Source organism: Solanum verrucosum, unplaced genomic scaffold (genome assembly GCF_900185275.1).
Source record: "Solanum verrucosum unplaced genomic scaffold, falcon-dt-bn FXZP01000118.1, whole genome shotgun sequence".
Classification (NCBI taxonomy): domain Eukaryota; kingdom Viridiplantae; phylum Streptophyta; class Magnoliopsida; order Solanales; family Solanaceae; genus Solanum; species Solanum verrucosum.
This window is the reverse complement of record NW_026020568.1, coordinates 2,068,572-2,140,660: the sequence shown is the minus strand read 5'-3', so window position 1 is coordinate 2,140,660 and position 72,089 is coordinate 2,068,572. Positions and strand designations below refer to the sequence as shown.

Here is a 72,089-nt window from a genome sequence, read left to right as displayed (position 1 = left end):
ACTGAAAATTTATTTTTATTTCCCAATAAACTAGAATTTGATAAATGAGACAACACAACAGAATTTGGATGTCCTAGACGCTTATGCCAAACCTCAGTTTTACTAGCAGTAGAAGTACAAGCAAAAGATAGAACAGGAGGAATGGAAAAGTGTATAGGAAACAATCGTCCAACTTTAGGCCCCTTCGCGATTATCGTCCCCGACACCTGATCCTGCACAAGACAACCATTACGAGAAAAATTCACATCACAATTGTTATCTACCAATTGTCCAACTGAAATAAGACTGGTTGAGAGCTTTGGTGAAACAAAAACATTCTTGAAAGTTGGAGTAATGTCCCCAACCTTGGCAATGGGTAAATTACTACCATTGACAATCTGTATTTGCGATGGACCTTGATACTTACGAACTTTTTTTAGGATGCTCGTTAAGTTGGTCATATGATTGGAAGCACCTGAATCAACAATCCAAAAATTAGATGTAACATCATTACCTTGTAATCTCAATGCTGAAAAGGCTGACACGATCATTTGTTGTACCATTTCAGGAGTTAGAACTTGTCCTGAAGATGAGTTATCATCAGTGGAACCGTTTATCCTAGCTTGAAAAGCATTGATCCTACGATTTTGAGGGCGCGTGGGACACTCTTTGATAATGTGTCCTTGTTGTTTACAATAATTACAGAACTTCTTGCTACAATTGCTAGCAATATGACCATATTCCTTGCAACTGTAGCATTGAGTTCTACTCATATCCCTGCCCTTTCCTTTACATTGAGCAGCAAATGCAGTAGTGACATCATTTTCTTTCTTAAAAGCATTTTGTGTGACAAGACGTTGCTCTTCACGAAGTAATCCCTAAAGCAAACATCCAAAGAGGGAGACGGGTCACGATTCATCAAGTTAGAGCGAACATTCTCAAAGTCGGAGCGTAATTTCATCAAAAATTGGTCTCGCTTGCTTTGCTCATGAACTGCCTGAATCACTAATAGGGATTCAGTAGGTATTTTGGCATAGACAATATCTGTAAATTCAGCCCATAAGTTTTGAAATCCAGAAAAATAATCATGAACAGAAAGACCTCCTTGAGAGTAATTAGCAATTTCATACTCCAACTGAAAGCGTCTTGCGCTATTATCTTGGTTGTAAACCTTTTGTAAGTAATCCCACAAGGCCTTAGCTGTCTTGTACGGCCTGAGATTAAGAACAATAAGAGGGTCAATTGACCCTAGAATCCATGTCATCACCCGAGCATCTTTAATCTTCCATTCACCTAACTTTGTTGCATCAGTAGGAGCAGGATCGCTTCCATCTATATGGCCCCATAGTTCTTTGCCGGTGACAAACAACTGAAATTGAAACTCCCAAGAAGAATATTTTTTTCCAGTGCAACGAACACTGAAGGATTCAAAGTGATGTGAATTCATGCTTTTGAATAGCTATAAAACTACAAAGACTCAAGAAAGCAACTAGAATGATCAAGAACAAAATTCCCAGGAGGTAGCCAAAAACCAAGATTTTCAAAAAAAATATAAAAGGAACCACAGATGACTCTATGAAACAAGACAGCCAAGAGAAGGCTTTGATACCATGTCAATTTTCAGCTGAATGCCTCTCAAAGTGAGAGAGTCTTTCCATTATATAGAGAAAATAAAGATTACACATCCCTAAAGATCACCATTCCTATCCCTAAATATCAGCTATTCTATCTATACAAATCTGCCATTAAATCCCTCTAAATCTGCCTTGCTATCCTTCCAAATCAGCTATTCTATCACAATATTTATTCATATGATTCTACAACAAATGTATATGATCATGCTAATTTATATCACTATATAATTACATTAATATATACAACCATTTAGTTGTCTATCATGCTAACAACTCCCACACAATATTCACAATTGATGCATAATAAACTACACAAAAAGATAGCATTATGGTATTTAATCAGGAACCTTGATCTCTTTAATATGAATCTATATGAACCTTTTAACTGAGAAACCAAATTGAATAAAACTTTTGGATAAGAAACCAAACTCAATAATCTCTTTTTAGGGAATTTAAGGATTCTTCAATGTTATCCAGAAAAGAAAAGAAAAAAGCAAGGGCTCCCTCAAACTAGAGGTTCTTTAACTCCAACACTTATTCTATACTAACGTACAAATTTTTAACGTAACATAAAAATCCCCTGGAAACAAAATAACTAATGTACATTTAACAACAATTACTCTAACTATGCGCACGCCTCACGGAGTGTAGTTGGTCCTAAACCCTGATCAATAAAGAGGGTTATGGAATGTTGGTTCAATATGAAGTTCAAACGGTAAAGGACAAATTCTTTTACGAATGAAAAACAAGAACAGTGTTTCTACTATACTTCTCCCCTTCGTTTTGGTTTGACCAACTATCTAACTTAAGCTTGTCGAATAAAATAGTCACCTCCTTAAATACAAAACTACCATCAAGAGAAGTCAAACTAACATACAGCAATTATCGAGTACTTATTATTAATTTTAAATTTGATGCAACATCTTATCCTCAATCAATATTATAAAAATCATTTCAGTAAAGGGCATCCCGCGTTCAGGTTAGGTTCAGGGAGGGACACACCCCAAGGGGATGCAATGTAGGCAGCATACTCTGACGCAAGCATCAGTCGTTGATCCCACGGCTCAAACCCGTGACCCATATGGGTCACACAGAGACAGCTTTATTTTTGCTCCCAGGCTCCCCTTCAGTACATCAATAATAAAGTCATTCATATTCAATATGTTTCTCTTTTATTTCTGTGAACATCAACTCATGTTGAACAAAATGAGAAGTAATATTTATTAATTTTGAAACTGGTAGCAGTCAAAATGAGAAGTAATATATAATATTCTGATTGTTTCAGTGTAACCAGAAAAAGTAATTGATCTAAAATGCATTAATTACCTGTCATAGCTTGGATATATGGACCATTAATCTTGATGAATGGAACGTGTTTTATCTTGTGCCAATCTTCTCCAACATCCTTTCTGCATCTTAACCCCAAATTTGGACAGCCCCATATAGACAGAAACTGAAGCTTGGTTAGGTTTTTCACTGATTCTGGTAGAGAACTTAATTTTCCGCAGTACCACAGCTCCAATTCTCTAAGGGAACTGAGGTCTCCTAGCCATTCTGGAAGCATATACATCTCAGAACAGCTCCATATATGCAGAGTTTGGAGAGACGTAAGGTGTTGCATAGGCATCGGCAAGGTTGTCAAGTTTCCACAGTCAGAGAGTGATGCATATTGAAGAAACTGTAAATTTTGTAATCCTTTTTCCAGGCTAATGTTATGGCAATCATGAATGGACAAGGACTTCAAAGTCCCAAGTCCACAGGAATCGAACACAGAACTGAGATTCTTACAGTTACTGATGCTTAATGACTCAATACAAGGAAGAACTTTCAGGTCACTCGAAAGACTTCGAATCTCTGGACAATCTCTAATTTCTACAGACAGCAGACTTATATTGTTTTTCAGCAACCCTTCAGGTAAGTGTATAAGTTCCAAAAATCCACTGATCATAAGATGAGTAAGGGAGGTAACATTGGCTGCTGTCTCAGCTAGTAATTCACTGCTACAATCAGACAATTCTAATGAGTTGAGAGAGGGTAGATATGGCAAGTTATTCAAAGAGGGACATGCCTCACACGTAAATTTCTTCAGACGAGGAAGAATACCATGATCTTCATTAACTGACCATCCCAGTAGACAGGGCATATTCCTGAGGGTGAGTTGCTTCAGTGATGCAAAATGAGTAGCCGAATCCTTTCCACCAGAACTACCGCAGAAATACATTGCAGAATCCATTCCATCAACAGTGAGAACCTCAAGAAAAGGCAGTTTCTCTAGTTGAGGCAGTTCCACGCACCTGTGACATTTGAGAAGTGAGAGTTCCACAATGTTTACCAAGTATGTAGTCATCAACCAACTGGGGAAATTTGCACCAATGTAACCCTCTAAGTGTAACTTCCTCAAATCAGAATTTGGTTGAAGCCCTTCAACAACTCGCTCAACATTTTCTCTTGTCTCCATTTCTTCAACTTGCGCCCATATTAATTTTAGAAATCGGATGTGCCTCTTCCCTTTCAAGTTTGCATTTTTGGCACATATTTCATTGGACAAATTCTCAAGGTTCTTGATCATTAATTCACCATGAAGATCAAGTCTCTGCAATTCTGAGATGTCACTAGCAGCAGCATCGCTAACAATGTAAACTGGCAAAGTTTGAAGGGATCTCATCTGTCCAATGCCACCAGGTAACATGGTTAAGGATGTGCATCCGTATATATCCAGATGTCTAAGGTTCACCAACTTTCTAATTTCTGCCGGAAGTTCTATCAGATGGTTGCAATGCTTAAGTATTAAAGCTTCAAGATTAAGGAGGCAACAGATAGACTTAGGCAATGTTCTCAGCAGAGTATGTGAAAGATTGAGGTACCGCAGATGTAATAAAGTACCAATTGAATTAGACAACTTCTTTATGCTAGTACCGCTGCAATCTAAAGCCCGAATAGATCTAAAGCTCAAAAAGAAACTTTTGGAAAGTTTTGTGATATTTCTCTGCCCATCCAATAGAAGAAATGATCGCAGATTTTGAGCACTCTTCAACATGCCGGGATTTTTAGGTACCACCTCATTGCCAAACATCGATAAGTGGCGTGTCGCCACAGGAATGATAACCTCCTTGCCAAATTCTGTTGTTAAACAATCAACACCGCCTACAGATTTGGCAAGATCATGAACAAGATCATGCATGTCACACTCGACTATATTCCCATCAAAATCTCTTCTCACATTTTGGAAGAAGGAGCGCCACAACAACTCATTGAAATAACCATTCCCAACTTCTTCTGGTGGTATGCTTTCAGAGGACGGAACAAATCCTTCCGCCATCCATAGGCGTATCAAGGTGTTTTTATTTATCCGATATCCCTTGGGAAATATAGAACAATATGCAAAACATTGTTTCAAATGTGTTGGCAAGTATTCATAACTTAATTTTAGGGCCGAAAGAATACCAGCTCCATCTTCATGTCCCATAAGATCCCACATTGCACAATCACGGATGAAGGACCACTCAGATTTCTGATTCTTTAAGCACATCAAACTTCCAAGGGCCTTTGCCGCTAAAGGAACTCCCCTACATTTCTTTGCAATTTCTTTCCCAACCTCCTCAAGAGCTAATAGTTCTTTTTGCCTATTCTTATATGCAAGCTCCTGAAACAAGGACCAGCAGTCACCATCTGAAAGGCCTTCCAAACGGTATGGATTTGTTGTGCCCATCAGTAATGCAACCTTCTCATTGCGAGTAGTCACTAGGAGCTTACTTCCATCCAAACCATTGTGAACTAAGTTTTTTAATCTCTCGTATTTCTCATGATCATCATCCCATACATCATCTAGGACAAGCAGAAATTTCTTGCCCAATATCAACTCCTGGACACGCCGCTGGATCACATCCATCTCTACAAGGTTACAACTACTACCAGTGCCAGATTCTATTATTGCTTTAAGAAGTCTTTTCACATTAAATCCTTCTGAGACACAAACCCATATTCTTGTATCAAAACTATTCTCCACAACAGCATCATTGTAAACCAATTTCGCAACTGTTGTCTTCCCAATTCCTCCAATTCCAATAATACTCACAACTGACACATCTGATCCTATAAGTAACTTGATTATATTCTTTTTATCCTTATTTCTCCCTAAAATCTTCGATTCAATTACATAAGAATCCGATTGTGGTCTTTCGCAAGAAAACCTTTTTTCATAAACAACATCCCTAAAATGAAATTTGGCTCTCTCATTCGCAACAAGGTCTAACTTTTCCACAACTTGTTTCAGTTTCAACTTCATACTATAACCCAAAAAAATTAATGTACCACTCAAATAAAGAGAATTAACAGCATGGAAAACACAATAACGGGTTTCCCTGTCATCAAGAACTACCTTATGGCGAAGCAGTTCAGTCATGTATTCATCCAACAAATCATCTGCTTCATAGACTATGTCTTTGAGCTTCACCAGCCAGTTCTTCAAAGCTTTTTCTTTCATTTGCCTGTCCTCAGCATCTTGTAAAACAGCTTGAATTGTTGATAATGTGCTCTGTAGATTCAACATCTCTTTTTTTGTACTTCCTAGTAGTCCATTTTTTTGGAAAATTTGGGAAGCTGTCTTTTGGAAGAGGACTTCCATTAGAGCAGAAAGTACTGCTTCCGCCATGGCTGGTATATCAACAAATATGTTTGATCAAGATTTAGTAAAGCAAAACAATTTCCTATATAGAAGGCTAGTTGCCTTGTATTCACGGTGTTGTAGTGAAGACTAGGAGGTCAAATAAATACTAAGTCAACATGTATTATATTATTACATTACCCTTGGGACTTGGGTAGGGACGAACACTGCAGCCAAATAAATAGTAAGTCAACATGTATTATATTATTACCTTTTTACCTTTATTTAGAAATGGGACTTGGGTAGGGACAAACACTGCAGCCAAATACATAGTAAGTCAACATGTATTATATTATTACCTTTATTTAGAAATGAGATTTAGGTAGAGACGAACACTGCAGGAGATAGTAGTACCAAATGTTACATGAGATGTACTATCTACAATTTAACTTTTTAAAGCTTTTGCCTTTTCACATAGACACGTGTATTGCACTTAAATTGCAGTTCCCTGTTTTGTTTCTTTTTGGACATTTGCCTTCCTTTTCTACTCATTTATCTTTGGGTAGGGACGAACACTGCAACAGATAGTAGTACCAAATGTTACATGAGATGTACTATCTACAATTTAACTTTTTTAAGCTTTTGCCTTTTCACACAGACACGTGTATTGCACTTAAATTGCAGTTCCCTGTTTTGTTTCTTTTTGGACATTTGCCTACCTTTTCTACTCAAGTTTATCTCTTTAGGTAGGGACGAACACTGCAGCAGATAGTAGTATCAAATGTTACATGAGATGTACTATCTACAATTTAACTTTTTTAAGCTTTTGCCTTTTCACACAGACATGTGTATTGCACTTAAATTGCAGTTCCCTATTTTATTTCTTTTTGGACATTTGCCTACCTTTTCTACTCATGTTTATCTCTTTTATTTGATAACAATTATTACCAATATTTAGAAATGCCAGTTTGAAAAGGACGGACACTGCATCAAGAAACTTTACAAAAGGCAACATAAAGTGTACTTTAGAGTTGGACTGTACTAAATTTCCTTGCTCTTTCCTGTTAATAACACGTGTGATTGCACAATCTTCTTTAGCACACCACGTGTACCACTCAGCAGAAGAAACACCCCACCTCACCAATACATAACTCTAAAGGAGCAAAATTGGATCTCATAGCTTCTAAGGTCTCTAAATTTTCTCCTGTCAAATTAATGTTAATTAATAGATAAAATTGTCATATTCTTTAGCAAAATAAAGTGGCTGATCATAAGTTCTAACAAAGATTTCAACCATTGATATTCCTCCTACGATAAGTTCATAGTTTTTAAGTTTATGATTTAAATTGTTGAAAAACATCAACTTTTATTATTTTACTTTGTCGAGCTTATGTATTTTATGGTAGCTCATCTCATTGCATGTTATATATATGCCTTTTTGTTTCATTTAGAAGTCTAGGAGGCAACAATTTTTTTGTTCAACATGCGTTTTAGTGGTGAAATGGCATTTTCATATTGGAAATCTATGACAATACAACGGACTATTTAATTTCCTGTTTATGGGGATTGAAAAGGGTGTTATTCTTCAGGAAGCTAGGGTTTTCAATGATCCTCAATTGAATGCAACAAGATGCTCATAGGTATGGTGTTCTATTCCTTTTTTGAAAAAAGAAATTGTCGTGCAAAAGTAAATTTACACTCATTCTATTTTGTGCCATGATAAATTGGTTAGACTAATTTGTTGTCTTGCCTTCATTTTTGTGTGCCTTTTCGGTGCTTCGAGTCATTACAAAGCTTTTGTAACTCTAAATCAGGGCGACACATTTACAAAGATTAGCTCTACAGCTATTAGTTCTGACAAACATGTATTCTTTTTTTAAAAAATTGGCATGACTGTACAATGACATGTTACAAGTAAGATGCCCCAAATCATGGAATCAACTATATATGCTTTCGTTAGGTTAGATTGCCTACATCACATCGACTCATGTGTGAACACTGGGTATTTGTAGACCATACTGTCTTTTAAATGAAGAGGTAAAAGAAACAGTCAAGAAATATAGAGATGTGTGACATTAGCTATCAAAATAAAGCAACTACATCTTATGAGAAAATGTAAAAAGGTTCTGAATTTTCATTTGTGGGCATATGGGTTTGGAAGATATGGATAATATATGATTGTGACGAACTCCTCGATATGCATATATAGTCCATTGTTTTTACACGATAAAGAGCATTATTTTCATGAATTCTACTTCACTTTGCACCTCAGAAAACCTTTTTTTTTTAATCTGGACTTTTGTTGCCCTAGATAGAATTGGTATTAGTTGATTATGTCTTCATCTGTATGCCATACCATATGTTCTTCACCTTATAAAAAAAATGAAAGATGATAACACATGCTATTGCATGTCTGCTTGAAGTGAAGGATAATTTTTAGTGATGCATTATATAAAGTGTGTTAGTATGATATGCTTGGTTTTTATACCAAATCTGTCTTGATTTGGGATTTATATCCTTTAGACATTAATACATCAATCATGTTTAATTGTCGTTTATTTTGACAGTTTTGTGAATTGAATTTTTAATGTTTGTGTTCTCCTTAAAAGTTGTTACTGTCACCAAGTTCTTGACATTTTGATAATGAATTATGTTATATTAGTTTGTTGGAGAAATTGCTTAAGGGATCATATGTATTGTATAAGATATATGAAGCTTATGTGGATGTAAATGAAAGTTATTAAAAAAATATTCAGTTGACCTCTGTTGCATCGGTCACTCTTATTATGTTTCATTTATTTTCTGTGAGTTTGTCAATTTGTTTTTCACTGCTTTATTGTTGAATCCATGTGTTGCTGAGTGCTTTATTCTTCACTCTATCTTCCTCCGCTTCTTGATTGTGTAGTTTTATACACATTTGCCTGCTAAATTAGTATTTAGAAGATAATGTTAATTTACATTCCTCAATTGTTTCATGTAGGTTAATTTTGCATTTGTATAAATTTTGAAATCGAAACTTACAGAATTTTAAAGGATATTTTGACATTAGATGTTAAGAATTAAATTGATCTCGAAATGCAGATAGTGTTATTTGGAGTTCAAGGGGAATAATGGGTGAACACTACAACAAAGTTGCTTGATAGAGCAATGGGTGGTTCATTATGAGGTAAGGATTTGAATCGTCACTTCGAATTTTATGGCAGCTTCAATTTTTAGAATCGAAAACATGATATTTTATTATTAGTATATCAATTTTTGCTTTCTAAAGCTCCTCTTTTTCTCTTTGTTAACTACTGTAAGATTACAGTTTGTGTCAACAATAAGTGGTGACCAAATCTTTACTTCTTCATCTGTACAATCTTTTAAATAACTGGGACACCAAGCTCCATTCTCTTCACTATTGAAAATTTTAGTCCTATTTACTAAATTTCAATGGTTTTCTTCGATTTCTACAGGTTTAATGACTTTTGACGAGCAACAAGTATTGTTGCGTTGTTAGTATCATTTGCTCTTCCTTTTAAGGTATTCTCCTAATTCCATTCAATTGGTTCATTGTGGAATTGTCTGGATGAGTAGTTGTGAGCTTAAGACTCCTTTTTTGTTTCCCTTTCTCTATGACTATGGTTCTTTTATGCACTTTTGTTTTTCGTGCACGTTGGTATGAATTTCAATTAATTAAACAATAAATAACTTGACATGTATGTCCCTTCTACATGATCTTTTTAAGAGCTAATGATTGACTCTGTCATTGGTAAACCAACTTCTTTCTTAGCTGGGAGAGGAAAGTAAAATAAGTTTATGTTGAGAAGAGTTGTTTTATAGTTGTTCAGTGGTGAGAGTAATTTTACAAAGTAATTGATTTATCCTTTAACTTAAAGGTAAATACATAAATTTCTTTAATCTCAAATGTTTCAGACACTCTAGATACCTTGTTGATCTTTGAGTTTTTTTAAAAAAAACAATAATTTCAAAACTTGGTTGTATTGTTAATATAACTGGATTTGCATTTATGTGTTTCTTCACTTAATTTCTATTTGAATGTTAAGATTTTCTTTGGCGTACCATATATATGACTTTATTCCTAAGAGAGGTCTTGGGTCTTTGACATCACTGATAACAGGCTTTATAGCTCAAAGACACCTTAGTAAAGGAATTTGTTCATTTGACATGCTGAAGCTTGTACCATTGAGGAGAAATTCTTATAACTCTCCATGTTTCAATTTGTTTTGCTTACTTTGTTGGCATGGTGTAAAATTGTTGCAAGGTTTGGACTTTAATTGTTAGTTAGTCTGAAAGAATTGCTTTGTGTTGGAGAACTGATTCATAATTTCTTAGTGTACTGAATAATAAATAGTTAGATGAAAGCTAATAGGAGAACTAAGTACATAAAGTTATAAGCTTTTAATAACAAAATAGTTGAACCAAATCAACACATCAAAACAAGAGGATTCAAAAAAAAATTAGGTGTAGAATTATAGTACCATTGGGAACCTTTAAAATCATATAGAAGATGCATTGGAATCTATATTATAAAAGAAAGAGAGAACATTACCAGCCATGAAGACCTAATCATTTAACGGCACATTAGCAGAACTTGAATAATGGAAATGATCCAAAAGTATTTTGGTGTAGAACAACGAAACTATATATTCATGTTAGTATTCTGTCACCCAACTTACATATAGTCCTTTTTATACTTATCACATTCATTTTCAATCTTTTTTTTATAAGTATGAAAATACTAAGATTTGCTTAATTTGTAAAATTTATGGCAGGAGCTATGGTCTATCAATTAGAATGAAGGACAGGCTAAGCTCTTAAAATAATGACAACAAAGAGATGGAGGTGACTATATTTCTTCATGATTTGTAGATCCTTGGTTCCCTATCTTCAATGCTTCTCTCATTTGATTTCTTGCATTCTGTTATTTAAGTCTAGATATTTACTTTTTGCTTCTCACAGATTATTTTAGTTGATAGGTGTTTTCTTATTTTTTGTAGATACTCCAAAACTTTTTGTAATTTTTGAAGTGGCAAGAAGTATGATTTACCAACCAAGCTGATGACTATAACTCCTGCTCAGAGGAAATGATGATTTCAACTAAAGAAATTTATTTGGACAACTACTGAGGCAAATGAAAGCAAGACATCTTGACGCTCTGACTACCGGACATGTGAGGCTACAACATATGCAACAAATCAAAATATGTTCAAAACAGAGAGATCAAAAAACAAATCCATCTACAATGCTAAAAGAAAATGCAAATCAAACGGCAGGAAAGTAGAGCTCACATACATTTTAGTTTTTTTTTTTAAAAAAAAGATTTGTGAGAGGAAGTGAAAAGTTGTTAATGGGATTTCTTTAATTTTACTTATTTGTGGGATTCATATTTATATGATATAAAAAATAATGATAATTTTGCTATGCCAGTACTTTTTTTAGTATTTGATTGAGTGATTTTATTGATAGAAATGTCTAAGTTTAGTGATTTTAATGATACAAAATAAAGTTTAATGACTTTACTAGATAAATTCTGAAAATTGAGTGACTTTTTGAGATATTAATTCGAAACTATATTTACAGATTCTGTCAATCTTTTAAAAATTATTTCTCATTGCGATTATTATGAGATAAAGCGTGTTGTGAGAGTTCTTTAACAATATGAATTTTTTATGCTTTACATGATATATCTATTTGAGTAGCCTTTATGTATTAACTTTTTTTTCTTGTCAATTACTACTACCACCTTCATTTTATTCCTTTATGACAAAAGGTTATACATTAAATAAAATTTAAGATTTCAGAATACATAAATTGTTGGGCTTCTTACCCCGTGCGATGCACGGGCCTCCCTACTAGTTATATAGAAGGGAGAGTTTTCAAATTTTCAACATGACTGTTTTTTGCCATATTTAGAAAAAGCTCAAGTGTAATTTGGTCATTTCCCCTTGCAATTAATGTTTAGAGTTACGGTATTTGCTATCTTTTGCTCCTTTAAACTCTTGTATGACAGTGCTTTATAATTGTACCTTTTCTTCTTTAGACAAAAAAACCAGCCAACATTTCCATAATGACACATATATCCATCTTTATTTAATTTAAGTGGGCCCCACCAACTTTATCATCTCGGCTGACCAATACTATTGTGTATTTCTTTATTTTGATTATCATGTCTGACCTTTTTCAGTTGATTACATATTTAAAAAATAAAAATAAAGTGGATATTAAAATAATTAATAATTTAGTATACTTAATATATATATATATAACTACATAAAAAGTACTATATATCACAATAATTAACAATTATTTGACACTTTTAAATTCTATCAATACCATATAAATTAGGATAAAAAGAGTAACATATAATATTTAAATATATTTGAAAATAATATAAGTAATACTATAAATTACGATAATTAACAACTTAAATATTTAAAAGTTATATAAAAAGTTTGATTGACTCTCTAAATTCTATTGGTACCACATAAAATGGATTAGATGATAAACATATATTGTTTGAAATTGACGAATAGAATAATTAACAAAAATAATCGCTCGACTCCAAAAAATCTATCAATTAATGCCAAATAAATTGGGACATGGAAAGTAACATATGGAGTATTATTTAAAAATTAAGTTAAAAAAGAACTATAAAATACAATAATTAACAACTTAATATATTTAAAAGACATATAAAAAATGGTTAATTTTTTAAATCCTACATGTGCCACATAAATCGAAACAAAGAGAATAATAAATATTATTTTCAAAATTACAATAACTAACAATTTAAAATATTTTTAAAATCATATAAAAATTTCAATAGTTTCTCCAATTTCATAATATCACATAGATTAGGAATATATATATATATTGGGCCCCGTGCCAGCACGAGGTCCTGTATCTAGTATATATATTATATATAGAAGTATGAAAGGTAAGGACGACCACAATTTAAATTTATTGTACATTGTGCAACAAAAGTTGGACAGATTTCTAATTTTGATATTTAAATCAAAAGTCAGGATAGTTTTGTCTTTTGATTATGTTCTTTCTGCTTCTGGATTATTCTTGTCTCTCCTTTGGCCTTCCACCACTCCCAAATTCCAATTTCTCTAGCATTCATTTTCTACTCTCAACGTCAAAATTCAGCACAAGACTATCAAAGAATTGAGTTGAAGATTTGAAGAAAAAAATTCTAAGAGGCTAAAGGTAAGGTCAATCAACTCAACGAATCTTTCAATTCTTTTCATATTTTCCAAATATAATAAATCTTACTGTTCTTTTAAGAACCTAATAATAGCATAAATATACTGTCACATTAGTTTTTCTTAATTGAACATCGATCGGTGATTCATGTATTAAGATATTGGTACAATTTTCTCATCCTAACTCCTCTTTCTTTTTTACATTTCTTATGGTTGCATATAATAATTTTTATACCCATGGGTGTGTAAAGAACTCTAAATACATAATTTTGGATCTTATTTTAAAATTTTACAAGCAACTTATTTAATACTAAATAATATACACTTATACTTGTTGATGTGTGGAGGTCATGAAAGTTTCCTACAAAAGATTAAGATTTTTTTTTTGCTCAGTCAACTATACATATAGATATAGTTCATAACTTGAACATCTCCATTATAAGTTATCCAAAAACTTGACGAAGTGATGTTTTCAGAATTGAGACGCAAATGTCTAACTCTATAAATGCATGTAACAAAGTATAGTATGTATGGAGTAGCCAGCCTTTTGCGAACCTCGCCTCTTTTAGAGTCACTCAACATACACATCAAATTCGAGTTCTACAAACCCCTTGCCAGCTTGAGCTAAGATATTTCGCCAAAGTAGATAATATCAATTTGCCGAGTTGGATTCCAAACACTATTTTCCAATTTCAAGAATGTTAAGATTGTCGGCTGCCTAATGACACATTTGAAGACATGGTCTAAAGCAAAGGTTTGTATGATTTTCGATCCTTTGAAGTTTCTACTAAAGAATGCAGTGGCATTGCAGAAGCTTGTTATATTAACAAAGAGAAGAAAATGTTTCACTTGTTCAAAGAACTGTGTTCTGACATTTATCACAGTTGACAAAGAAATTGTTAGACAACCAAAAATCATAACGAATTTCTTGATTGTTTATCAAGAGTTTTCTTAGCCAACCTTTATAAATAATCACGAAATTTGTTGTAGTGTTTCTAGCCGCTGCCATAAATACATATTTATCAAGAAAATATAAGTTGTTTCTAGCCGTTAAAAGTTGTTTTTGTAATAGTGGCAAAACAAGCTTGGAAACATCTTATATTTTAGCTTTTGATTTACTTAGTGGTAATCTGAACTTGTAGTATTTCAAATGTTATGATGGTTGCTTCGTTCCTTAAAAGCCTTTATCACACTCTAGACATTGCATATGTACTTGGAACTTTTTGCAATTTTTTTTACTTGAAATTATCAAAATTGGCAAACTTACAAACCAAATGTTTTTTTTTTTTTTTAAAAATAGACTATTTGTATTTTTTTTGTTATATTATATATATAGAAATGATATTGAACTTTGTGCTATTTTGGTGTTTCATATTTTGAAATTCTGACTGAGCCACAAAAGATGGAAGAATATGAGGCTGCTTGTATAAGGTATGAATCGATTCCCCAATCTATTGATTTAGCTTGTAACAATCTTCTTATTGGGATCATTATGTATGAAGTACAACTGAGTTAGAGTTGAATTGTGATATGAAAACTTGGAATTTGTGGGTTTTCATTTCAAGAAATTTTAATTGTGTTTTGGTGTCTATTTTATTTGTCCCAAGAGTTTCTACGGTGAATTTGATCAATTCACTATGTAAAACCATAGTTGATGCCATTGTCTTTAGGATTTTGTTAATATGTAGTGGTATTTGGTGTTGTTTCTGTCGTTGATGCAAATCTTGATCTTAATTGCTAGCATCAAATGAATGTGCCACAATATTTAAAGTAGGTCTTGTATCGAAAATATTTGGACAGTTATGATCTTTAGTGTGTTCATAGGAAGTGGACGCAAAATAACTTCCATCATATCAAACACATGTAATCACAGATTAGCTGAATTAAATCGTGAAATATGCAACTTATTACGGAAGTTGTTTTAAGTATTTTCTTTCAAAGACATAAAAAGAGAGGTGAGCGAAAAGACAATTTTCTTTTTTAGTGTTTTAGGATCTGATTCCTTCATTTACAAATTTTATTGAAATTTCTATAGAAATAACTTAGTTGTCAGTTGGTAAGCTTTGCAGAAATTTTAAGGATTGTGTTTTTTGAATTTTCAAATAAATGTGGCAAGGTGAATGGATTTAGTCCTATATAGTCCTGTAGGACTGTTTTAGTTGCAAAAAAGTTTGATAATGCTTTTCTAGCAATTGTTTTTCATTTGTGTTGTATACTATGTACTTTTAAACTCAAAAGAATTACAAAGTTCTTCCTGTAGTCTGCAAGATACATTAGGGTAGAACTCTTCTGCTTTCCACCTAAGTTGCTCGGATTTGGGTGAGGGTGTTCGATATCGATGTGAATTTAGAGGTCGGATTCTTCATGATCTTAATTTCAGGATATAGGGATACAGATCCAAGTACAGATACTTAAGACTATGATCTGGGGGTAGAAATATGGTGATTGAAATAACTTTATTCTATTTGAATAGATCAAATACTAGCTAAATTATCTACACTTTTATTTATTTCAACATGACATTTTTTTCTATATACATTCTCACAAACATAGTAATTTCCTGTCTTGATGACGTTATCTGACAGGTCTTGATGTTTTCGTGAAGACCACAAATAAAGGAGGCTGATAATAACTAGCAAGGCTATTCCTCAAAGTAAATACATCACATGATAGTACCAAGCAAGCAGTGGGTATGTAGTAGACACATTCTTTTTATGTTGTTTTGTGTAATAAGTTTTTATTAACTATGCATCTGAAATTGAAGATAAATTTTGATCAAATGCTAGCTTGATCTAAAGTTTGTTTGAGCATGGGACATGTCATTACTGGTGACCACCACAAGAGATAAATTTTCTTACTTGATTATCTTAGAACATCATTTGGAACTTGTAGGTACTCTTCGACACGACTTTTTTAATTCTTCTTTGGATCTCTTCTTCTTCCATTTGTCGTCTTCTCTAGCAGCTTGCATGAAAGACCAATTTCATGTGAATTTTATCATCATACCAACTAAAGAAATTAAGAGATCTGGCATTGATCAATATTTGGCATACTAAATAATTTGATAGTTTGAAACATGTGATCCTTGTGTTATTTTAAGTCCTCATCTTTTGGTGATACATTTGACAATCGGAGCCTTTTTCTTGCACTATATACCAAATATAAGCTATAGATTGTAGTAGAGAGGTTGTTTCTGATAGAATGTCGACTTAATAAAAAAATAAAAAATTCAAAGCAGTTTGAAAAAGAAGGCAATATTAATTAAAGTTTTCTTCTTTCACTATTTCATGGCCTAAGATTGTCGCAACTACTAAAATGCCAGTATAGTTTTTTTGTTTATGGGTATTTGAATTTTGGACAAATTTATTGAAAAAGGAAGACAGTTCAGTGAATGCTCACTATGAATTGTGATAGTGAAATAATGCATGGTAGGGAAAATTTTGAGTTCTCGAGGAGTGTACATTATCTTGATTGAAAATATTTTTATTTGATCGTGAAGGCACTTAGTTGCGGAGAAGAACAGGACAATTTTGTTTGGCCAATTGAAGTTCCCTTAATTGGAAGATTTTGTCTACCAAAAAGTCGTTGCAGTGTAGAGACAGTAAGAAAATGTCAGCTTGTCTATTATGCCTACAATTACAAGAAAGTAGACGAACGAGGCTTCAAGGTGAGTGTTTTACCTTCGTTAAGCTTTTTATGTTTACTTTGAATATATACTATGTGCTTGAGTATATATTTGTGATGCAAGAATAATAACTATTGATAAGAGAAGGCTTAAGCTAAAGAAATATCTTGTATCTTGTAGCACAATGATACAAATTCATAGTTTTGACTACAAGTCGGAGAGGAAAGAGTTGGAAGAAAGAACTAGAAAAGCTAATGTGAAAACAAGTCATTCAAAAGCTCTCGTTTCGGACATGGAGGTAATCTATGTTGAAAAGCTTCTTGAACTTTTAGTAATTTGGAAAATTTTCAGTACATTTATGTTATTTTAAAAAATATTATTACACTTCTGCACATAGGCCTTAAAGTAAATGTGTTTTATTGTAGTACAAATGAAAAATTGAAGCAATTCTTATTTTCATCTGGCAATGAACTATCAGGACGTCACTTTGTAGTATGGACTAAGCAAATACCAAATTGAACTACCACTGAAATCTATGAGCTATTTCAGAAAATGAATATCATCTTATGACTACGAGTATGAATTTATAATAGTGCTTATATAACTTTTTGATTTGCAGCTCACTCTCTTGCAAGTGCTCGTGTAGCTCCCTCTCCTTGATCTCAAATTCTACCAGGGAGCATCGTCAATTGAGCATAAGAGAAATTCTAATGACGTATTTATCGTGGCATTTATACTTCGGAAACTTTTCTGTATTTATAAAAATAGTTTGACAATATTACTATAGTTTATGCCCTTTTATTGTATAGCAACAATATTTGTTTATGATAATCAAACTACAAAAGAGAAAAGTCAGTAGTTCTTCTTTCAAAATGATACACGTTGGGCCCGTGCATACCACGGGCATTTCATATCTAGTAGACTAATAACCAAAGAGAAATCCCAGTAGCTCTGGTTTGGGAACTAACTTTCGCCTTCTTAGCAAGAGTTCAATTCCATGCTGTTACCTCGAAATATCTGTTATTATTTGTGTCGCCGAATTGCGACTCTCCGGCATTAACCAAATAGTAGCCAGCAAGGTGCATTTCCATGATTGTGCCGTGTATTTTAAAATAAAACTTTTATCTTATTTAGCTTAAATATTTTTATGTGTGCATTTCCATGATTGTGCCATCAACCGTGTATTTTTAACATTAAACTTTCATCTTATTTAACTTTTAAAAAAAAATTCATCTTATTTATTTTTAAAATAGAACTTTCAATCTTATTTAGTTTAAAAATAAAATTTCCATCTTATTTAACTTAAAAATAAAAACTTGCATTTTAAGTTTGTTAAAGTAAGAGAAATTTACTATTAAAGATATCAACATTTTAATTGATTTATAAAATATAATTTTTAAGTGAGTAATAAACTATTTAATTAAAAATATGTAATTTAGTAATGAAGTGAACATTTTAAAAGAAATCAAAATATAAATAAACATAATAATTAGGCAAATAAATTCAACTTATAATATATTCATAAATAAAAATTGTATAGAAAATGTAATTTTTAATAGAAAAATATGTTATAATAAAAACAATAAATAATTAAGGTAATGAATGTTATTATAAATGTTGTTAAAAATTATGTTAATGTCCATGAATATAAAAGTGGTGCATAAAAGAGAGTTTAAGGGGGTATTTTCGTTATTTTACATACTTTATCCCCGGATAAGTTATCTTGGGATTACTATTCCACCCCCATTGAGGGATAACTTATCCCAGGACTAATTGTTAATTACGGGATAGGTTATCCCAGACTTTGCAACCAAATAACAAATTAAAGGTCACCCAAAAGTTATCTTGTAATTAACTCTTTTTATCCATCGCACCAAATGACCCCTTAAATAATAAATAACTTTCGTTTAAACATAACTTTATATTGTTGTACCGTGATATGACATAGCAAGTTATGTCATATTACATAACTTAAATTTAATTTCTACAAAATTTATTTTGTAATAAGAAAAAAAATTAGTTTCAAAAATCATAGATTACGTCATAATAGGGATAATTTAATTTATGTAACTTATGTCATAAAAGATTAAATTTCAATTTCAGCAAATTATATTATAAAGACATAACTTAATTTTTACAAAACGTATATCATAAGAAAGAAAAGTTCTCTAATGTGTATATAACTATATATATATATACACACATACAAACATAATGGATATTAATTAAATATTTTTAAAAATACATGAATATTAACCAATGAGCAATATATATGAATACATTGATTTACTATATATACATACAAAAATACATGAATATTAACTAAATATATAAAACAAAACATGAATACTATCAACGGGCAATAACTAAGTGAGAAAATAAAATACTACAATACATGTATATATAGTACTTAACTAACATACAAATAAATACATTGAATTAAATAAATCCATACAAAAATATATGTATATTAACCAATAGGCAATGACTAATTGAGAAAGATGTTGAACAGACAAGATAAATGTATATATGAATTGGAATGAAATTTGAAAAAAATAAGGTTGATTTGAAAGAGAAAGCTTTGGAGATGATAAATAAGGATTAGTGACCGTAAAACATGTCTGAAAATAAATGATCAAGCATGTAATAGCATATTTTCTATTTAATGTTTAAATAAATCCATAATAAATAAATAAAATATACTATGTGCCTTAAATATATAACAAAGTTTGCCATATTATGTAATTTTTCCTTTATAGTTTCAATCGTTCCTCCAATCTTCTACCTTCATTGAGAACAATGCCTCTTCCTCTTATAAAAAAAATATATAGCATGTATCATATTTTTATCACAATAAAATAAATAATCAACTTTTATTTTCACTTTCATCAAGTCCTACAATTTTTAAATTTCTCTAAAGAATCTTGGGGTTGAAAATTGTGTTGGGTTATGAGTTTGTTATAGTGAAACACCCCCTTCAACATAAATTCAAAGAATTTTTATTTGGTCAACATAAATTTTGTACGAGTTAAGTTATGTGACATAAATTGAATAGTAGTATTTTTATAACTTAATTTACTCGACATAAATTTAGAGAACTTTTCTTTTTTATGATATACGTTTTGTAAAAATTAAGTTATGCCTTTATAATATAATTTGTGATTCTGAAATTTGAAATTTAATGAATGGAAAAGAAAGAATAATAATAAAGAATAAAAAAATTATTAGAAAAAAAGGAAAAAAGAAGAGGAATGGAATAGGAAATAAAGAGAAATAAAATAAAAATTAAGTATGAATTAGACTATAGTGTTAAAATAAAATAATTTGAAAAAAATAAATGAACAAATGCATAAAAAATAAAAAATGAAACGAAAAAAAAAGTAGAGAAAAAATAAACGAATAAAGAAATAAATGAGAAAAAAAAAGGAAATATATAAAATAAATATTGAGTATAAAAGAGATTATGGTGTAAAAAAAATAAAGAATAGTATAATTTGAAAATTTTAAATGAACAGAGAAACATAAAAAAGAAAAAAAGAACAAGTAGAGAAATAAAAAGTAAAAGAATTAAAAATTAACGAAATAACTAAAGCTACAAGGAAAGGGGGCATTTTCTATAATTAGTTAGGGGAATAATTGTAAAGGGGTATGTGTTTAGTTTTCTCTAATAATTTTGACTTAAAGCTCACATTTGTGGGGCTCGAAGTTGTTATATTTGTGGTTTCAGAGGTATATTGTTAAAGATGAGTTCATGGGATTGTTGTTGGAGATTTGGAGATGCGCAAATATCATTTTGGATTTATACAAAAAAAAAAAATTGTAAAAATTTAAAAGTTAGTTAATTATTCAAATCCTAAAGGAGGAGAATATAAAGAACTTTTTACTAAAATATAACAAGAAGGTATCATTAGAGGTAGAGAAACACATGGCAAGAAGACAATTCAACTATCACCATACAATTACAACAACAGTAAACATCAAGTTCAACATACATTGAAGGGAAATTAAAACATAAGTCTCCAACACATAAAAATATTTTAAACTCTTGCATCATATCTATCCATTTGAAATCTAAACGATGTGTGGTATTAGTGTCATTAGATGTTCATCCTATCGTTCAAGAACCAAATGGATAAGATATGAGACAAAGAATGCATACATAAAAGCGACCTCTGAAAATTCATTCATGTATCAACAAAATAAACGACAAGTAAGGACACAAGGAAAAAACAAAATACATCTCAAGAAAGAAGGAAAAGGCATAGAAAATAAGAACAACCCATCAGAAGAACAGCATGTCATCTTCTTAAAAATAGCAACCTAAATCACAACAAATCTAAAGAGAAACTCAAGGTATAGCAAAAAGAAGTACCATATTGGCAAATAGACACAATCGGAAGGATCAAGTTTCAGCTGCAAATGCTCGACTCAGATACATAGCAGCAAAATTCAACCATTTCTAACAGAAGAATGCAGTTAATGTAACACCCGGTGTTAGAACGATCTAAATTTAGAAAACGCTAAATTGGAAATAGCTAAATCTGAAAATTTTCAAATTATGCTTAAGTTGTAAGTTTTGGGTCAACTTAAAACGACCATAACTTTCAGTACATGATGAGTTAGGTGACCCATAATATATCAAATGAAAGGACTTGGAATCCTCTTTCCAACGCCATCGAGTTTGCTAAGTTTCGAGCCCGTATAAGGGAGATATGCCCATTTGAAGTTAGCCTGTCCAGTTAAGAAAAGTTACCCAAAAATATGAGGGGTATTTTAGGCTTTTCCTTACCCAATAAGATTAAAACGAATTTAGTAATTATTTTGGGGTCAAATCTGATTTGGGTCAGTTTGCACAATCTCAAATACGCTTGGGGTTTTAGAAGAGAGTTCAAGAAGAGAAAAAGAGGAGAAAAGGAAGAACGAAGAAGGTTTTCGTGTATCGAGGATTTGTTTCACCAAATCGAGGTATGTAAGTTTTCATAGTGTTGGGTTCGTTCACTCACACACCAATCATGTTTTAAATTATCGACTTCATCCCTAGAGATTAAGAAATTAAGTTCTTGATGAATTTCTTGAAGAGTTGTTATTCATTCTTGAATCTTGATGATGGTTGAGTTCTTGAGGCGAAGATTTTGTTAAGGGGTTGAGTAAATTGATAGTTCTTGAATGAGTTCGCTAAAATTGTTTTGGGTTATAAGAATTCAAGAGTTTTTACCTTAGAATTTCAGTGGGTATGAGTTGAATCCGGTTTGGGAGAAAAGAAAAGATCGGGCAGAAATTGGCGATGCAGACTTGCTCCTCCTAAGAGAAATCTCTCTCTCTCTCTGCGTCGCGGAGAGAACGCGGACTCCATTGTTTCAAGAATTATTTCGCGACCAAATATTATAATTCATCTCTGTGTCGCAGACTTACTCCCCAGACAGTGTTTTTCGACCGTTTCTCATGATTAACTATCTAAAACTCATTTAATCATCACGATATCCTTCATATCATAAATCATAACTCTTGAATTTATAATTCATAATTCAAATTCAAGATAGAGTTAAGAGTCAAGTTTTGAGAGTTCATTAGAGTCATTTTGAGAAGTCTTTACATTGTTTTAAGACTTGAGCATTTGAGTTTGAGGAAGAGTAGAGTTGAATTCATTTTCTTTAAAATGATTTATGGGAACTAAGTATTCCCAAGAGTAAATATTTTTACATTTAAGATTGAGGAAACACCGATTTTCCAAAGAGTTCATGATCAGTTTTAAGTACTATCTCTTTTTAGAGAAACCTTTTGAGTAATAATCTCAAAGTTGAGGAAGAAGAAATGTTTTCTTTAAAACATAATGAGCTAAGTTATATTTTGGGAATAGTATTGAGCACCGATATGGGGGAGAGTTCTAACAACTCACATCCCCCATAAATCATGTAGCTAACACGGGTAGAAAGGGTCATGCTTTTTAGATGATTCCTTATTACTTTTTAGCATAAACTAGTGGATCCACTTAGTTAGTAGGTCCGATACCCCAGCAAAGTGTAGGACAGTTCTGGCAGCGTGAGCTAGACGTTGTATTACCACATAACTCATAGTGATGGTTGTCGGTTAGAAAATCTCCCACAAAGTTATTATGTATTCTCATATACAACAAAATTATTTTGTATTTTTATATACAAACTGAGTTATTATTATATTTTTAAATACATTGAGTTGTTATCTACCGTTTTAAATTCTTTATATAAATTGCACTTTTATCGTCGTTTTATATTACATTGAGTTGGGTATCCATGAGTTGAGTAGAGCGGATGTAAGTATGTTTCGTTCAGTGTTCTCATTACATGCTCGTACATTCCATGTACTGACGTCATTTGGTCTGCATCTTTTATGATGCAGATACATGTAACCAGGATCATCAACCAGCGCTTTGTTGATCCAGTCAAGTTCCAGAGTTGTTTGGTGAGCCTCATTGTTTCCGGAGGATCCCTTATTTATTTTCTGTTAGTTAGTTGGTTAGGATGATCGGGGGTCTTGTCTCGACATCCCTCATAGTATTAGAGGCTTCATTGATAGATAGATAGTAGTTCATGAGTCTTTTCATTTTCAGTTGCTAATGTTTTAAAGACTTGAGTTGTCTATTTCAGGCTAGTTGAATATTCTTATATATCCTGAGTTTATCTTTTGAGACAGTTGAGTAAAGTTTACATTTGATTTCATCTTATGTTGAGTATTGAGTCAGGGCAAGGGTTCGCTTAGGGCCAACAATGGTTCTCGAGTGCCCGTCGTGCCCAGGATGTAGGCTCGGGGTGTGACAGTTAAATCGAGGGAATAGAAATGAGAATAAGAAACAAAGCAACAATGAGCTAATTATTATCTAACTTTAACTATTTTGTCCTAAACTACCATATGTCTTGATCCTATGCTATCACTTGGCACGATCCTAGGCTAGACTTTTTTTTCTTAATTATATATAGAATATAGATATAGATATAGATTTTGACCTTTCTATACCCATTCCAGATGTCATTAGCCTAAATAAAATATTTTCAAAATAAATGACTTTAAATATAAAAATCAAAATCAAAATTTGTTGTATGTCATATTCGTAATTTCTATGATTATTATTTATCATTAATTAATTTCTTTTGATTGTCACAAAGTTTGTATATAATATTTTCGCATATATACACTTAAGAAATACATAATTCATTTATTCATATCTTTACATAAATTTATTCTTTTTAATTTAAGGAATAATATTATACACAATATTATTATTTACCTGATCAATTTTTGTATTTATTTATGAAATAGCAACTTATACAAACTAACCCTTTAATTCATATAAATTCTAGACAATTTCTTTTTAATTTATGTCAATTTTAGCCAAATTTGAAATGAATTGACCCGTTATCTATTACCTCAATCGGATAATATACCCGTAACTCATTTCTCTAATTCTCTTATATGATTCTGATGATATATCACATCTTCTTTTCTTTCAATTTTTTTATTTACCAAAAACAAAAAATCATTAAAATTTGATGTCAGTTAACTTATTTTTAAAATTATATTTAATTATACACTTAGACTCGAACCAATTACTGTAACTTTTAAATTCAAGGTTCAAATTACCCTAATATGTCAGTGTTTCACTCGAGTTCACTCTCGTCTCTCAGTCATAGAGAAGTTTATCACTCGGAGAAGCAATCGTCAGCGAGTCATTCTCTCTTCTTAGCAAACGTCCACGACCAGCACGCAACGCGCGGGTCAGCCTCTCACTCTTGTCTCTCAGTCTCTTATCGTCGGTGACCACTCTTTTAAGTCTCTATTTTTCTGTTTGTTGGTTGACTATTTGATGGTTTTACAATGTTAAATAAGCAAGTATCACATTTCTTTCCACTTTGATAGAAACTGAAAAACGGAAAAATGAGCCTTGTTTAATTTTATGTGATATTTATTGAAATGGGTGATTTAGGGTTACAATTTGTGATTTGTTTTATGATTTTGGGTTTTGTGTTGTTGACTCATCTTTAATTCTCTATTAGTCTCTACTCTCTCCAGTCTCTACTTGTTATAGTATTGTTTTAAGTGTTGAATTCTTGTGTTGATGGCAAACAACTTGGTAGTGTTTTACTGATACCACAAAATATAGTTATGTTTGTCTTGTATTGTTATATTCTGATTTTTGATGGTGTTGTTCTTGCCTAATGCCTCGTGTTGCGGAATTTTTGGATTGTGTTGGTACTTGGTAGTGTTATTTATTGATTCTTGGCGCTATTGAATGTATTTGTTTACTCTAGTTAAGAGGAAATCTCTGTGATTATGCATTTTCCTTTACCTTTTTACAACTTTAAAACTTAGCCTTTTTTGGTAAACTTTGATTCATAAGTTTTCAATTCTAGCATGTTTACCCTCCTTAATTGATTCTTTCAACTCTAGCATGTTTAGAATCATATAAATTACGAATATGATATACAACAAATTTCAGTTTTTTTTAATATTTAATGCCATTTATTTTGAACATATTTTATTTAGTCAAACAACCTCCGACAATAGAAAGGTCAAAATCTATATCTATATCTATATCTATATTTTATATATAATTAAGAAAAAAAGTCTAGTGTAGGATCGTGCCGAGTGGCAGCGTAGGATCAAGACATGGGGTAGTTTAGGAAAAAATAGATAAGTTGGATAATAATTAACTCATCGTTGTTTTGATTCTTGTTCTCATTCCTATTCCCTCGATTTAACTGTTTTTTCTTCTACTAGAAATGATTGAATTTTGCTACTATGTATTCGAGTCGAGCATTTGCAATTGAAACTTAATCCTTCGATTGTGTCGATTTGCCAATATGGTACTTGTTCTTGCTGTAACTTGAGTTTCTCTTTAGATTTGTTGTGATTTGGGTTGCTCTTTTTAAGAAGATGGTATGTCTCTTGTTATTCTTCTGACGGATTGTTCTTATTTTCTGTGTCTTTTCCTTTTTTTTTTACTTTATCCTTACCGTTAAAATAAAGTTGTTCTTACCCTCGTTGTCTACAAACTTCTCAACTGTGTCCCTCAATTGGATGGAAAACCCCAAATCAACAAAAATAACAAGATTTTACTTAAATTACCTAATTTTACCCGATCCGACCCACTTAATACAACCCACTTTTATTTATCTTTATCTTTTGACTTATACCTCTTACAAATGGAAATCTCTTGTTCTTCAATGTTAAACAAGGATAGTAAGTCAAAACTTGATTTAGAATACATAGGTTTAAATTTCAAATCATCCGAAACAATAAACAAAGAAGGTGACTTTGTGAATCTACCAAATTCACCTATACCACCACTTATATTTTTGTTGTTTTTTTCAAATTAATTTAAATATGTTTCTGTAATTTGATTTCATGTAATTTATGTAACGATATATTAATCTTCTCTATTATACAGTTTCAAAAGCAGTCAAATTTTGCTTCTTACCATTGTAATTGCTCCATAAACGATGGGAGTGAAATTCGATCACTGACGGTGCAATGACGATAATCACCATTTTTTCGGTGAACAAGGGGATCTATGTTATATCTTTTGAATTTTATTGAGGAGAAGAATTTTCAGTTTCATTATGGATCAATTGAGATTGGTAATTTTGATTCTCCTTGGTCTGACTTCCTTCGCCTGAATTTTCTCAATTTTGACGCTTTTGAACCCTATTTCCTAAATTTGAGGAACACTGATCGATTCAGATGGGGCTTTTGTACTAGTGGGATGTATTTCATCCCTACGAACGTTTTGACGTTCAGTTTAACCCGCAACAATTCCTCTATTGGAATTGGCTAAAGATGGAGAGAAGTGAATTATATGATTAGGTGGGTCGGATCGGGTTAAAATTGGGTAAATTAAGTAAAATCGAGTTATTTTTGTTGATTTGAGATTTTCCATCCAATTGAGGGGCACGGGTGAGAAGTTTGTAGACGGCAAGGACTTTCAAATTTGTTTTAACGGTAAGGGTAAAGTCAATTAATAAATCATAGTGAATGGTATTTTTGCCCCTTTCCAAACAACAATTAATCAGGTAAATAATAATATTATGCAAATATTATTCTTTATATTAAAAAGAATAAATTTACGTAGAGATATGAATATATACACAAAAATTGAGACCCGCGCTGCAAATTCTGGAATTAACCCCAAAAATAAGTCCCAATCAGTTCCCCGAACTCATGTCCCAAAATGGGACACAATTCGAGGCTCGGGAACATCACAATATCAACATGCAACCAAAACCCGGATTTTCTCAAGAGCTAGAAATGGGACAGTAGCTGAAATTAGTAAATTTACCAGAACGGGGAGTCTACAGTGAATTTCGACTATACCACAACGTTCTCCTCGAAAAGCCACTCAAAATAGCCATCAGAATCATCAAATTTGGACTTAGAACAAGGGAGAAATCAAGTCCCAAAATATCCCACAAATTGAGTTCACAAAGTAGCCATGACAGCAGGTGGAAATGAGAATTTACCTCAAACGAAGGTCCCAAAACAGCTTCTGAGTTCACCAACGCGTTCTCTTCGAAAAATCTCACAACGTAGCCTCTTGAATCACCGAATTTGGAACTCTAAAGCTCAAGATATCACACTTTTAAAATGAGGGCCGAAAGTTGAAACAAAAGAGGAAATCTTCCTAAAGACATCTTCTAGCCTCCCGAAGATAAGTTACGAACATCTCCGCACCGATCCACAGGACTCTACTAGACGTTAGCTATGTACAAGTGAGATCGATGAACCTGGGGCTCTGATATCAATTTGTCATCAAGTTCATGAAGGCGGCAGGGGCATTAGTCAACCCAAAAGACATCACAAGGAACTCATAGTGGCCGTAATGAGTCCTAAATGCGGTCTTAGGGATGTCCGCTACCCTAATCCTCAGTTGATGGTACCCGAACCTCAAATCAATCTTAGAAAACTCGGCGGCACCCTGAAGCTGATCAAACAAGTCATCAATACGAGGCATGGGGTAACGGTTCTTCACTGTCACCTTGTTTAGCTGCCTGTAGTCAATGCACATCCTCATAGTCCCGACCTTCTTTTTCACAAACAGAACAGGAGCACCCTACGGCGACACACTCGGACGGATAAACCTTTTACCTAAGAGGTCTAGCAGTCATTCGGTAAGGCGGAATAGAAATAGGACGGGTGTCGGGCTCCAAATCTATGGGAAAATCAATGTCACGCTCTGGGAGCCAGGTAGGTCTGTAAGGAACACATTTGCATACTCTCTAACCACAGGAATTGAGTCAACTAAAGACCCCGCCCTACTCACATCCTGCACATGTGCCAAATAAGTTAAACACTCAGAAGCAACCAACCGCCTAGCTCGCATAAAAGAGATGATCCCCGTCGGTGTGTGACTATAAACACCTTGCCACAACACCGGGGAAATACCAGGCATGGCTAAGGTAACGTTCTTAGCGTAGCAATCTAAGACCGCATGGTAGGGGGATAACCAGTCCATGCCCAGAATCACATCGAAATCAACCATATCTAGCAGAATAAGATCAACTCTAGTATTGTAACCCTGGATAGTCACTAAGTAAGATCACCATGCTACCATGATCCTGCCCACGGAGGAGGAGAGAGTTCGTTGTTTTGTACATGGGTTGCGGTACCGTCTGAGGGTCGACACAGAACATTTAGTTTCAGCCGGCCGTTCATTTCTAGATGCGGTCGACCATGCTGATCCATGGAGCATATTTATTGTGAGGCCCAAGGGGGCAACGATAAAAGGGCACGATACCTGGCCAGCTACAGCGGGTCCCAGACTAGAGGGAGGGACTCATATGATAGGCCATGCCAGAGGTTCCAGTAGGGTCAGTTCAGGCGACATTACATGCTTCTGAGGAAAGCCAGCATAAGCAAAGTGGTCCTAGTACGGGCCAGAATTCGAGGGGATCAGATTCCCTCCCTTTCTACAGCGGTCGGGTTACTACAGAGCATTTAGCTTCAGGGTGTTATGATTTCGGTGCTCTTGACCATTGGTCCAGAGAGTGCCCCCGACGAGGGCGAGGGGCGATTGTACTAGCTCTCCCTGCACCTATACCAGTTTCAGCAGTGCCCCCTTCAGTTAGAGATGACGGTCAGGACCAGGACCGTCGGGACAACCGATAAGGTACCAGAGGTGGAGCTCGGGGAGGTAGGTCAGGTGGTAGATCAAACGCACCGGACAGAAGTACTCAGGGCCGTTTTTATGCAGCCCCGGTGAAGGCGATGACTGAAGCATCTGACGATGTCATCACAAGTACGTTTTTATTATGCCATCAGCCTGTTATAGTATTATTTGATCCCGGGTCCACATTCTTGTATATATCTGTTTATTTTGCTCCCCGATTGGGTATGAGGTCTGAGTCCATGACAGAGCCGGTTCATGTTTCGACCCCGGTGGGTGAGTCCTTAGTAGTGGATCAGGTATTGCACCACTCAAAATAGTCACTGGAATCATCAAATTCGGACTTAGAACGAGGGAGAAATCAAGTCCCAAAATATCCCACAAATTGAGTTCACAAAGTAGCCATGACAGCAGGTAGAAACGAGAAATCGGGTCGTGACAGTTGATCATAGAGGTGAATACATATGATCCTTATTAAATGATGTGGAGGCGAATACCTATATCATGTTATGTTGGACATGGAGGCGAATACCTATGATCCTTATTAAATGACGTGGAGGCGAATACATATATCATATCATGAAGGGGCAAGGAGGCGAATACCTATGATTCCCTAAAATGGTCATGGAGGCGAATACTTATTACTATACATGTAAGGCAAGAGGTGAACACCATTAGCCTTTATAATAGATATAGATAGGTGAGTTCCCATGTCTTAAGAGTAAGTAAGAGTAATATGAGCTATGAAATATGAGAATGACTAGTTTGGATTGTAGCTTGAAAGGCCCTTCCAATACATGTATGACTAGAGGTGATTTCCCTTGTCTATGAGAAATAAGTTAACTATGAGAATAAAAGATGATGAATATGAATGATGACCTAAAGAGGTTTACTTAGCATGGGTGAGATTTATGGGGTTTTATCCATGCATTGCACAAGTTTGCCTTGAGGTCACTTTATGGAGTATTCCTATATGATATGATGATTTATGTAAATTGTCTACCATTATGTATTATGTTGGTATCTCTTATGATTATGGTATATGTCTTATGTTGACTAGTGCCTATGATATGCTTATGTTGATGATTTATGTTAGCCATCATATTTAGTACTTTATTGTACTAACACATACTTTTGCCTATATTCTTATCAAATGTAGGGTCCGGCGATATTGACTTCCATCCCCGTGGCTAGGTTCATAGTAGAGCAAAGAGTGAAAATTTGGTAGTCCTCATAGCATCGAGGATTTGATCACCTTTCCTTTTTATGTCTTTCTTTTATGTTAGAACTATTGTATGGATTTTGCAAAAATATTTAAGAAACAAATATATGAAAGTAAATAACTATGGTTAGGACTTTACTTTAATTAGTTAGATCTCAACCATTAATTCTAAATTATGACATGTGTCTCCAATCCAAGCTAGAACTTGGAGAAAATGGAGAGGAGTCGGATCCAGAGTAAAGGTATAGGATAGATAAATAACAACTTAGGAGAAGAGAACTAGGGCCTACAATTTTTATTTATTTTATAAAGGCCTAACTCATCGATGGCCCTCTAAAGTTGGCACGAAGTTTCACTTAGATACCTTAACTGGACGATGTTCATTTTAAACACCTCATGTAGAGTCTCATTGTGTCATTGTGACACTTCTTTTATAATCAACAAAAATAAAGTGGGTGGGTGTGCTACACTTGTGGCTGACGTGTAAAGTGTCGAATTAAATTTGGACATTTGTCATTTATGTTCAAAATAATTCTTAAACAATGATTTTTAAGTTTAAGAAAAAAAATACCCAATGATTAAATGACATGTAGCATTTTACCTAAATATTTTATCTATTTAAAATTTATTTTGCAGTGCTCCACCCCCCTTCCCTGTACCCCGCATCCCCCCCCCAACCCATCTTCTCCAGTGCTTTTTGCAGAAAACAATCCCAATCCCACGATTTTTCTTATCAAAATTTGATTTGTTTTATCCTAACAATCAAAGTCTTGTGCTAAACATGAGTTCTCCAGTACTAAATATTAGTTTCTTGAATTTTTTGTAGACCTTTCAATAATCAGAGAGCATGATTGAATGTAGAACTGTAGATCAACTACTAAAAGAAAGGGAAAATGCGATGTGATGTGCGTTCCTCCATTAACACCCATTTCTTTTTAAATGCTTCAAATTCTAAAAAAAAAAAAGGTAAGATATTGATTATTATTTTGTCAAACTAAATTGAGGAGGAAGAAGGAAAAAAAATAAGAAAATGTGTTCAAACTTGAGGAAATTTCTGCTGCTGGAATTCACTGCTTCCTCTGTCACCATCAGATCTATATTTCCATGGAAGGAGTTTAAGTTTGGGAAGATGGTGGCTGAAAATGAGGAAGGATATAAAGAAAAAAAATTTAAAAAAATAGTTAAATAAGCCTCTCAGAAGCATATAGTGAGTGTATCACACTTATTGTGTCATGTAAGCAAAAAGTGTTAAAATGACATAACGGGACCCTACATAAGGTATTTAAAATAAACATTGTCCAGTTAAGGTGTCTAAGTGAAATTTTGTGCTAACTTTAGAGGGTCACCGATTAATTTGACCTTTTAAAAAATGCTCTCACATACCAACTCATAGTTATGCTTCTCCCACCATAAATGAATGCTCATGATTGTATGTCAAGTCTAGGGGCTCCTTTTAATTACATAGTATTTGTTCTAAAGTTAACCAATATCTGATCATGAGTGTGAATATGAACTAACTAACAACACTTACTCCAAAGGCAATATCTAAATGAGTCATAATGATATAATTTAACTTTCTAGTGTATCCTCAAAAGTAGAACTGTCAATATGGGCTAGGCCCGTTGGACCGGCTTGGCCTAACTCGTAATTTGATAGAGTTGAACTAAGATTTTTGGAGCCCATTTAAGAAAAGAATTTTTAAGTCCGGTCTGAATAAGTTTGCTGATATGTGGGGATTGAGAAATATGGATAGGGCAGGCACATTGGCAAAATAAAAATTAATTAAAAAATAAAAATAAATTAGAGTATTAAAAATAACAAGAGTTCAAACTCAAATCTATTTGAAGTTTGAAATATTAAAATTTAAATACAAATTATGTTTATAACATATGTACTACATAGAATAAAAATTTCCTAAAATTTCTAGGAAATCACTATGTAGGTCGTAGCCTATGGAATATTGTCATAATTTTTTTGTTTTATTATGATCATTAGAAAACAATTAAGTTAATATTTCTATTTAACTATTTGTGTTTTTACTTGAAATCAAATTTAATAAATATCATAAAGATAATTGTATTTGTGGATTTGATTAACAAGTAGTAACAATAACACTATGTAATATTGTCTTGTTGATATTTATGATAATACTTTTAAATTATAATTTGATTTTAAAAATTATATAAAATATACTTTTTTTAAAAGTGGGCTGTCCCGGCACAGCCCGTAACCCACACACTTGTGGGTTGGGCAAACCATTTTTCTGGCCCACAATAAAATGGGCTAGCCCGCCCTAACCCTTCAAATTTCAAAGCATGTATGTGTTAATCCGGATGGGGTGGACCAGCCTATATTAACAACTTTACTCAAAAGTGAATTTGTGAAGGATATAATGTACACATATCTTACATTTATCTTTTTGGTGGTAGAGAGGATGTTTGTGATAGACATTCAACTCAAAACAAAAGCTTTTGAACACAGTTGCAAAACAAATAATAATAAAAGTAAATATAAAGTAAGTGAACCAAACACATACTAACACCTATTGAAGTTCATTAAATAAGTCGTTTAAAAGTAACTCTTTCATTTTCTCTTTAGTAATACTCACGTATTCTTATTTTGCATCTTTCATATTTTGATTAGTGTCATACAATGAGTTTTAGTTTTTGATTTTATCATGTGCTATCTGACTTACTTAAATGAACAAAATTCATACACTATATTTGTTCCCAGACTATCACTATAGGTGACAAAACATTGTCTATCATTTCTATCTTTTAGAGCATATTTCATCAAGCAAACTATTTTTTTTCAATGAAAGAATATCAAAAGTAGTGACAATCTCAGCACAAAAAGGAGTAATGTATTGTAGAGTATAAGATATTGATGGGTGAATGAGTAGGTTTAATTAGTTAAGGTAGTATGTTTGAAAAAGTGGGGGTGTGCATACATATTCGTTAAATGCAAATGTTGGGTGTTTGATGGGAAACAACAATTTGCATTTGATTGTTTAAAATACTGAAAAATGAGGGGCTATGTCTGTCTGAAAATACTTAATTAGATGTTGATGTCTGTTCAAAGTGCAAGCAATGAGTTTGTAGAATGGATAAGGGTCATCAACTATAAAAATAGATCTTTTTAGATAAACATATTTATGTAATTTGACTTTTAATTTTAAGGAGATCATACTTATATTGGAAAAAAAATTCAAAACAACAATATTTTAGCTTTTAGTGGGACTCCTTAGCAACAATTTCATTATTTATTAAAAATGTCATTATTTTAGTTTGTTAAGGGATTAGTTATGTATTTATTTTATTTTGATTAATTTGAAAGAATACAAATAATTAATAACAGAACATAGAAAATCATGGAACAAAAATATTCAAAAAAGGTAAAAAATATTTTAAATACAAATCAGTTACGTTTTGAAAAGAGCATAAATAGCCATCTTTCCATCGAGCGTTTTTTTGCTTTCTTCTTAAGAACATCAAAAAAAATTTGAAATAATTTAGTTTGTCTTCCGAATCATTCATCTGATAACTTTCAAAGCTTCTTCAAGTTGAATACGACATATTTTTGAAACAAAATTTTTCAAATTTGACAACTATAAATTTGTCGCATCCAGCGAACAATCGAAAAACAATTAGGTATTTTTTTCCGATTTTTTTATTTGTTTGGATGAGATATTCGTATATGTCGAGTACAAGAGTGTTGTTTTTTTTTCTGATTGAATCAGTGAAATCTTTGTATGCATGGGAATTTATTGCTTTTTTAAGATGTTTTGTATCCAAATTATGATGTATAACGAATGATTTATTTTTTTTAGTTTAGTAGCTATTTTTTTCTATTTGAATGCATACAATAATTTGTATCACATTAAGTTAATGTAACTAATCGACCATGAACTATATGTTGAATACAACAATATATGAATACAAAAGTGAGATGAAAATACAAAGTTATAAATACAAAGTGAGATTGAATATAAAGTTGTGAATACAAAAGAAATACTCTCTTCATTTGAAATATAAAATGACTTTGAAAGGTAAAATACAAACTAATGGATCATGAACTATATGTTGAATACAACAATATATGAATACAAAAGTGAGATGAAAATACAAAGTTATAAATACAAAGTGAGATTGAATATAAAGTTGTGAATACAAAAGAAATTAAATACTCACTTCATTTAAATACAAAGTAACTTTGAAAGGTAAAGTAGACACATAAAATACAAAACTTGTTGGTATACAATTAGGTTGAATACAAAACAAAAGAGAAATACAAGCTTGTTCACATATAAATTGAGATTGAAATACAGAATGAATATCCAATAAAATACAAAATTGTTAGCATGCAGTTAGACTGAATACAAATTAAGAAGGAAATACAAACATGTTGGTATACTAATTGAGATTGAAATACAATGTAAAAACAAAAAATGTAAAACTTGTTGATATATAGATAGAATGAATACACAAATAAATTGTTGATTCAGACATTGTAGACAAACAGATGCTTTCCCCAAATCTAAAATCCTAAAAGTAAATATAAATGTATTAAAAATCAAACAAAATAAACATATGAATGAATTTGTAGATTCTAATAAATCTGAAATATTAAAACAAAATTAGAAAAAAATTGAAAAAAATTTGTTTAATCGACTAAAAATCTTAAATACATAAATTTTACATGAATATGTAAACAAACTTGCATAAAAATAAAAAAAATTAACGGAAAATCCGTAATATGGACAATGCGAAATATAAACCATAAATGGTGATATTGAAAAAAAATCAAAAGAAATCTAAATAACTAATTGAAATACATAAATATTAGATGAATATGTAAACAAACTTGCATAAAAATCGAAAAAAATGATGGAAAATCCATAATATGTACAATGCGAAATATAAACCATAAACGGTGATATTGAAAACAAATCAAAAGAAATCTAAATAACTAATCGAAATTACCTTTACCAAATTCAAAATTTCTTGAATTAATATATAGATTTTGTTTACCAACCGAGAAATTTCTTGAATTAATATAGAGATTTTGTTGAAGAATCGAACTTTGAATAATTTCTGTTTCAAGGTTAGCAAAAAACTTGAAAAAAGAGAATATGGGAACGTGAAAGGTGGAGAAAAATAAAAACTTTAAGTTAGAAACGTGAAAGGTGGGAAACGTGTAAGACGTAGGAAGAATATTAATGAATACCTTTCAGGGTGGCCCAGTAGTTTGGGCTTGGGACTTCCATGTTGGATGTCTCAAGTTCGAAACCCCTTGCCAGCGAAAGCAAGGGGTTTGCTTCTGGGTCGAGCTCGTCGCATCGGGCTTGCCTAGTGCGGGTTACCTCTCCTATGTGGTTTACGAGCTATTGCATAGGAGCAGAGGTTTTACCCTGTGTGCACCCAAAGAGTAGCGGCTGCGGGTTTTCCTTGTCATAAAAAAATAAAAAATATTAATGAATAATTTTGTATTTGTTTTCTATTTTTAATCTGTTATTGGTTAGAATTTGGTCCAATGATGGACCCTTTTGATTAATAAAAGGAAATATAAATAATAAAATGTGAATACAAATTATTTTTGAAAATATTGACATTCTGACATTTTAAATAAATATTTTAAAGTATTGTTGTTTTGACTAAATATGTTAGGTATTATGACTAGATAGCTAATTTTCCCTATATTAGAATAACGGAACTTTCACATATAGCCACTCAAAAGTAGCCTAATTACTCTCCATAGTTATAGTTTGATAATTACAATTTGTAGCTACATGTAATAGGGAGGAGAGAGGCGAGCGAAAGAGGGGCAAAGAGTTGGAGAGAGGTGAATTGTATATGTATATAAGTTAGATAGTTGTATATTATACATATGTATTTGTATATATGGCAAGTGAGATTGGGAGAGGGAGGAGAGAGGCGAGCGAGATTGGGAGAGGAAGGAGAGAGGCGAGTGAGATTGGGAGAGGGAGGAGAAAGGCGAGCGAGATTGGGAGAGGAAGGAGAGAGGCGAGTGAGATTGGGAGAGGAAGGAGAGAGGCAAGCGAGAGAGGAAAGAGAGTGGGAGAGAGGTGAATTGTGTATGTATATCGGTTAGATAATTATATATTATACATATGCATTTGTATATATGGCAAGCGAGATTGGGAGAGGAAGGAGAGAGGCGAGCGAGATTGGGAGAGGGAGGAGAGAGGCGAGCAAGAGAGGGCAGAGAGTGCGAGAGAGGTGAATTGTATATGTATATCGGTTAGATAATTGTATATTATACATATGTATTTGTATATTATTGCGAATTATACATATACAAACGTGACTAATTATACAAACTCGAAGTCAACCCACATAATTAATGTATAATGTTAGTCACGAGAAGTAATCATAACAAACTACAGCTATGATGAGTAATTAAGTAGTATAAGTTTGCTTAATTGCGTAATTTTCCCTATATAGAATATAAGACAGGTAGGTAAGTAGATAAATAGATATGGACTATGGTATATTCATTTGTTGAGAAATACAAACCTTAATTTTCAAGTAAGTACTATACTTAGATACAATTTTTTAAAATCTGAAATCAAATAATCCCTAGTCTCATTTCTTAATTATTAAATTAATAAAATAAAATTAAAAAATACTTCAATTTTTGTCATGAATTATTATAATTAAAAACACTCCAAATTTTTTGTCGACCATTAAAATATATATTTCACGGCTAACGCTAGAAGAATGTATACTAGGGCTTTTATTTCGGTTTCCCTCTTCCTTCTTTTTCACTCTAGCTACTGTCTCTTTGTCTTTCACAGAAACCCTTTCACAGCATTTGCTAGGGTTTAAGGAAGATTCAAGAATCTTTGAGTAGATACTGTAGTTGTTGTTTGCCTCACGAGATCAACAAAAATGCAGCCCTATGGAATTCAATCAATGCTGAAAGAAGGGCACAAGCATCTTTCCGGTCTCGATGAAGCTGTCCTAAAAAACATCGATGCTTGTAAACAGCTCTCCACCATTACTCGAACTTCTCTTGGCCCCAATGGTACTTCTTTTTTCCAAGATCTTCTTTTTGATCTGGGCTTTTGTTTCTGTATACTGCGCTAAAAAAACATCGATGATTTGTAGGTATATTGTTTTTTCTGATAACTAGTGTGTATGTATATGTGTTTTTTCGGATCAGTAGATTCTGACCGTTCTTTTCTTCAATGGGTATCGTTGCATTGTCGAAATGTTAAGAAAGTGTCAGTCTGGGTAGATAATGCTGATGGGAAGTTTATGTCTGTACTTGATAAATAATCTGAAGAGCATTTCCGTTAAGACCCCCCATAACCATTAGAAAGAAGAACAATTCTAGCGATCTATTTGTTGAGAAAATTATGTAGTGAGTGATGTTATCTTAAAAGTAAAAGTATGTATCTTGTCATCTTTTAGATTGAATCCCAAAAGTTGAATGCGATGTGCAGAGAGCGTAAACCTTTTCTATTGATTGTTACATTGTTAATCTGATGAATAACCATTGGCAGGGTTCAAGTTTCTTTTTCATTTAATTCTTTCTTCTGTGATGTTTTTGCTTTTCACTTTAATGATTATTAGTTTCAGAGGGTTAGAGTTGGGAAAAAATATTAGGGATAATATAGTAGACATTCATTGAGGGGGTTCACCAAATGTAGCAATATGAAAATTAATTTGGAGACTAATTAAATAGTTCTCATTTCTGAAGGAGTGTCCTGGTATCCTTTTTTATGATTTGCTTTTCTTAATCTTATTGCCATTCCTTAGTGACTTCGATTCTATTCATTTGGTCAGGCATGAATAAGATGGTTATCAATCATCTGGACAAGCTTTTTGTCACAAATGATGCTGCCACTATTGTGAATGAGCTTGAGGTCCAGCACCCTGCTGCAAAAATATTGGTTTTGGCCGGAAAGGCACAGCAAGAGGAAATTGGTGATGGAGCTAATTTGACTGTTTCATTTGCGGGGGAGCTCCTCCAAAATGCTGAGGAGCTCATCAGGATGGGGTTGCACCCTAGTGAGATTATTATCGGATACAATAAGGCAATAAATAAGGTATGTTATATCTTCTACAATAATCATGCTTACCACTATGTTGACAAGTGATCTCAGATTGACTTGCTTATTAATTACATCCCTGCAGACAATTGAATTATTGGATGAGCTAGTTGAGGAAGGTTCCGAAAATATGAATGTCAAAGACAAGAATGAAGTTATTTCAAGGATGAAATCTGCAGTTGCTAGCAAACAATTTGGACTAGAGGATGTCCTGTGTCCCCTTGTTGCTGAGGTGCATGACCTGCTCTTTTGTAGCATTCTGGTTTTTGCTTCCACATTTTCTAATTTGACTTTTTCGTGTTGTGTAGGCTTGCATTCAAGTGTGCCCTAAAAACCCAGCGAACTTCAATGTCGATAATGTACGAGTCGCAAAGCTCTTGGGTGGGGGTTTGCTTAATTCCACCATAGTTAGAGGTATGGTGTTGAAAAGTGATGCTGTTGGGAGCATAAAGAGGATAGAGAAGGCAAAGGTGAACCATTACAAACACATTCGAGAAATTCTTTTTTCTGTTACTTATTGTTACAGCATAAGAGGTCTATTTCGGTATTTACATCTCCTTTTCTTATTCTGGTTTGGTCATTGTTACCCTGTCCGATTATAGTTCAGAACTTCAGATTCACCTTCACTTTGCCTTTTATGCTATTTTCACCTGTTTGTGAGATCTATTTTAGTGTTCTCTTACAAGGCCTATTATAGCTATCTTTTCCTCATATTACTTTTTGAAAATAGTTTCTTCTGCATACTTCAATTTAAAATAATTTCTTCAGCATGATGCAAGAATTGTTATTCATAAACCATTCAGTTATATGAAGATGCACTTTTCATTTTGTAGGATATTCCATTATGTTTGGTGGGCTTTTACTAAAATACGTTTGCACTTTTGGTTTTAATTTTAATTCTAATTGAATTGGGCTAGTTCATGCCTAAGAAGGATTACTGGGACAAGGGTTAGTTGCTGAACCTTTAGATAATAGTCATAACCTGATATTATGGTTTATAATATATGACATTTACTTTTGCTATTGTGGCACAGACTGGAACGATAATTGTGCAGGCTGATAGAGAATCTACAGTCTAAGTCCCACAGTAAGAAGATCAGTCGTTTCAATGGTCTTTCAGCACAAGTTTTGACTTCAGATTTTATTGAAAATTTGAATGGTTCGCTGGAAGATTTGAGTTTCAATAATTGACAGTTTGGTAGTTTACATTGATACCCGGATGCCTGTTAATCCTTCAGATACTACAGTGTTTCTCATCATTTCTCATCTCACTACCTAAGATGACCCCCCCCGGACACACACACACTTATTTCCCTGGTCAAAGCACTTTCCAGTTTTTTTCACACTTTTCCAGGATAAGTGCTTTACTAGCCTCCTGTACCCGCTGTTTTCCTTCCTTCACATCATGAAGAGCCAAAATTAGATCCCTGTTCCTGCTTCTCCCACTGATCCCTGTTTCTGCAAGCCAATTTTCTTTGCTCCTGATTTGTTTTGTACATCTTTTCAAGCATCCATTAGTCTTTATATCAAACTGAAGAAATGTGTGGAAACTCATGATACTATATTTTCGCATTTCTGAGGGACTATAGTAGTTGAAAATTCTAGGATAAGGGATATGTGTTGCATTGATGGAACTGAAATTACTTAACTTATTGAGGGCTTCTTTGTTTTTCCTCACCTCCCACCTAATTTAACACATTTTAGCGAGACACAGATGGGACAAAGCTCTACTGGGTAGGAGGTTACTATTTAGAACAACTATTTTTCATAAAGCTCATGCAATCACCCATATGGGCTGGTAATACATACTTAAAAAACACAGTGAATATGTGCTTTTTCAATCCTCTATGTTTGGTATTTGCTTGCTGATCGTATGCATGGAAAATCTTAATCTTGTTCTCGTGTGATGAGCTTTCACTATTATTGGTTAAGTTGGAACCGTTAGGTCTTCTCTCAAGTTTGGTCTCTATATCTTAATAATAGCGGCTGTCTACATTAGCATACTCACAGTTGAACTATCATCCTCTTTGTTCAGCCTTCTCTTGGTTTTGCTTAAAGGACCCATCTACTTCAATGCAGGTTGCTGTTTTTGTTCAAGGTGTTGATACATCTGCGACTGAAACAAAAGGAACAGTTCTTATTCATAGCGCTGAGCAGGTAACCCATTGGAACTGTAGTGCTTTTACTTAAGAAGTGAATTTCTCATTGTTATAGAAAGTATATGTACAAGTATTTTGTTGTTTCTGGATCGAGTTAGATATGCTGATTGACTAACAGTGGTTAACAGGAAAAATGATAGATGATGCATTCATCTGCTTAAAACAGGAAATGCTAATTTTGATTTCAATCTGATATTTGTGTGGCCTCTGTCAGACTAAATTATTATTATATGAATTGTAGTATTAAGCTTTTAAGTCTAGGATTAGCATCACCCTGAACTATTTTACTAAATAATTTGCAAATTATTAGGTACTATGACTTTATTCACACCTCATGTTTTCTTACATGGTTGATATTAAAATTTAAAATTCATTTGAAGTCTGAAGAACTTAATTTCATGTCTTTTATTTTGTTCTACCTATTTATCTTTCAACTTTTTCAGCCTGTCAGTGATCTCTTTGTCTCTTGCATTTGCAGCTTGAAAACTATGCAAAGACTGAGGAGGCTAAGGTGGAGGAACTTATTAAATCAGTTGCTGACTCAGGTGCCAAGGTCATTGTCAGTGGAGCAGCGGTGGGAGAGATGGCTCTACATTTCTGTGAGCGCTACAAGTAAGATGAATATTTCGTTTTACATTTGATATTTTATTAATTTGTGACATTTCTGTATACCTCCTAAATATTTCCGGGCAGTTGTTGCATGTTTTCTGAATTAGCAGAGTAAATAAGCTAATTGGGGGGGGGGGGGGGGTCATTATGCGTCCTTTGTCTGCACATGTATGTACAGTGATCCTGTTTATTAATATCAGAGGATTGGGCTTTTAATAGTTTAAAATTTTATTTTTTGATACACCTTCAAACTGTTTTTACAGATAAAGTCAAGAGATTATTGTTCTGAACAAATCTGTGCAACTATGATGACTGAAATACAGTATTATCTTAGATTTGCCACAATATAATTCTTTTGCTTCCCAGTAGGGAGTGATATTGTCAAATCCTTATGTCTTGCTTGAAATTGTCCATAGTCGGCATTGCAGATCCCCCTAACCTGGTTTGTTTTCTTCTTAATCCAACTATGGAACCAACAACTAATCTGTTTCATATAGAGCATCATACAGTTACATTACGATTTAAGGAGCAACTCACAAGGTTTTGGTTTGTGTTTTTATTGTCTGTTTGTACTGCTCATTTTGTTGCTAATCTTCCTATGCTTCACAAATATTCTTTTTTGGCAGATTTAATGCGTCATATTTATCTAGTTGTCTTTGTGCTATATTAAGTTGAAGCCCATCAAAATAGAAAAGGAAAACTTTTGAACTGACTATAGTAATTGTGTTGTGTTGTATTGCCTACAATGCTCTGGTGATATAAGTTAATGTACAAGTTTTACGGTAAAGCAGTTGAGGAGATGCACTGATAAGAGGTGTAGTGCCATGAAAGGACAAACTAAAACTATTTCCTTTACGGATAGAGGAAATTCGCTTGTTCGGTCAATTGGAAGGAGATGTTTAATACTATTTCCTTTTTACATAGTGATACCCCCCAAAAAATAAATCCATTGCCTGTTGAAGAAAAGGATCTCTTTTTGCATCACAGGTAGTCTTTGCTTTACACATATTAGAGCATTCAAGCTTTTAAGTGACCTCTTATGAAAATGTATTTTAATTTCTGTTTCTTAGACTTGTTAATGTGTTTACATCTACCCTGGTGTAATTTGGAACTGCTTCATATTGATTTATTTTTTGTGTTTGCAGACTTATGGTATTGAAAATCAGCTCCAAGTTTGAACTCCGCCGTTTTTGCCGTACTACTGGGGCTGTTGCACTTGTAAGCATACTAGCGCTGTTTGATAATATATGTTAAAAGATAATACTTAAATTTCTTATAGCAGTCTTCTTTGATTATAAAAACAGTTAAAGCTTAGCCAGCCAAATCCAGATGACCTTGGCCATGTTGATTCTGTTTCAGTGGAGGAAATTGGTGGTGTCAGGGTAATATTCTTAGATTTTTATTTATATCCAGGCTCGTTTAGTTTAGCTGGTATTTTCAGTATATTTGATTACTTAAATATGTGACAGGTTACAGTTGTGAGAAATGAAGACGGTGGAAATTCTGTCTCCACTGTTGTTTTGCGGGGAAGCACTGATAGTATCTTGGATGACCTTGAAAGAGCCGTTGATGATGGTGTAAATACCTACAAGGTAAATAGTAAAGAACATAGTATTTGTACCTTCTAGCTCTTTTCTCTGCAGATTCGCGCATGTGTAATAGTCTGTTGTGCTTACTTGTCCGTTCATTGTAAGGTATTGTTTGGACATAGATTAGAGTTCAGAATTACATTATGAAATTTTGATTACTATAAATTGAGACATTGAGAGATGATGGATAGCAATGACTCTGTCTGCTTCTAGTCTTGAAATTTGACTTTGGTTTCGCTATGTTTGTTCCAGGCAATGTGCAGGGACAGTCGGATCGTACCTGGAGCTGCAGCTACTGAAATTGAGCTGGCCAGAAAGCTGAAAGAATTCTCTTTCAAAGAGATGGGGTATTGTTTTTGTTGTTTTTTCTTCGCAGATGATCGCTTGCTTCTTACTGCAGGTCAACTTTTCTGTTGTATAACTCAAGTTGTTATTTTCAGGTTGGATCAATATGCAATAGCAAAATTTGCTGAAAGTTTTGAAATGGTTCCTAAAACGCTAGCTGAGAATGCTGGCCTCAATGCGATGGAGATCATATCATCCTTGTATGCTGAACACGCATCTGGAAATGTCAAAGTGGGCCTTAACTTGGAGAAAGGTGCCTGTGAGGATATCTCTGGCTTGAGTATATGGGACCTCTATGTTACCAAGTAAGCTGCTCTTTTCATGGTGTCTGTTTTCTTCTTTCAGTAAGAAGTTTTGAAAGTGATCTATATGAACAAATTTTCACTAGCATGTCTATAGTTGATCCAGTAGACTGGAGTAGCGTTCAATTGATTCATTTTTTCCTGATGCAATGAGAGGGAGTGAATTTACAAGCTAACTGAGCCTGTTCTCATCTAGAATGGCATATTGTGAATGTTAATGTGCGTACACTCGTACATATTGTTGTTAATAGGTAAGTTAAGTATATGGCTAGTTTCTAGAGAGACTCTTTTGTCAATTATGAGCAATCCCTAGGGATTCTTGTGTGCAACCACTCATTTCTGATTACAATTGTGAAAACCAAGGATGATTCGACATAAAGTAACGTTGATCAGATTGGAATTTGGTTTGTCAGCAGATGGATTCTATAGTAGCAACAAGAACAACATGCCTAGTGTACTCCCACAAGTGAGGTCTGGGGAGGGAAGTATGTACACAAACCTTACCTTTGCGGGGGTAGATAAGTTGTTTCCAATAAACTCTCAGCTCAAAGAAATGTAACTGCTGCAGGAAAATAAGAAAGAGACAACAAAACAACAATGTACAAAACAAGTTTAGCAACAAATATTAATACACACCCGAGAAAAAGAAATTACGGGATACCTAAATCGTACTAGTGGTGAACTACAAATGAATAAAAAGGACGTATGGAGCTTTTAGATAGGACACAAGGATAAGCCAAGGTTTTTTCTCTTAATAGACGGGTTAGATATTCTGGTATCACGTTTTTTAGTGTAAACAATTATGTATAGAAGATGTAGATCAAATCATAGACATGATAGGAAGATTGTAAATTTTTGTTGGAACATGGATGTAACCTTTTTTGATGGTGGCTGGCATTTTCTCAATGATGAAGGAATACTACTTACCAGTTGTCAAAGAAAGTTATTTAATTATATTCTATATTATTCTTGTTACTTGTTAAATTCTGTTAGATTTTTTATCCGGTACCAACTGATTTGGATCCTAGGGTAAAACAAAAACTTTCTTTTAAATAATGAAGAAACAAGACATAAATTTGCATTGACAAGCTAGTGTTTATGCGCCCTATGGCTTTTCAGCATGCTTCAGGGCCTCTTCATTCCGTGTCTTATATAGACTTGGGAGTACCCAGATCATTGGTTTAGTTTCAATAGGCAATTCCTTAGTTGGTGGAGGCAACCAGGCCATATGGAAGATGTGTGCAAAACATGGCATGATTAAGACCCACAAGATTAAAAGGCATATTGGTACATCCCACATATTTTTAATTTAAGACCACAAGATTCAATAGTCTTTTTTACTTTCTTGAACTCCGTGAAACTTTGTGCCAAGTCAAAATCAAGCAAACAAATTGAAACAAATGGAGTATTGTATTATTTAATGAATAATGATCATGAATTTTGTATCCTGAGTAAGTATCTTTTTTGTGGTTTTGTTAGCTATTTATGCTAATCATTGTTCCCCAACACATCTTGGCCCTTTTGAGCAGATTTTTTGCTCTAAAATATGCTGCTGATGCTGTCTGCACTGTGCTTCGGGTAGACCAGGTAATAATTTACTCTAGATTTGCGATTCTATTCATGTTTCAATCCTGAGAAGTGCATAGTTTTTCTACCACCTTGTGAAGATGTCAACTCTCTTGATAGAGATGCATGGAAGAAAGACTAAATCATAGTTAGATTAATAACTTATGCAATCCATTTTTTTAAAAAAAATGATAGTTAGATTAAAGTTCAATAGTCGATGAAAGGAGAGGGATAAGGAGGGCCTATTTGAAGCTGATCTATGCTCATATTCGACTACTTGTGCTCTTTTGTTTGCCAATCTAGTTTTTATTCAGTTGTGTTTTTAATTTTGAGTAGGCTTCTTACCTCCTCTAGTTTTTTTTTAAAATTTTTAAACGTCTATTTTTTGCTGCAGATTATAATGTCAAAACCAGCGGGAGGTCCAGGCAGGAGAGAACAACCTGCAGGGATGGACGAGGATTAATCTTTATTCTCCATCTTTCTCATATTCCTTTCTGCTGATAGTGTTTTCTTTTGCATGGGTTGTGGATTCTTCTTTTTCTTACAATTTTTCCTTTTGGAGTTTTTTCCTGTTAGATGGCAGAGGCCTGGCTCAAGAATTTTGTTGCTCTTGACAGTATAAGTCTCTATTGTGTATTTTGATTTGCTTAGGTAAATGCCATTACATGGCATTAGGCAATAGTTTCGCTGGTCGATCTCGATTATTGGAAAACTAGCTAGTAGGTGTCGTTTTGCTGTAGTAAAGTTGTTCTATGTTCTAATTTATGTGATACTCTATTTTGAACCATAATATCATCTTTCCACAAGTTACAAAAATGCATTTTAAATGTTAGTTTTATGTTTCTTTAATCAAATTGACATACATATTTTTTTTTTAATTGTAAGCTGTTAGTAATATGATATTCAAATTAAGTACTTCTGCACCCCTAATATATGTATACTCTATTTTGGAATGTTATTAAATTGTTGCATATGAATTGCTTAAACTTCTCATTCATGTAAAGTATTTGAATGTTATAATTTTGATACTTCTTATATTTTCGTTATTAAGTATAAAATTTCACTCATTTAATAATTTCTTTTACCATTACCACCAAGTATATAATCAGTTCAATATTATAAAATTTACTTTCTATCAATTATGAATTTTGATGTAAGACGAAATGATAACAATTTTGGCACCCCAGATGATAACGACTTTGTGAAGTTTTCTTTATCCATTGCTCCAATTGGATCAATTAGTTGAAAATGGTGCACTAATTGTCTCCTAAGACGTGTGTTTTAACTAGTTCGAAATTGTGTGGTAATGAACTGAACTTCCAATATTTTGGTAACTAGAAATTAGTGGTAATTGTTAGGCCATCGTGTTGGATCAGAGTTGGCGTATTCATGTAGAATAGTTGAAAGAAGACTAACAAACCAGTGATTGAGGCATGTAACAATAACTTGGACAATTAAGGTTTGACCTTCATTTATGACACTTGGTATGAGCGCATTTGCTCCCTATTTTGGAGGGATAGGGACTAACTTGGCTTTTTCATGTGTGAGTTGGGTAGGATATTTGATGGTATAGTTGAGGTGTGTACCAACTGACGTGATTACATTGATATCAAATGTTCAAGTTGATCTAACGTAGTTTAATATAAACATATTAAAATAAGTAACAACAAAAACATATTTAGTTAGATCACAAGTGGGGTTCGTAGAGGATAGGGTGAAGGTTAACCTTATCTCTAGCTTGTATAGGGTAGAGAGGCTGTTTTTGATAAACTCTCGAACTTAAGAAAAATGTTAATCAAAAAGGCACGTTGGACACGTACTAGAGTAAAAGCTATGGTGAAAATATTGTAGATCTACGTAAAAATGAACAATAAGATTAAAAGAATATGCTAGGAAAAGGATTAAGTTAATTTGATTGTTGTCATAGTAATTCTTATTTGATCATTTTAATGATTTCTAACAAACAAGGATTGTTCATGGTATTGACATTTTCGTCAATGATAAACAAGATTTTCTTTTTTACACTCAATATATGTTGACCTAATTACAATTTACATAAATTGTTATGTAACACACGAACATGAAGGCATGGATGGACATTGATCACACAATATGTGGATACAAAGAAATGAAAAAAAAAGATATGTGCAATTATGGAGAGTAAACTCCATTTTGGAATCTAGATTTTAAAAACATGCCAAGCCTCTCCCATTGAGAAGTCATTGATCCATAAAATTGCACTTTTGCTGATTTTTTCACTCCTTGCCGAACAAATTCCAATTCTTTGACAACGTCGTATTCAATGCTTTCTGGATAATCTAGCAGAGGCAATGCAACTGAACTATCCGATTCAACGTTCTTGATCCATCCGCGCAGCAAAAAATTCACAATCTGCACGTTTATATTCAGAGGTGAAACCAAAATCTAGAGTCAGTGCGTGTGGCATAGAATGATCATAATCTTATATCATGTTTAAACTTTTTTGCATATACATACATAGTTTGAACAGGAAGTGAAGAGATGGTAACAATGAGAAAGCACATTGACAGACAAGATTGAATGTCAAAAGCAGATGTAGAGCTAAGTAAGACGGGCGTACCTCTGGGACTTCATCATGGGGGCAGTGACCAGCTGGACTAATCTGATAATATGGAGCTTCAGGGACTTGGCGTTTCACTTGTAAACCCCAAATAGGCGTCACCCAGGGGTCTTCTTTCCCGTAAATGAGACAGACCGGTACATTGTTCATTCGACACCTAAATATAGCAAAGTGGAAGATTTCAGCTTTGCTACAGTATAAGAAAACATATGCAAGCCAAATGATACGGCTATGTGATACTACTTGCTTTACCTACCCAGTCAGTGCCTCTTTGAAATTTAGTTGTCCCTGAGGAGCGAACATTATTGAGGCAAGGGATGCAGCTGCTGCAGGGTGTTCTGTTACCTCAAGAATACTAGAGAAAACCTTATCCACTTTTGTGGTATGATCAGCATAAACTTGTTTAAGCACCTCTGCGATACTCTCAGGAGCACTTATTTTCTGCCATCTACAAAGCATAATGAGCGTATAGACGGATAAGTTTGAGAACCAGCCAAAACCCAAAACAAGGAAACAAGCCATAATGTTCCTCTATTAATATGATGAAAGAACATCAAATTATCCAAGAACGATGCATTTTTTCAGCGTGAGTTTGCAATATAACAACACATCATTTGGTCATGGTCTAGATGCTAATCATTATAAACTGTATTGCTGGCAAGAAGATCCTATTACTCGGTATATAAGTTTATAGGATCAGAAAACTACAGAATCAAAAGGGTAAGTCATGGCACTTACACAAGTTCTGTAAGCTTTCTGATATTAGAGGGCAGAGGAAAAGTACCAGCCCATGGAAACAATCTAGATAATCTTGGAGATCTAACAGGATTAGGAAGAAATCCCCAAAAAGGCGTCGCATTCAGCAAGGTTACACCTTTCACCAATTGAGGGTAGTATGCTGCAAAGTAGAGGGCAACATATCCACCAAGTGAATTTCCCACAATGTAGACTGGTTCTTTAATAACCTGCATCACCAAAGGATACAAGTTTATAATTTGTTCCTTGTAAGTTGTAACCTATCAATAATTTGGAAACTTCTTGAGAAACCCATCGTTCCATAACCTAATAGTTATAAACAAGTAGTGCTAAGGAACAGTAGTCTGACATACTATAGCAAATGTCATCGACTGCACCTGTAACGTGCTCATAAGCCTTCTATGAATATTTATAGTTTCATCTTCTAGCCTTTGTTATGAGCCAGAGTATTGAATGAACATGAATTTAAAAAGCTAGCAATACATCAATGACAATGCTTAATCTGCAGATCAACCACTTTGAGAAAAGAATACAAGGACAAAGATAGAAACTGTACCTCTTCGATGAAATAGCGTACTTGCTCCCTCCATAAATCAACAGAATAAACAAGCTCTTTTGCCCAAGGTTCTGCTTCATCCCCCAAACCCCAGAGAACATTGTTTCCATCACCTTCCGATTCATCTACTCTTTTAGACCGTGATGTTGGATCCTCACAAGGTAATGACTTCCCCTGTCCAATAAAATCTAATGCCCATATTCTGTTATCACGACCAAGATCCTTCAGCTGCTTTTCATAGTGAAAGGAACCAACACCAAAACCAGGAAGAAAAAGTATTGGCGCGGAGTTAACATTTTGACATCCAGATTTCTCATAATGAACATTCAGTTTTGGCTTCCATTCCCACAAACAGCTATCAATCACAGCAACAGCATCACCTTTAGCTTCACTTGGTAAACTAGGAATCATAACCTTTGGTACTGATATACCTCTACTAGTCACACCTTGCGTACCGACTTTCCCATCTACCACATCTGAGCTATAGCTTTCACTCAAGAGAGTTGAGTCAACACTGTCAACCCCCTTTACAGAAGCGACAGTGCAAGATCTCCGGTTCTTGTTTTTCGTTACGCTATAAACATCTGAACCAGAACACAACCTTCGTTCTTTTAGTCTAGGAAACATTGCCTGATTTGAAATTAGGCATTTTTGAATCACATTCGGTTTAACATTTACAATGCAGTAATAGGGTGTCGAATAGAAAGAACAAATTTCCATTCTAGAGTCAGCTTTCTAAAATGAATACCTGAAATCAAGAATACATTGAAAACAAAGCATTTAGGTTGTTATCAGATACTAATAAAACACAGGAAAGTAATGCAATCAACTCAAGCAAAAGATAGTAATATACTTCTTTACATCTGATTATTACTTCATAGAGCTCAATCAATCTGGCTATTAAGATAAATCAACTAAGATCAGATTCTTTTACAACAAAAAAAATTCTACCATTTATCATGATCTAAACACATTTATTGAGGGTATGGGTTTGGTGTTGAGAATATCATTAACTAATAAAAGTGCGTTCTATCTAACGGCTTAAGTTTTTAGATTAGATGATCAACACACTTCAACATAGTATCAGAGCAGACAGAGGTCATAAGATTGAATCTCACACTACTCAAATTAAAAAGAATTTCCACGTGCTTGACATATTAATCTTTTAGATGAGCAACAGAGCCCAATAACTCAGGTTCCAAATCTGACTTTGAAAGAACAGATCAGCCTTATCTGGAAAACCAAAAAACTGAGCAAATATTGCTTAATTCTCTTTTTCTACTAATTAACTCATGAAATACTGACTGGATATCCTTCTTTAGCTTACTTGAAAATTCTTCAACTCAAACTCCCAAATATAAGCAATCATAGTAAACCAATAAATTAATAACCCAAAAGACCAAAATTTCACAATTCCTTAACAAACTAGAAAGAAAAGTTGAAAGCTAACTTACCTTTAATCAGCTTTCTAAGATAATAATTATGAGCAAAATCTCCAAGAGCCTAGGAGAAGTTAGAATTGCCTTCTTTTTAATATTCAGTTACTGACTGTTAGTTATATATATTTGATATTTCTATTCTACAATACCCTAGAGTCCAGACAAGAGATTGCTTAAAAACATGGGATCTATTTAGAAACCAAGAAAATTATAACAAATGACAATATTTAACAAAATGGGAGATTTAATTTATCCTTTTTATTAAGTTATTTTTATGTTATTCCGTTTAATTCATAAAAAAAAACATTGATATAGTAAAGCAAAATATAATACTCCCTCCATCCCTTTTAGTTGTTATGTCGCTTCTCGAAAATCAATTTTCATTTATTTTCAAGGTTAAATTAGATTACATTAATTTGATATTTTAAATTAAAAATTTAGATATTCAAAAACTATACGAAAAGTATTATAAACTGCAATTTTTTGCATATCAATATAATAAAAAATACATCGTAAAATGTCAGTCCCAGTTCTTATCGTCTGACTCTAAAAAGGAAATTATAACAACTAAAAGAAGACGGGTGGAAGTAAAAAATAGAGATTGTTTCTCTGTTATTATTGTTTATGTGAGGAATTAAATATTACTATATTAATTTGTCCCAAAAATTAGAATTTGTGACTGGATTGAATCTTTTGCGATGAAAATGTCCTCTTCCCCAACTTTCCAACCTAGGGGATTAGCTTGCTTCCACGGGTAGAGATTTTTATTAAAATTGATAGTTGAAGGAAGAAAAGGAAAAAATAGAGTAGACGTAGAGAATTGTACTCAATGGAGCCACCTCTGGTCAATTTTTTCAAACTTGTTTGGCGTTACATATAATCACCAAAAATTATTTAGGAAAAATCTTTTTGACCAGAATGATATTTTATTTATGTATTTTATTTTTTAAAATATTTTTTATCCTTTTAACTTTAATATTTTTTAACTAAAAAATGAAAAAAAACAGTAGTTTATTTTAAAATAAAAAATATTATAGTTTTTTAATTTTCTGATTAAATTTTGACTAAATTTTCTGATTATTTAACACTTTTCAATTATTTATATGGTGTTACTGATAAGGGTGTCCACATGTCGATTAGGTGAGTATTTTAAAAAATATCTTTAAAAAATAGGAAACATGTTTTATTTTACATAAATATTGATTGATGGTCTTCTCTTTCTTCAATCAATACATTCAATTCCTATAGAGTATAGTCCACATCTTTACCACCCTTGTCCCTACTCTCAGACTAGGAAGAGGTGCACATGTACCCGTCAATTTCGAAAAATTATATATATATACCTAAATTACGATAATATATTTATTTGTGTAGCCTTATACACAAAAGTTAATCTAGCGTGTTGGTCCAATTCTTGTCGCACCACTCCTTCGCTAGCAATGTGTCCCCGGTTTGATTCTAGCCACTGCATTGTTTTGTTTTTTTATTCAAAATAAAAATTGCATCTAGCAACCTTTAAGTATACAAGGTAAAAATTATTAAATCATAGGCTAAACTATGTTACACATTTGTTTGATTTATATTTATTGATATCTTTAATTTTATATTTGTTTGACAATATTTTACCACACTTTTGAACTATGTTACATTTTCGTTTAATTAATATTTACTGACACATCAATTTTATATTTGTTTAACAATATTTTCTGATGAAGTATTGGTACTTCAACTAACACGCATCCATGTCTAGTAGTCCCCCCATTGTTTTTGAATCATGGATTCGCCTCTGTCTAGTCCCACAAGAAAATAATATATTTTTTTTACCAAAACCACCTTTTAAAGTCTTATTTGACTCTTATTACTTAAACACTCTTTTAAAAAAATATTTATTAAAGTTTCATTTAATAAATTAATCTTATTAATTAGTTTTGAAAATGTAAGGCGATTGTTATGGGTATGATAGGAGGGACATCAAGAAGGAAAATTCAAAGGGAAAGTTGGGAAAATAAGCTTGTGAAGAATTAGAGGGACCATAAAAATATCTAGAAAAACACCCTCGTTTATTTCATGTTTGTTTATATCCTATTTTACACACTATTTATTTCTTCATCTTACAAGTTGCACTAAATAATACTCTCCCTAATTACTTGTCCATTTTTAAATTGACACACCTATTAAAAAATCAATTAATGATATAGTGAATTTATCATTTTACCCCTATTAATTATGAAGTGGATGAAAAATTTTGCATTTTCAAAGTAATTAGTCATTTAATTGAGGGTATAATAGGTAAAAAAAATTGTCCTTTCTTGATTTGTCAAAATGAACAAGTAATTAGGGACAACTATAAAAGGAAAAGTAGACAAGCAATTAAGGACAAAGGGAGTATCTTGAGTAAAGAACACACCTTTTTTTCTTTGTTTATTTATCATCTTCACTCTTTACAATAATTAACGTTTTGAGTACTCAAAGTTACAAGCAGAATCTTTGCCATGGAATCGTGTGCTTTAAATGAAGTATTTAATTGTAAAAAAAATGATATGTACAAAGTGTGGATAAATTGTTGTTTGAGTAAAGAACACGTTTTGAATAATGCAAATCCACTTGCACGAACGATGTAATGCAGTAGATAAGGTTATCTCTTTTTTAATTAGAGATCTCAAATTTGAGCTTTGAATATGAAAAAAATCTTGTTAGAGAGCCTTCCTTTTACACGGTGCAAATTTTGATATAATTGGAATTCAATGTGAATATTAGAACCGCATGAGATATCAAAAGAAAAACTACGATCCTTGAAAAGGCAAAGTCTTTGATAAAAAAATGTTCAAAATATAACCAAGGAATTACTTCGAAATGAGAAATGTTAGCATGTCTTGGAAGATAAAGTAATTAATGGTAGTAAGTTTAACATTTAGAAACCCAATGTTAATTAAGCCTTAAAATCTAGTAATTGCAACCCAAAGCTTTTGACTTATAAGTAGTCATTTGTTAACAAGTCTTGGGCTTTGACTTGATTCACCATTCTAAGTTAACTAACTAAAGTTGGTTTGGGCTAATATGATCCCCATTACCACATATTTACACCAAATGGCCACTTGTACCATTGTATCTAGAAGCATGATCACTTTTTAAAAATTAAACCCATGATTTAAATATTAGTTTTTAATTTAAAACTCAGACCATGAGGTCACTTTCTTACTTCAGATCATTATTCTAATTTTGAAAAATGATCAATTTCTCAAAATTGTGCTTATCTATGAAAATCATCCACTCATGACTACAAGCTACAAGGCTTGAGCAAAGTTGGGCCTAACTATTATGGCCCAACATAAGCCGAACCTACTCAATTTTTGGTAACAATGGGCAATTGTAATCTTGAATTATAGGAATAACCTTGAACAACTTTCACATATAGCAAACATAAAAATCATATTTGTATGTTATAACTATAGTTTGCATAATTGTGCTCCATAACAAATTTTATGTTTGCTATGGAGTTTTTGATTTGTATAATTCGCTAGATACATCCAATTTTATACAAATTGTTCGGTTTTGTATAAATTTATTTATAGATTGTAATTTATATAATAAGATCTGTATTTGTATAATTATAAGTGTATAGAACGAAAATATATGTATTTGTATTTGTATATACACTTTTCTCTCGCTTTATACAAACACAGACGCATTTTATACATTTGTATACCGAATGGGTAATTGTATAAAAATGACTAATTTATACCGAACCAGATGACAAAAAAATGGGATGTTTGTTGCGAATTACAAATAAAATAAACTATGGCTATAACATTTAATTTGAATTAATAGTTTGTTATTTCATACAATTTTCCCAATAACACTTTAGTAATCTTGAATTTTTGATCCGTTTAATTTTTTAAAAAAGAAAATGATATTCGCTTCAGAAAATTCGTTAGGCAAATCTTGTATACTATCTGAATACCATTTGGGGTCAGTAGTCGAATTAGTAGTTTCACACATTTTTGAATTTTTAGCTCTTGATAATAAAGCAATATATATAAAGCTAATCATTGGATTAAAAAAAGGTTCAATCAAGATAAATTCCAAAAAAAAAATTAAAGTTTGAACTTAGCTTTATTTATAATCATAGCAAATCAAAAATATATTAAAAATAGTGCTCTTTTGAAAGGAATTGACAATTTATCATTTTCTAATGCTAATAATGATAGTCATGGAATAAAACATATTTTCTTTGAAAATCACTGCTAATAATTTTAGCATTTATAATGTGTTTTAAATAACAACATGTTAATCGTGTACTATTACATAAACCTTCACGTTGATTTAAAATTTGTAGTAACATCACATGACAATTTTATTTTAACATCAATTTGTAAGGTGACAATTTAGCCATAGGAGCTAGTGGTTCAGGTTAATAGATATGTTAAACCATTTATAGAATTATTAAGATATAAATTATCAATTTTAATCATTAAGACTTCCAACATATTTCTTTTCTAGTGTATATGTTCATTGTATTCCATTACTGATATAAATAGTACTATATGATAGAGAATTAAAGGAAATAAATCATATTTTTAAGGTGTATTAAGACGTGCATATTTAGTATCAACATTCCGATTTCTGTAGCAACTTAATTATTATTGATTATCGATTAATCCAAGAAAAATTCTAAATCGTTATAGAATCGATAATTTGATTATAAAAAATTTGAAACCATTAAAAATTGTTAAATTAATAACTCAATATCAATAAATCAATAATGACCAGAATTTAAAGTATGCAAACAATCTTTGTATTGACTCTGATCATTTGACTTAACAGTTTCATCAATTGCCACAAATATTTTTACAGCTTTTGAAAATTTAGATATGAGTATAACATTTATTTCATGAACACAATCATTTTTTGTTGTCAAAATCACACGAAAAGTTAAGGAGAAATAATCATGAAACGTGGAATCTATATTAGGATATGTTACCTCAAATAATTGTTCAATAGTAAAAATGACCAAAGAATAAGGAATTTTAATTTTATATTGAAAGTGAGTTCTTTTTTTTCTCTTTCATTTTCAATATTTAATAGGAAGAGTTAATCTAAAATCATCTCTTAAGAAACAATTTCGAGTAAATTTTAGGTTTAGCAATCATATTTGTATGTCATAGTTATAGTTTGCATAATTGCGAGATCTGTATAAAAAACGCAGACAACTTTGATTTGTATAAAATCGCAGGCATCTGATTTGTATAAATCACAGCGATTTGTATAAATCGGGCGTCTGTGTCTATGAAAATTGTGTTTGTATATGTATATGTTCTTTATGTTTGTATATCTGCATAAAATTTGAATGCATATACAATTGAATCAAGTTAAAACAATTGTATTTGTATATCAAATATCTCTCTCGCCTTATACAAACACAAATTATACATTGTATTTCATATAATTTGTGTTTGTATAAAGCGAGAAAGAGAGAAAGGCAAAAAAGAACTGGGTAGGGGGAGATTTGTAATGTATAATTATAAGTGTTTAGTACGAAGTGATATGTATTTGTATTTGTATATACAGTTTTCTCTTGCTTTATACAAACACAAACACAATTTATACATTTGTGTTTGTATAAAATGAGAAAGGCGAGGGAGAGTGACGAGCGAGATATCTGGGAGAGAGAGTCAAATGGCAAAGTATTTGCTACGGATATTAAATAAAATCGTGGTTATAACATTTAATTTTAATTAATAGTTTGTTATTTTATATAATTTTCTCAACAATTTTCTAATAACTATCCTCTTCACAAACTTTTATGCTTTTCTCAAAATGATTTTTTCTTCTTTGCTTTTTTTGGCATTTTCAAAAGTTCTAAAATGAGCTTATACTTATTAATGTCACTCATTAAGTGCAATTCTTTGGTTATACGGTTTAGAACTTCATGACAAATTAAATATTTCTAAATTCAATATAAAGATTTTTGTATCTTTTTGGTCCTCTTACGTCACTAGTAATAACGTGAGATAACATCTCTCTCATTCTATCTGATGGTATGTTATAATACGTCCAAGAACAATACGTTATGTTTTGTGTGTTCATATTTTGTCTCTAATGAACTAGATAAATTACTTACTAAATTCTTTGTACATTAACTTAAGTTGTTGAGCATCCTTATTTGTTCGATTCAAACAAAAATTGAGTCAGCACTGTTCTTCAAATTATTGAGTTTCTTATAATTGCAATTATATCCATCATCAAAGGGGAGTTATTACTTTGTGGCAAATGCACAATAGTGGATTGAAGGATTATTATTTAAGACATAGATTATAGAAAAAATGTGTAGTATTTAGTCTTTTCCAAATTAATTTTAAATGTACATAATTAAATTTGAAACTTGAGTAAAGTTACAAATTTTTTGATATACAAGTTTAGAATTTGAAACTGTTAAGTCAAACTTCATATAAATTATTTTTACATATTGTTTGTGCATTTCGATTTTAATAGAAAGAGTTCATCTAAAATCATTTCTTGAGAAACAATTTTCTAATAAGAATTCCTCCTGACAAACCTTAAGCTTTTCTCAAAAAAAAATTATTTTGCTTCTTTATTAGGAGTTGCAAAAGTTCTAGAATGAGCTTATACTCATTAATGCCACGTCTCATTGAGTGTAATTCTTCAATCATATGATTTAGAACTTCATGATGAATATCTCTAAATTCAATACAAAGATCTTTTGTATTAAATTGGTCATTTTACATCACTAGTAATAACGTGAGATAACATCTCTTTCTTTCTTTTAGATGGTATGTTATAACATGTCTAAGAACAATACGTTATATTTTGCGTGTTCACATTTTATCTCTAATGAACTAGACAAAATACTTACTAAATTCTTCGTACTATACTTGAGTATTTTAGCATCCTTATTTTTTCGTTTCATAAAAAAAAAGAGTCAACATTGTTCTTTTAATCATTGAATTTCTTATAATTGCAATTATATCCATCATCAAAGGGGAGTTACTACTACTTTGTGGCAAATGCACAAATAGTGGATTGAAGGATTATTATTTTAAGACATAAATTAAAAAACATACAAAATGTATAATGTTTAGTCTTTTCCAAATTAATTTTAAATCTACATAACTGAATTTGAAACTTGAGTAAATTTACAATTTTTTTGATATACAAATTTAGAATTTGGAATTATCAAGTCAAATTTCAAATAAAATATTTTTACATATTGTTTGTGCATTTCGATTTTAATAGGAAGAGTTCATCTAAAATCATCTTTTAAGAAACAATTGAGTAAATTTTAGGTTTAGCAAACATAAAAATCATATTTGTATGTCATAGCTATAGTTTGCATAATCACGCTCTATAACAAATTTTATGTTTGCTATGGAGCATCAGATTTTTATAAAAATCGCAGGCAGCTTTGATTTGTATAAAATCGCAAGCATTTGATTTGTATAAAATCGCAAGCATTTGATTTGTATAAATTGCAGCGATTTGTAGAAATCGGACGTCTGTGTCTATGAAAATTGTGTTTGTATATGTATATGTTCTTTATGTTTGTATATCTGCATAAAATTTGAATTCATATACAATTGAATCGAGTTAAAATAGTTGTATTTGTATATCAAATCTCTCTCTCGCTTTATACAAACACAAATAATATATTGTATTTTGTATAATTTGTATTTGTATAAAGCGAGAAAGAGAGAAAGGCAAAAAAGAACTAGGCAGGGGAATATTTGTAATGTATAATTATAAGTGTATAGGACGAAGAAATATGTATTTGTATATGTATATATAGTTTCTCTCGCTTCATACAAACACAAACACAATTTTTACATTTGTGTTTGTATAAAGTGAGAGAGGCGAGAGGGAGAGTAACGAGCGAGATAACTGGGGAGAGAGGCAAATGGCAAAGTATTTGCTACGGATTAGAATTAAATGAAACTATGGTTATAACATTTAATTTGAATTAATAATTTGCTATTTTATACAATTTTTCCAACAATTTTCTAATAACAATCCTCTTCACAAACTTTTATGCTTTTCTCAAAATGATTTTTCCTTCTTTGCTTTTTTTGGCATTTTCAAAAGTTCTAAAATGAGCTTATACTTATTAATGTCACTCATTGAGTGCAATTCTTCGGTGATACGGTTTAGAACTTCATGACAAATATCTCTAAATTAAATCTAAAAATCTTTGTATCTTTTTGGTCCTCTTACGTCACTAGTAATAACGTGAGATAACATCTCTCTCATTCTTTTAGATGGTATGTTATAATACATCCAAGAACAATACGTTATGTTTTGTGTGTTCACATTTTTGTCTCTAATAAATTAAACTAGACAAAGGACATACTAATTCTTCGTACATTAACTAAGTCGTTGAGCATCCTTATTTGTTCGATTCAAACAAAATTTGAGTCAACATTGTTCTTCAAATTAATGAATTTCTTATAATTGCAATTATATTCATCATCAAAGGGGATACTTTGTGGCAAATGCACAAATAGTGGATTGAAGGATTATTATTTAAGACATAGATTAAAAAAAAAATACAAAATGTATAATGTTTAGTCTTTTCCAAATTAATTTTAAATGTACATATTTGAATTTGAAACTTGAGTAATGTTACAAATTTTTTGATATACAGGTATAGAGTTTGGAACAGTTAAGTAAAATTTCAAATAAAATATTTTTTCATACTGTTTGTGCATTTCAATTTTAATAGGAAGAGTTCATCTAATATCATCTCTAACAATTTTCTAATAAGAATTCCTCTTGACAAACCTGATGCTTTTCTCAAAATAAATTTATTTTGCTTCTTTAGGAGTTGCAAAAGTTCTAGAATGAGCTTATACTCATTAATGCCACGTCTTATTGAGTGTAATTCTTTAATGATATGGTTTAGAACTTCATGACGAATATTTCTAAATTAAATACAAAGATCTTTTGTATCAAATTGGTCATCTTATTACATCACTAGTAATAACGTGAGATAACATCTCTCTCATTCATTTAGATGATATGTTATAACATGTCTAAGAATAATACATTATGTTTGGTGTGTTCACATTTTGTCTCTAATGAACTAGACAAAACACTTACTAAATTCTTCGAACATTAACTAGTATTTGAGCATCCTTATTTGTTCGATTCATAACAAAAAAGAATGAGTCAACATTGCTCTTCTCTTCATTAAACTTCTTATAATTTCAATTATATCCATCATCAAAAGGGAGTTACTACTTTGTGGCAAATGCACAAATAGTGGATTGAAGGATTATTATTTAAGACGTAGATAAAAAAGAATACAAAATGTATAATGTTTAGTCTTTTCCAAACTAATTTTAAATGCACATAATTAAATTTGAAACTTGAATAAAGTTACAAATTTTTTGATATACAAGTTTAGAATTTGGAACTGTTAAGTCAAATTTCAAATAAAATATTTTTACATATTGTTTGTGCATTTCGATTTTAATAGGAAGAGTTCATCTAAAATCATCTCTTAAGAAACAATTTTCTAATAAGAATTCCTCTTGACAATCCTTATGCTTTTCTCAAAATAAATATTTTTTGCTTCTTTAGGGGTTGCAAAAGTTCTAGAATGAGCTTATACTCATTAATTCCATGTCTCATTGAGTGTAATTCTTTGATGATATGGTTTAGAACTTCATGATGAATATCTCTAAATTCAATACAAAAATATTTACATCATTTTGGTCCTCTTACATCACTAGTAATAACTTGAGATAATATCTCTCTCATTTTATTAGATAGTATGTTACAATATGTTATGTTTTGTGTGTCCACATTTTGTCTCTAATGAACTAGAAAAAGTACTAACTAGATTCTTCGTAGATTAACTTAAAGTTATTGAGCATCCTTATTTATTCGATTCATAACAAAAAAATGAGTCAACATTGTTCTTCTCATCATTGAATTTCTTATAGTTGCAATTATATCCATCATCAAAGGGGAGTACTACTTTGGGGCAAATGCACAAATAGTGGATTGAAGGATTATTATTTAAAACATAGATAAAAAAAATACAAAATGCATAATGTTTAGTCTTTTCCAAATTAATTTTAAATGTAAATAACTGAATTTGAAACTTAAGTAAATTTACAATTTTTTTGATATACAAGTTTAGAATTTGAAGTCAAGTCAAATTTCAAATATATATATATTTTTTACATGTTATTTGTGCAGTTTGATTATAAATACTTAGCTATAAAATTATGATGGACAGTCCCAACTACAATGCATAAAACTAAAGATTTTCAATTATGATGCTAACGAACTCAAAGATTATGAAGTTAGAAGAAATCTAGTCCAATAGTAAGTGGGGAAAAGTTCCCATAAAGGGTCATAATTAGATAAGTGATTACTGTTTAATTTACCGTAAAAGAATCTCATGCATATTCCCCCGTGTTTAATTTTACTTGACTTTTAAATTGGTAGATATTTTATTTTACTTGTTCAATTTAGTAAATTAAAAAATTACTTTTTTTCTCATATTATATTTAATATTAAGTAATTAAATTTAAAATTCCAAAGTATATATAATAAGATTAGTATAACATACCTATAATTAAATCTTTTTAAATGAGTGAGCAGTGGCAGAGCCTCATATACTTGAGAAGTGTTGATCGACGTTTTTCGTCAGAGAATTATATTAAGCTAGGTAAAAGTATTATATATTTATATATTGACAATTCTTAACTTCTATATATGTATTGACATTTCTAATTGAAATTTTGACTCCGCCGCGGAAAAGAAAAGTATATTTTTACTTATGGGGTTTGGTACTTTGCCCCCTCTTCAACACAATCATAGCTATAACAAGACTTTGGTATTGTCATACATGATTCCATTGCTTTTTCTCACTTCAATCATTTCATGATTCTCATTCCAAGATGCTCCAATGCAAAAAAGAAACTTTCATTTTTCTCTTTATTTTTTTCCCTTATAAAAGCAATCAATTATGACTTTTGGACCTTCATGTTTAAGCTTTTCACTTTACAGCACTTTCAGATCACATTTACACCATAATAAAGTTGAATTTTTTTCCCACATGGATTACTATTTTTTATTTCAGAATAGAGGGGTTATTAGGACATTAAATTAATCTCTTTTTTTTTCTCAATAAATAGCTTACCAAAATAATATTTTTGTTTTTAATCATGTAAAAATCAGAGTACTTAACTATAATTAGCTAGTCTATATTTCCACTGCTATTATTCAATTAATTCATTAAATTAAAATATTTAGTTAAATGTTATTATGGTGTGAGAGCAATTATTTGTTGTCCTTTTTTATAGCATATATCAATTCTAAGGAGTAGTACGTGTGCAAAACGGGTCCCGTTTTTATTCCTTTGATGATCATTACTGAATAAAAAATAAAATTAAAAAAAAAAGAAAAAAAAGAAGAAGATGATCATTACTGAATGGATCAATCACCAATACTATATTAGTATGTATCCCTTCATTGATTGCAAGAGCTAATTAAGCAAATTATCCTAAAAAAGACAAACATTTGGGAACTATTTCACCAAATCTGCTGATGCATATATAATATGCTCCTAATTAAGAAACAAATATATTCATAGATCATTAATACCTTTGTAATGTTATAGTCTTCTTAGACTGCAAATTAAATCACACTTGACCAATTACATTCTTGCTCTCTTATTTTGGATATTAAATTGAACAAGATATTAATGACACAACTCTTGACTAAATTATATTTAATTAACTTTGCATCTTTGCAAGGCTTAATTTGTTTTCATTAAGATTATGACCTCTGAATCTGAACGCACATTTTAATATTAAGATGTGCATTAAGATTTAGGAATATGAATTCATATGTGAATAATCGGTGGACAGAACAAATCAAGTTCCTAAATTCAAAGCCTAAACTCTTGGGGTTTCATGATGGAGAAAACGTGTAACGATCGAGTTCCGTCGTTATAGAAAAGCCAACGGGGAAAATTTTTGGGTCGGAAAACTTTTTCATAGTAACTTGGAATTTCCCAACCTTGTCCAGATTTGGATGAAATCGTAGTCTTTAAAGTGTAGGGAAATTTGGTAACAATCGGGTGCTTTCTTTATGATTCTGGTTAAATGAGTAGTTAGATAACTCGTTAAGGAATCCATACGACTTTACGAAATTGAATTCAGGCGAGTAGAACTCCCGGAATCGATCTTAGCGTGAAAGGTATTTTCTGAGCGTCGTGGGTTAGAGATGTGTTGTGAAATTGGGATTTTGAAAATCTTTAAATAGCTCACTGGTTCGTGTAAGCCACTTTGGTGGGGGTTTTGGTCACTCTGGCGGGGCCGCTGAAGTGAGATGAGGGCCAATGTGGCGGGTTTGACGCGACTTAAAGTCGTAAATAAACCCCTAAATGACCTCATTTTGCACTTTTCAATTTTTAGAGCTAAGGAACGAACCCCAGGCGACTCCTAACAGTTTTTCACCATTCTTGAAGCTAAATGTAAGATTTTCACTCCCCGAATCCATTTTTTGATCCGTAAAACGTAATAGAATGGGTAATTATCGATGGGGGAGGGTTTTGATCTAGATTCTATGGTGGAAACAACCCTATTTTGAATAATTAGGATCATGGGTATGATCTAGGGTTCATAGAATTGTTTGTAATTCGGGTAATTAGTGTTTGTTTATTGATTCCCGTGTTATTATGATTGTTTGTAGACCAAGAACAAACAGAACAATTCTGGAAAGGGAATGATCAAGTTTCTTAGGGTTTCAAGCTTGTTTCGAGGTAGGTGATGGTTGTGATTCTATGATTGTGTGATGTATGTTTGTTCTTGCTTCATTATGATACATGCATGTATATGAATGTTGCATTATTGATCACACTTGTTGTAAATGAGGTAGATGAATGATGGTCACCATGAAATCATGACTTTTTTTTTTGGTTTCTCACCCGGTGTCCGGAGCCCACATTAAAGCTCCGACTAAATCCGGATCGCGCATTGCAGGGCCCATTCGAGGGTGGCGCTCCCAACAAGATTTTTACCGTACTTAGGGCTTGAAACTGAGACCTCTGGTTAAGGGTGAAACACTCCCACCAGTGCACCACAACCCATGTTGGTATAAAATCATGACTTAATTGTATGATCTTGAGGATATATTTGTGATTGTGATTGTGGTGTGTTGAATAGATCGGTTGCCACGTTTCGGCATAATTATGGGATCGGTTGCCACGTTTAGGCATAATTATGGGATCGGTAGCCACGTTTTGACATAATCATTGGATCGGGTACCACGTTCTGGTATCCTAACTATTTGGGTTTGGATTCCATGAGAGGACCAATGACTTGTCATAATTGTGTATTTTGAGACATGTGAAGTTGTTCGTTGTTCTTAATGTTGATGATATTGTATATGTTCGATATATGCATGTGATTATATTGTTGTTTGACTTATGTATGTTGGACTTAGTGGGATAGCCGCGTGATCCTACCAGTACACTGTGGTTGTGTACTGATACTGCACTTGCTCTTATTTTTGTTGAGTACAAGGCATCTTCAAACAGCTACTTACAGACCTCGCTTAGGAGATCAATGATCGTTCGAATTCAAAGGTGAGCCAATTCTTCCGGGCTGCCATGAGTTATCTTTCGTCTATGTCTACCATTCCAGACTTAGACTATGTTTTAGTTAGTTGATTAGTTCATTAGATTGGGGTTGCTTCATTAGATGTTTTGGTACATTAACTTTCAAGTTTTAGGCATTACTTCCGCAATGTTAGTTTATTATTGTTAAACTTTTGTTAGAGTTTATGGCAACTCTATTTATTTTCTTAGTATTTTAACCTGCTTCCGTAACTTAAATGTCTTAGTTTTGGGTTAGTTGCTTGATTTGGGTTGTAGTAGTGGTTCTCCCACCGGAGAGTTAGTGTGAGTGGTCGTGACAAAGTTGGTATCAGAGCCTAGGTTCGTTGATCTCGATGTACCAAAATGAGTCTACTAGAGTCTCGCAGAACGGTATGGGGACGCCTTTACTTATTTTCGAGAGGCTATAGGACTTTAGGAAATCTCTCTGTTTTCTCTTATCTCATTTCGTTCTATGACTTGACTCCAATTGGTATCTGGTGATTCAAATTGGTATCTAACCTCATTCACTCTTCTGTCCACAGATGGTTAACACTAGATACAATGGTGTCAGGCTCGTAGCTCCCATCAATTCTCCAGCTGAAGAATCTGCAGCGAGAGGTCGCGATCAAGGCAGGGTAGAGGAAGAGCTAGGGGTAAAGGCAGTGGAAGAGTAGTACCTGCTGGAAATGGAGCTCATGTTTAGAATTCTCTTATGTGAATGAGAACCTTCATGCGCATCATGAATAGATTGAAGAGGAGAATGTTGATGTTGAGGATGTTGAGGATGTTGAGGATGTGGGATAAGAGGAAGAGGTGCAGGCCGAGACTACCGATGTTCCCCCCATAGACCCAGTGTTAGCTCAACAGATCATGTCATTCTTGAAAGGGTTGGTTTGTCCTGGAGTGCTTCCTTTTGTTCAAGTAACTCAAGCTCCTACTAATCATTTTGCCGCTAGCACTACGCCCAAGGTGGGTGGGACCGGAGGTAATGATGTTTTCTTCCATCCTTTGTTGGGTTCTGTTATGACTGGTAATGAACATGAAATGTTGACTAAGTTTCTGAAGCTAAAGTCTCATGTGTTTTTTTGATTTTAAGAATAAAGATGCTTATGAGTTTATCTTAGATTACTATGAGAGACTTCATAAGTTGGGAATTGTCCATCAGCATGGGGTTGAGTTTGTGTCATTTCAACTTCAAGGTGAGGCTAAGCAGTGGTGGAAAGCTTATATGGAATGCATATCTTCTACTTTACCTCCACTTACTTGGACCCAATTTCATGCTTTGTTTCTAGAGAAGTATGTGCATAGGACTTCGCGGGATCGCAAAAAGAATGAGTTCATGGCTTTGGAGCAAGGTGGTATGACTATGGCTGCTTATGAGGCCAAGTTCCATGTTTTGCCTAGATATGCTACTCAATTGGTGACGATTGAGGAAGAGAGAATCTGATTATTTATTAGGGGACGAAATTCTGAGTTGCAAATATTACCTGTTCATATGACTTCAGTAAGGAGGAGCTTCAATAAGGTAACAGACTATGTTAAGAAAGTAGAGGGGTTGAGGCGAGACAGTCAAACTAAGGCATAGGCAAAAAGGGCCAAAAACTCGGGTAACTTTCAAGGTTCTTATTCCAAGAGGTCCGGAAGGCCAACGCTTGCAGCCAAGCCAATTCAGTCCGTTATGCCCGCCTCTGCAAGTAGTTACTCGGAAATTCCATCTCATAATTTTCAGGATAGCCAGGAAGTTGCGCCTTCGACGGGTGGCAGAACATCTTTTGATCGTACTTGTTACAACTATGGAAAACCTGGGCATATGAGGAGATATTGTCCCCACCCACGTGTGTTAGATTCCGCGTAACAGCAGTCTAGAGCAGTGGTACCCGTGGGGAATGGTAATAATGGTAGAGGACATCTACAAGATGAGTGGGGAGGTAATCAGCGAGGCCGTGGAGGTAGAGGAAATGGTAATGTAGGCAGAGGTAACGCCCAACCAAGCAGGGAAGTGGCTCGTCAAGATGATAGGGCTCAGTGTTATGCATTTTCGAGCAAGAATGAGGCTGAGGCATTTGATGCAGTGATCACAATTATTATTCTTGTCTGTGACCCGATGGTTAATGTGTTGTTTGATCTGGGTTTTACTTTTTTTTATGTATCTGTGCGATTTTCCTTAAAGTTTGATATGATTTGTAATATACTTGATGCCCCTATCTATGTTTCTACCCCAGCTGGAGAGTCAGTCATAGTTACCCATGTCTATCATGTTTGTCCTATTTTGTTTATGGGTTTTCAGACTTGGGCTGATTTGGTGATTTTAGATATGACTGATTTTGATATAATATTAGGCATGACTTGGTTGTCCCCCTATTATGATGTGCTTAATTGTAATACTAAGTATGTAACTCTAGAAATTCCGGGAATGGAAAAGTTATAGTGGGAAGGGGTGTACAAGCCTAAGCAAACTAAGATCATATCCTCCATTCGGGCTAGTAAACTGGTAGAGTAGGGTTGTTTAGCTTATTTGGCTCACGTTAGGGATGTTGAGGTTGAGACTCCATCTATTGAGTCTATTCATGTGGTGTCAGAATTTAGAAAAGTGTTTTCTAATGACTTGCTTGGTATGCCTCCGGATAGAGATATAGATTTTTGCATTGATTTAGAGCCTGGTACTCGTCTCATTTCCATCCCTCCATATCGCATGGCTCTGGCGGAACTAAGAGAGCTTAAGCCTCAAATCCAAGAGCTTCTTGACAAGGAATTTATTCGTCCTAGTGCTTCCCCATGGGGTGCTCCAGTTTTATTTGTTAAGAAAAATGATGATAGTATGAAAATTTGTATAGATTACTGGCAATTGAATAGGGTCACTATTCGAAACAAGTATCATTTGCCTCGAATAAATTATCTTTTTTACCAGTTGCAAGGTGCATCAGTTTTCTCTAAGATTAATCTAAGGTCTGGCTACCATTAGTTGAAAATTAGGCCTGAGAATGTGCCCAAGACGGCGTTTAGGATTCGCTATGGGCACTATGAGTTTTTGGTTATGTCTTTTGGTTTGACCAATGCGCCTGCAGCTTTTATGAGTTTAATGAATGGGGTGTTCAAGCCATTTCTTGATTCTTTCATCATAGTCTTTATTGATAATATTTTGGTCTATTCCAAAAGTGAGGAAGAGCATGCCGACCATCTTCATATTGTTTTGGGTGTTCTTGGGAAGCAAAAGTTATATGCGAAATTTTCTAAGTGTAAATTTTGGTTGACTTCTGTGGCATTTTTGGGACATGTCGTTTCAAAAGAAGGGGTAATGGTAGATCCTCAAAAGATTGAAGCGGATAAGAATTGGGTTCGGTCTAGCTCCATGACAGAAGATAGGAGTTTTGTGGGGATCGCTAGCTATTATCGTCGATTTGTGAAGAACTTTGCTTCTATCGCCACTCACTTGACTAATATGACCAAGAAGGATATACCATTTGAATGGACTGAAAAATGTGAGGAGAGCTTTCAAAAGCTCTTGACTCTCTTGACCATCGCACCAATTCTAGCATTATCGGTGGAAGGTAAGGATTTTATAGTTTATTGTGATGCTTCTCATTCTAGGTTGGGCGCGGTGTTAATGAAAGATAAGAATGTTATAGCCTATGTGTCACGCCAATTGAAGGTGCATGAGAGAAATTATCCAACGCATGATTTATAGTTGGCAGCGGTAGTATTTGCTCTTAAGATCTGGTGGCATTACCTCTATGGTGTTAATTGTGAGGTATTTATTGATCATCGTAGTTTGCAACATGTGTTCACTCAAAAGGATCTCAATTTGAGACAGCGAAGGTGGATGAAATTACTTAAATATTATGAGGTCACCATTCAATACCATCCGGGTAAAGCTAATGCAGTGATAGACGCTTTGAGTCGGAAGTCGATGCGTATGGATCGTTTAGCTTGTCTAAGTGTAACCAAACGACCTTTGGCTAAGAAAATTCAGACCTTAGAGTCCAAGTTCATACAGTTGGACATCTCAGAAAGAGGCGGGGTGTTAGCTAATATTGAAGTAAGGGCATCTTCATTGAGGAGATCAAGGCCAAACAATTTGAAGATGAGTATTTGGAGGAGCTTAGGAAGAAGACTGTGAATGGTAAGGCACAAGAGACCATTCTTGATGCGGATGGTGTGCTCAATTTTAAAGGGAGAATATGTGTTCCTAGAGTAGATGACTTGATTGAGAAATTGTTGGCAGAGTCTCATGGTTCGCGATATTATATTCATCCGGGTGTGACCAAGATGTATCAAGATTTAAAGCGAATTTATTGGTGGCCAGGAATGAAGAAAGATGTAATGGAATTTGTGGTGAAGTGTCCAAATTGTCAACAAGTGAAATATGAACATCAAAGGCCTATAGGTTTGCTTCAAAGAATGTCAATTCTGTAATGGAAGTGGGAAAGGAAAGCCATGAATTTTGTGGTTGGTCTTTCCAAGGATTTGGGGAAGTTTGATTCTATTTGGGTAGTGGTTGATAGATTGACCACGTCTGCCCATTTTATTCCGGTAAGAATAGATTATAATGCTGAACAATTGGCTTAGGTGTATGTGAAAGAGATAGTGAGGTTGTATGGGGTGCCCCTCTCTATCATCTCAGACCGTGGTACCCAATTCGCATCCAAGTTTTGGATGAAATTGCATGATGTATTGGGCATACAACTCACTTTTAGTACAATCTTCCATCCACAGACAGACGGGCAGTCAGAGAGGACTATTCAAGTGTTAGAAGACATGTTGAGGGCATATGTGCTTGATTTTGGAGGGCATTGGGATAAATTCATACCTTTATGTGAGTTCTCCTATAATAATAGTTATCACTCCAGCATTGATATGACACCATTTGAGGCATTATATGGGAAGGGATGTAGATCACCCATAAGACGGTTTGAGGCTAGAGATGTGAAACCTTTGAGGGTTGATTTAGTGAAGGATGCTCAAGATAAGGTGAAGAGTATTAAAGCTAAACTTTTAGCAGCCCAGAGTAGACAGAAGAAGTATGTGAATCATAAAGTAAGAGACATGGCGTTTCAAATCGGCGAAAATGTTCTTCTTAAGGTATCACCCATGAAAGGGGTGATGTGATTCAGCAAGAAGGGCAAACTAAGTCCGCGATACGTTGGTCCCTATGAGGTTTTTGAATGTGTAGCACCGATGGCGTATAGATTGGCTTTACTTCATAATCTATCAGGTGTTCATCCGATATTTCATGTGTCCATATTGAAGAGATATCATGGTGACGGAGATTATATCATTAAATGAGACTCAATTGTGCAAGACAAAGACATCCAATATGAGAAGGAATCAAATGCAATTCTTGATTGTGATGTGCGTAAGTTGAGGACCAAGGAGATTAAGTCCGTGAAAATTCAATGGAAGCATCGTCCAGTTGAGGAAGCTACTTGGGTAATCGAAAGGGACATGCGAGACAAGTATCCCCAATTGTTCGTCGATTCAGGTACTACTTCATTATTTTCTTAGCCTATTTTTTCCCTAAGTTTGTCACTCGGGGACGAATGATAGGTAAATTGGTATCTATTGTAACGACCGGGTTTCGTCGTTATAGAAAAGCCAACGGAGAAAATTTTTGGATCGGAAAACTTTTTCGTAGTAACTTGGAATTTCTCAACCTTATCCAGATTTGGATGAAATCAGAGTCTTTAAGGTGTAGGAAAATCTAGTAACAATCGGGTGATTTATTTATGATTCTGGTTACATGAGTGGTTAGATAACTTGTTAAGAAATCTGTACGACTTTATGGAATTGAATTCAGGCGAGTAGAACTCCTGGAATCGATCTTAGCGTGAAAGGTATTTTCTGAGCGTCGTGGGTTAGAGATGTGTTGTGAAATTGGGATTTTGAAAATCTTTAAATAGCTCACTGGTTCGTACAAGCCATTTTGGTGGGGGTTTTGGTCGCTCTGGCGGGGCCGCTGAAGCGAGATGAGGGCCGATGTGGCGGGTTTGACGCGACTTAAAGTCGTAAATAAACCCCTAAACGACCTCATTATGCACTTTTCAATTTTTAGAGCTAAGGAACGAACCCCAGGCGACTCCTAACCGTTTTTCACCATTCTTGAAGCTAAATGTAAGATTTTCACTCCCCGAATCCATTTTTTGATCCGTAAAACGTAATATAATGGGTAATTATCGATGGGGGAGTGTTTTGATCTAGATTCTATGGTGGAAACAACCCTATTTTGAATAATTGGGATCATGGGTTTGATCTAGGATTCATAGAATTGTTTGTAATTCGGGTAATTAGTGATTGTTTATTGATTCCCGTGTTATTATGATTGTTTGTAGACCAAGAACAAGCAGAACAATTCCGGAAAGGGAATGATCAAGTTTCTTAGGGTTTCAAGCTTGTTTCGAGGTAGGTGATGGTTGTGATTCTATGATTGTGTGATGTATGTTTGTTCTTGCTTCATTATGATACATGCATGTATATGAATGTTGCATTATTGATCACACTTGTTGTAAATGAGGTAGATGAATGATGATTACCATGAAATCATAACTTAATTGTATGATCTTGAGAATATACTTGTGATTGTGATTGTGGTGTGTTGAATGGATCGATTGTCACGTTTCGGCATAATCATTGGATCGGGTACCACGTTCCGGTATGCTAACTGTTTTGGTTTGAATTCCATGAGAGGACCAATGACTTGTCATAATTATGTATTTTAAGACATATGAAGTTGTTCGTTGTTCGTAATGTTGATGATATTGTATATGTTCGATATATGCATGTTTATATTATTGTTTGACTTATGTATGTTGCACTTCGTGGGATAGCCGCGTGATCCTACCAGTACACTGTGGTTGTGTACTAATACTGCACTTGCTCTTATTTTTGTTGAGTACATGGCATCTTCAAGCGGCTACTGACGGACCTCGCTTAAGAAATCAGTGATCGTTCGAATTCATGGGTGAGCCAATTCTTCGGGACTGCCATGAGTTCTCTTTTGTCTATGTCTACCATTCCGGACTTAGACTATAGTTAGTTGATTAGTTCATTAGATTGGGGTTGCATCCCTTCTTGTTTAGACTTGTTGAACTTTAGATGTTTTGGTACATTGATTTTCAGGTTCTAGGCATTACTTCCGCAATGCTAGTTTATTATTGTTAGACTTTTGTTAGAGTTTATGGGAACTCTATTTATTTCCTTAGTATTTCAACTTGCTTCCGTAACTTAAATGCCTTAGTTTTGGGTTAGATGTTTGGTTTGGGTTGTAGTAGTGGTTCTCCCACTGGAGAGTTAGTGTGGGTGTCAATCACGACGGTCTGGGTCGTGACAGAACGAATCCTAAAATTAAGCCCTAAAATTGTGTGTAGTGAATAATCTCAAATTTGACACAAAATTTAATATTTCCTCCAGTTCAAAATAATTGAATTGTTGGGGTGTACGCTTATAATCGCGATCATGCCGCATCAGCTCTTTCAGTCACTACTATCTGTGTCGCACCCACAGTGGCAGAGAGTTTGATAAGACTCTGGGATAAGAAAGATCAATCGTGAAGTTTAATTCACACCCTTTAAGAATAGAAGATTAAGACATAAATTAGACATTACTTTCCATTTTTACCCTTATTAATTATTGTCAAATTAATATTTAAAATAACTAAACATTAATCATAATAACTAATTTCAATACTAAATAATTCAAAAAAAATTCTTGAACCCATCACATAGAAAATAACTCAAAGCAATTAAAGTTTCTTGAACTCATCACATAGAAAATCCGAATGAAGGGTAAAAATAGATGAATATTCTAAAAGTAGTCTTGAAAATTAAACAATTAAGTTAATTTGAAATGTAAAAAATATCTCAACAATTCAATTATTTTGAAATGGATGAGAGTATATTTGTTATGGTGAATAAATGAAATTAACATATATGTATATGTGTTTGGTCATGAAAATTTTTCATTATTTTTTTCGGAAAACATATTTAGTCATAAACTTGTGAAATTTCAGAATTTTCAAGAATATGAAAAACAAAAAAAAATATTTTCACTTTGTTCACTCTA

General features: G+C 33.1%; 3 protein-coding genes across 3 annotated transcripts in view; 1 reads left to right on the top strand and 2 right to left on the bottom strand.

Annotated features, from left to right (window-relative positions):
* LOC125810485 (putative disease resistance protein RGA3) overlaps positions 1-6,267 on the bottom strand; it is an 11,579-nt gene extending 5,312 nt beyond the window's left edge. The window contains exon 1 of the mRNA XM_049489955.1: positions 2,940-6,267. Coding sequence (XP_049345912.1) covers positions 2,940-6,264 — 3,325 coding nt within the window. The 5' untranslated portion in view covers positions 6,265-6,267. The remainder of the gene's footprint in view (positions 1-2,939) is intronic.
* A 30,882-nt stretch (positions 6,268-37,149) lies between these two features.
* Positions 37,150-45,870, top strand: LOC125810492 (T-complex protein 1 subunit theta). The gene is made up of 13 exons (XM_049489961.1): positions 37,150-37,454; positions 38,219-38,481; positions 38,570-38,716; positions 38,793-38,954; positions 40,564-40,641; positions 41,122-41,255; positions 42,398-42,470; positions 42,557-42,634; positions 42,722-42,844; positions 43,094-43,188; positions 43,282-43,491; positions 45,018-45,075; positions 45,449-45,870. Exons 1-13 carry the CDS (start codon positions 37,319-37,321, stop codon positions 45,515-45,517), a joined length of 1,626 nt encoding a protein of 541 aa, XP_049345918.1. The 5' UTR covers positions 37,150-37,318; the 3' UTR covers positions 45,518-45,870.
* Positions 45,871-47,152: 1,282 nt separating this feature from the next.
* Positions 47,153-49,718, bottom strand: LOC125810495 (pheophytinase, chloroplastic). Its single transcript, XM_049489967.1, has 5 exons — positions 48,966-49,718; positions 48,392-48,618; positions 47,910-48,101; positions 47,654-47,810; positions 47,153-47,445 (listed from the first exon to the last, which is right to left on the bottom strand). Exons 1-5 carry the CDS (start codon positions 49,683-49,685, stop codon positions 47,206-47,208), a joined length of 1,536 nt encoding a protein of 511 aa, XP_049345924.1. The 5' UTR covers positions 49,686-49,718; the 3' UTR covers positions 47,153-47,205.
* Positions 49,719-72,089: the final 22,371 nt, after the last annotated feature.

Excerpts from the sequence above, each read along its gene's own strand:
- LOC125810492 (XM_049489961.1), top strand. The coding sequence starts at position 37,319 with ATGCAGCCCTATGGAATTCAATCAATGCTGAAAGAAGGGCACAAGCAT. Across the intron at positions 37,455-38,218 it reads AACTTCTCTTGGCCCCAATG|GCATGAATAAGATGGTTATC; the intron begins GTACTTCTTTTT and ends TCATTTGGTCAG. Across the intron at positions 38,955-40,563 it reads AGAGGATAGAGAAGGCAAAG|GTTGCTGTTTTTGTTCAAGG; the intron begins GTGAACCATTAC and ends ACTTCAATGCAG.
- LOC125810495 (XM_049489967.1), bottom strand. The coding sequence starts at position 49,685 with ATGGAAATTTGTTCTTTCTATTCGACACCCTATTACTGCATTGTAAAT. Across the intron at positions 48,619-48,965 it reads TACGCTATTTCATCGAAGAG|GTTATTAAAGAACCAGTCTA; the intron begins GTACAGTTTCTA and ends TTGGTGATGCAG. Across the intron at positions 48,102-48,391 it reads AGAAAGCTTACAGAACTTGT|ATGGCAGAAAATAAGTGCTC; the intron begins GTAAGTGCCATG and ends TATGCTTTGTAG.